This window comes from Lygodium microphyllum, chromosome 16, assembly GCF_053477565.2.
Source record: "Lygodium microphyllum isolate KBCC chromosome 16, Lygodium_microphyllum_v1.1.10, whole genome shotgun sequence".
In the NCBI taxonomy this organism is placed as follows: domain Eukaryota; kingdom Viridiplantae; phylum Streptophyta; class Polypodiopsida; order Schizaeales; family Lygodiaceae; genus Lygodium; species Lygodium microphyllum.
Window position 1 is genome coordinate 57,823,288 of NC_141150.1, and position 72,089 is coordinate 57,895,376.

The following is a 72,089-nucleotide window of genomic DNA, read 5'->3' on the forward strand; positions in this document are numbered from 1 at the left end:
AGACCTATTCTTCGAGAAAAGGTGGAAACACCCTCGGGAATAGGGGAAAACAGAAGAAAAAAAATATTTTAAAAAGAAAAAAGAAGAAGAAAAAAAATAAGAAAAACAAATCTGTTATGAGAGAAAAGAAAGCAATTCCCTGTCATAGCAGGCCTCGTTCCAAGAAAAGGTGGCACACACCCTTGGGCGGAAAGCTGGCTGTGGAAAAGGTGGCAAAACCCAGCAGTTCAGAAAGTGGATTCATTAATTGATATCCCTAGGATCCAATTCCGAAGCTACCTCCCTTGGTACGTTGTGTCCTGGGTCTTTCTGCAGAGTGTCTACCTGTCCTCTCGCAGACGACATGTCCTATCTAACACAACGTTCGATTTGATGGCTACCTCCCTGGGTACGCCTCTTCAACAACTGACGACGCGATCTTCATCAACAAACAATCAAGTGACGTGAGCTTTCATCCTAACCGGATGGGGAAGTGAGTATGGTTGCCCTCTATAATTATCAATAGAGCGTGAGACAGAGGGTGGGGTGAGAGACCAGTCTTTTCCCTTCAAATCAAATGAGAGGTGAGAAGTGTGAATGAAGTGTTGCACGCAGGGATGGGTCTCTCAATGCACAAAGCACAATTTGTTCTGTGCACTGCACTATAAGGCTCCCTGGCCTTCCTTCTCGCACCGTATGCCGGCACAGGGCGGGATGCACAGTTGCACCATCAAATGCGCACAAGGCATACAACCTTTGCACAAGTGACTGTGAGGATTACATCAATGGGTTTCAGGAAAAGGCTGTCCTTCTGTATTTATCACCAGAGCTTGAGACAGAGGGTGGGATGAGTGTGAATGGAGTTTCTTCAATCAATTACCAAGAGGTGAGATTGAGGGACGTTATGACATTTGGAGTCAGGTATGTTCCCGTTTCCTTATGCACCCACGGGATGGGTCTCTATTGTCATCACATGACACGTCACCCTGTTCTGTACACTGCGTTGTAAGGCTCCCTTGCCTTCCTCCTTGCACTTATGCCAGACGGGTTGGACGCACTAATGCACCATCAACTGTGCACCCTGGCATACTTCTTCTGCACCATTCCCCTGTTGATTTCTAAACCGGGTATGAGATATGGGTTTCAATCATTCTTCCTTGAGTGATATTAGTCCTGGGGTGAGTGACTGTTCTTTCATTTCATTTGAGTGATTGTGAGTGGAGTGTAATATCCCTCATCATCGATAAATTTCTTGCGCTTCGTTCCACCAGCTACCTCCCTGGGTGCTGCCGCGTGGTCCCTGCCATGAAAGACGTGTACAACAACGATGCCTTGGTACCTCCAGCAGCCGACAACAACACCGAATGTGCCATTGACAATCACCCTTGATTCTCAAACAACATGGGCCAAGTTTTTCTAACCCTACAACTTATGTTTCTCCGTGACGTTCATGTTTTAAGTGTGGGGACGTTAGTGGATGGTCTGTGGCGTGGTCCTAGGTCCCTGTTGTTCGGTTAACCCTCTCCATTAAGATCTTAAGTGTGGGGACGCGTCCCTGCGCGTCTACATTGCATACCCTTCTGTATATGCCTTCACCTGCTCATGCCTTTATGCCATGACTTGCTTTTACCCTAATGGGGTCCCTTCCCACCCACCCGTTTATGTTCCACCCACCCTTGGGGCTGTTCCCTTGCAGTTTTCCTTCATTCCCTGCTTTTGAGGTCCTGCCATGTGAATGCACCCTACGTTCACCAAAGTCCACATCCAACCTTATAGCCCTGTTCCTCTCTTTGAACTGACCATTTTTCCTTTTTACCTACCCCTGTTCCGGTGTATGGTTTTTGAGTTATTAATTTTTGAAGCATTTTGCACAAATTAGCCGATTTTCCATATGAACGTGCTTTTCTTGCTTTGGAACCGTGATCTGATGTCATAGCCCTGACAAGCACTTTTCCCCTGACATTTTCCCTTTTTACTCCGAGTCATTCCGATACACAGTTTGTCGATTTTTTACGATTTTTTCGTGCGTCTTTTTGACATTTTTTCATGTGAATTTGGAAGTTTATGATGTTTGTTAGTGGTTCTGTGATGTTCTGATAGGTTCTGATTGGTTCTGTATACCTTCTGTTTTATTCTGTTTTGGTCTGTTTTGTTCTGATTGTCTTCTGTAAGGAGGGATGGAGTATTGATTGATGAAGATTGAGATATTGTGAAAGCTTATTGAATGGTTTTTGAGAGTTTGGAATGGTTTGAGAATGAGTTATGTGGTTTTGATGACCTTCTGTAGAGCTTCTGTCTCTGTTCTGTTCTGTTCTGTTCTGTACTGTAGCTGTTCTGGTACTGTTCTGTGACTGTTCTGTATGCTTCTGTATGTGTTCTGATGGATGAGAGTGTAGCTTGGGAAAGTTTTTTAGCCTTGGAAAGATGTGAATACAAGTGCAAAAGAGCTGAAAGAAGTGAAAGAAGTTGTGCTGAAGACTCAAGTGAAGACTAGAGTGAAGTGACAGTAGTGAGCTATGAAATGACACTGTAGTGGCTCTGGTGACTCTTCATATCAGACATACCTCTTGGGAGGGGTATCCACGACCTAAGAAGGATTATTGAGAGTGATTTTTGAGAGATTGTAGTGAGGATATGATGTATTATTGATGGAGAGAGAGAGAGAGAGTTAGAGATAGCCAATTCTACTCAAACAAAGTGATTGTATATGAGAGATTAAGAGAGAAGACTATGGAGATATTGAAGATGAATACTATGTGATGTATTTCCATTTAAAGATGGTGTATTCCTTCACTTTCTTTGTTCTATTGATGGATTTTGTGAAGATATTGAAGAATATGGTTGATTCTATCAAATCCGTGGGAGATCTACATGATGCTGTATGATGATTTGTTGTGCCTGGTGTTCTTTTCTTCATTGTGATCATATGAAACATGATAAACAAGCTTGTTGGTGTTACAAGATAGATTTTCTTGCAAGAGAATTCCCTTTTCCTTGGTATTCCTCTTGGGGCTCCATGCTCCATCTTGAGAGTGAGGAAGAGAGAATGCAAGAGTAAGGGAGAGTGTGAGAGTGAGAGTGAGAAGAGATTGAGAGATTTTTCTTATTGTTATTATATATACTAGTGCTCCATCTTGAGAGTGAGGAAGAGAGAATGCAAGAGTAAGGGAGAGTGTGAGTGTGAGCGTGAGGAGAGATTGAGAGATTTGAGAGGTGAAGCTCCTTCTTTGTGTACACTCTTCTCTTCTTTCCCTTCTTGGGTGAGAGGTGGATTGGAGAGATTGGGATATCTTTCTTTTTCTTTGCATTTCCTCTCGTACATCAAGTGCTTGAAGATTGGATCACGAGCCTTGGAGTAGAGGTGGCGGATTGAGTACCGTTGCATGGATTATGAAGCCACCATTGAGCCTTTACTTCATAACATTGAGAAGAAGGTAAAGTGATGAGTACACTACATCCTCGTCGGTTCACTTATTCTTACTTTCATGTGGTTTGGAAGAATAATGGATAGATTGATAAGTTCAGAGGATGTATAGGCCATGTGAGAGAGACATTGCCAAATCAGATGAAGTGCTTAAAACAATAAGTGTTTCGTCAAGTTTGACAGTCGAGCTTGCAAAAGCCTTGACAATTTGTGTGTGGCTAGCAAAATCCTTAACAATGACATTTCCACAATACAACCATCTCACTCCATGAATCCTAATTATCACATAATTCCTAGGTAAGAAGGCAAGCATGAGTTTGCTCACTTCAGCTCTTCAAAGCGACGAATCCTCAATCCATTCTTGCACTTTGTTAATAGAGCTATTAACGTGAGTAATATCTGCAAAGTATTCACATGTTTCTTTGACCACAAAAGCTTCCTTGTGGGTAGTGCAATGCACCCTAAGCAAATGTAGTATATCCTTACAAAGCTTAGTGAATAAATCGGATCTTATTCCAATCATAAATGCGACACCATTGGAACCCATAGCAACTAGTCTAAAAAGTGGAAGACCTAACTGCTATGACACTTTTAACATACATTCACATATTGTTTGAGCCTTGCCATCTTTGACCCCAACTAGCTTCACAAAAGAGATTTCATGAGAACCCATTCCTCCATCTTTTAAGTATGTAAGATAGAGAATAAGATGTTTCTCATATATTTGATCGGTGCTTTCATCAATGAGAATAGAAAAGAATGGACTAGACCCAATCTCTTCCTTTAGTTTTTCTCAATATACCATATGTATGGTTGAGATTTTTTTTTTCATGAGATAGGATGTATGTACATAGAATAGTCACACATAAGAGATATGCTTGGAGTCTTTATGTACATAAGGAATTTACATTCATCTTCAAATGCTTCTAAAGACATATCTTTTATGGCAACTCTATACATGATTTGTATCAAACTAATAATTCTACAATTCTCATCATCTACCATAAATTCCACATGTTTTTTATGTGCTTTACATTTTCTCTAGCCATGAACTTATGCATTAAATCACTAGCTTGTGTGATTCATATTCATTATGAATGGCCAATACTTGCTTTTGAATAGTGGTGCTACCTTTTCCTCCAAAAGGATTCGACATGTCTAATGTAGTGCATATTGAGCACTTAACCCTTTATTTACCCTCCTCATCAATGATAGACTATGACCATGGATACAATAATTTCCACAAGAATATACCTACAAATTTTTTATTTTATTTTTTTTTCCATTGAGAACACAACTATCTTCACTTTCATTTTCAACATGATATTCACTTGGGATAGTACTTCTAGATTGTTCTAGTAATTGTTGATGCTTCCCATTATTAGGTCTCCCCATTATAAAATTATATATTGAACAAATCTTAAAACTAATGTGCAATGCAACCAAAAACTTCTAGAAGGAAAATCTCAATAAATGTAATGCTTCAACACAAATGTATACACTCCTTTTCCTTACAATGTAGATCAAATTGATAATATAAATATAAACATATCATTCGAAGCTAGTAGCAAAACAGTGCATTTCAATGTTATTATTTCAAAGTTGAGCATTGAACAAGCTTACCTATTAGTGGGCTGAAACACCCTTAAGCCTATATAGCAACTTCTTCTCAACACACTATGAGCTCCATGTATGTATCCAAACAATGTGCCTCATCTGCTTGTGTTTCCTTACAATGCAATCAAGTTCAATGGTATTAAAAGGTTGTCTAGTCAAGTGCTATGGACATAAATATGTTCTTCTTAGTGCTCTATATAAGTGTGAACCACGATAACTAATATGGAGAACATGTTGATGAGATCTTTGTACTTTGGAGAGGAAAACTTAGAAGCCAAAGAGAGAAAAGCATGACTCCAAAGCACAAAGACAAGCAACAAAGGGGGCAGTGCTTCTCTCAACCTCAACCAAGTTAAGGATGTGATTACTCGAACCGCACTGTCCCTTACCTCTTTGTTGTGCGCATTTTTGTGAGCTCGGCCTCGTACTCCTTCCCTGTTCACCCTGGCTGGCACTACATTCGTTCATTTTGTATATTCCAACCATAACCCTAATGGCAAGATTCTCTGAGGGTAAAGGATGCAGCCTCTGTCACAGAGGGTCCATGGGGGCAGCCACAACCACAGACGAAGGGGGGAGCGGCGGACTCCAGCCATGTAGGCTGAGCAGTGCTTCCTGGCATGCGCTCTAGACACACAGGCAGCAATGGACTTTGAGCCACGGACTATGCGTGTGGAGTTTGGACTATCACGCTGTGGCAAGCAGGGTGGGTGAGAGAGAGAGAGAGAGAGAAAGAGAGAGAGAGAGAAGATCTCAGATCCGCAACATCCTACCTGGCTTGAGTCGAGTTGAGAGACCTCAGCCTTCCTAGTGCCTACCTCTAAGCTCTCAACTTTCAGGCCTAACATTGTGAGAGAAGTAGGAGAGAGAGAGAATTTAAAGAGAATTAATTTAAAAATTAAAATGTAAGAGTCTAGCTTGCCTGATGGTAGATGGGGTCATGAATCATCATTGCACTTATGAGAGCTGTCCAAGCAGTTATTTTTCACATCATTTTAAGAGTAGGTAACGAACGACTCACAACTTTGAGGTCATTGAATATTTAAAATAAATGTTATTTCTTAATTTAGAAACAATTTAAAACTACATATTAAATTTTTTTAGCAAGGTTTCTTTTTTTTTTATAAATGAAGACGTTAAATGTATTAAAAAGGTAAGTATGTACAATTGGGGATCCTACCCCTTCAACCAAAAGCATGACTTACAAGGCTATAGAGCGCACACATTTGCCAAAAACTTATAGAAAGACTTTGTGGAGCTAGTCTATTTGGATGAAACGAGGTGAGTTCATTAGTTTTTTTGGGTGAGGCACAACCTGCGATCCATTATCAGTGTCCAGTATGGAAGGGGCCTGGGGCTAAGCTATTGGGGGGAGTTGCACAGGTTAGTTCAGAAGTGGCAAAGAGAGAGAGCTATCATGGGAGCTATTGGGTATGGTGGCATGAGGGTTACTAGTCATTTGACCCGTCGTGTTATCCATTGTAGAGGGGTTCCCAATGGCCCGAGAAATTGTTGACAGTGAATCCCAATCAGGTGAGGTAGAGAGGACTTCGGCTGGAATCCTAATGGTGTAGTCCCTAGTCATTGCAATATTTATAATGCTGTGGAATAGTTCATCAATCTCCTTCTTGATTTTAGCTTCTCTTTCCTCTTTCGAGCATCTAGTACACGTATGTTTGATGGAGGTCTACACGTCATGCGTCGCTAATTTTCGGGCATTTCTTTGAACTTGCCAGCAAAGATCCACTTAAAGTTTAGGGAGCCAATCAACATCTTTACCATTAAATACTTTTTCATTGCAAATTTATTAGCAAGGTTTCATTAGGATGTACCCTTCTTTTGAAAAGTGTATTCAAATTAACATTTTTATTCAAAAGGTTGACTTTTATTTTCAATTTTCTTTTGGATGTTTATTACTTCTATTATATGGAAGACTATTTCCATGCAAAGCATTGCTTTTGAATGTTGCATATATAATTTACCTTCTAGGTAAGTGCAAAGCCCCAAATTTGAGGGTTGGTTTGCAAGGAAGGTGTTGAGAGAGAGAAAGCATAGGGGTAAGGGGGGGATAGGGGGAGGAGGTGCGCAAGAGGCACACCATTGCTTTGCTTTACAGTTCCTAGTACAAAGCACTAGTCTATACAATGTATTATTTTGGTTGTAGATTCGGAAAGCCCTAAACCTCCAAAGGGCTTCTTAAACCTACCCCCTTCTCTCTCTCTCTCTCTCTCTCTCTCTCTCTCTCTCTCTCTCTCTCTCTCTCTCTCAACCCTTTCTCTCTCTCAATCAAATCAAACATTTTTCAATTAACCTCCCCCTTCTCTCTCACTTATAATCTCTCTCTCTATCTCTTCCCTCTCTCCTTTTTAATTAAACCTCCCTATCTCTCACTTGTAGTCTCTCCTCTCTCTTCTTTCTCCCTTTTTTAATTAAATTAAACATTTTACAAATGTCTCTTTCTTTGCTTTTTTATATCAAAAGTCTCTGTCTCTCTCTCTCTCATTAACTATTTTTAATTAAATTAAAATTTGTAATTTAAACTTCTCCCCCTTTTGTTTGCTTCTCCCCCCTCTTTTATAATTAGATTCTGCCTCTCATGTGTACTCTCTCTCTCCCATTTTCTAATTCAATTTAAAAAATGGTAAATGCCTCTTTCTTCTCCTTTTTAAATCAAAAGTTTCTTACTCTCTCTTCTTCTCCTCTTTTAATTAAACCTTTTAATTTTTTTTAAATTTAAACTTGTTTTAATATAGTTTTTGATATACTTTGAAAGAGAAAGGGAGGAGGGAGAGAGAAGAAGAGAGAGAATGTGAATACACACACATAGAGAGGGAATTATAGAGAGATGAAAGATAACATTTAAAAGAGAGGGAGAGAGAAAAGAAAAAAATTAGAGAGAGAAAAAAAGAAAAAAAGAGGAGAGCGAGAGAGAAGGAAAAGAGAGGAGAGAAAAATCAATGACGAGAGAGAGAGAGAGGAAAAGAGGAAGAGAGGGAAGAAAAGAGGAAAGAGAAAAGTATTTTTTTAATTTAAATATTTTTAATATAATTTTTAACACAAGAGAGAGAGAATTATAGAGAGAGAAAATAGGTGGAGAGAGAGGAAAGAAAAATAAAGAAAAAATAGGAAAATTTTGAGAGAAGAAAAAATATATAGAGATAAAAGGGAGCGAGAGAAAAAAACTTGAGAGAGAGAAAGAGAGAAGAAAAGAAAAATGAGAAGAGAGAGAGAACAAAAAACTGAGAGATACATAGAGAAAAGAAAAAGAAAAAAGATGAGGGGGAGAGAGAAAGAGACAAATAAGATAGAAAGAGAGAGAGAAGAAGAAATAAAATGGAAAGAGAGAAAAGAAGTAAAAGGAGAGAGAGAGAGAGAGAGAGAGAGAGAGAGAGAGAGAGAGAGAGAGAGAGAGAGAGAGAGAGAGAAGAAGAAGAAGAAGAAGAAGAAGAAAAAGAAAGAGGAAAAGTGGAAGAGAGGGAAAAACGAGTAAACAGATTTTTTAAAAAATATAAACATTTTTTGACATAGTTTTTGACTTAATAGAGATTGAGAGAGAGAGAGAGAGTGTGTGTGTGTGTGTGTGTATGTGTGTGTGAATTATAGAGAGAGAGAGGAGAGAATGAAAAGAGAGAAGGGAAAGATAAAAATAGAGGAAAGAGAAAAAAACTTGAAAGAGAAAGAAAGGAAAATAAAAATGAGAAGCAAGATAGAGAAAGAAGAGGAGAGAGGTAAAATCGAGAGAGAGAAAAGGAAAAAAGAAGAGGGGAGAGAGAGAGACAGAGAGAGAGAAAGAAGAGAAAGAGGGGGGAAAGAGGAAAGAGAAGAAATAAAAGAAAGAGAATGAATAAAATGGAGAGAGAAAAAGAAAAAGAAAAAATAAGAGAGGGAGAGAGAAGTAAAAAGAGAGGAGAGAGAAAAGCAATGACAAAAGAGGAGAGAAGAAAACAAAAAAGCAAGGAGAGAGGGGGAGAGAAGAAGACAGAAAAAAAGAGGAGAGAGATAAGTAAAGAGAGAAGGAATAAATATGAAATAGAGAAAAAAAAAAGAAAAAAGAGAAGAGGCAAAGAGAAAGAAATTAAGGGAGGAGAGGGAAAAGCAATGATAAGGGAGGAGAGAGAAAACTAAAAAATAGAGAGAGAGAGAGAGAGAGAAGAGAAGAAGAAGAAAAGAAAAAAGAGGAAAGAGAAGAGAGAAGAGAGAAAAAAAGAAAAAAGAGAAGAGAGAAAGAGAAGGAAAAGAGAGGAGAGAGAAAAAAAGAGGGAAGAGAGAGAGGAGGAAAGAGGAGAGAGAAAAAAGATTGAGGGAGAGGAAAGAGAGAGAAAGTGAGGTGAGAGAGGAAAGAGAGAGAGAAAGTGAAGTGAGAGGAAAGAGAAAAAGTATTGAGAGACAGGGAGTGACGAGAAAAAATGAAAAAAAATTAAGAGAGATCTAGGGGGATAGGTAAAAAATAGAGAGAGAGAGAGAGAGAGAAAAGAAAAAAATTAGGAGAGAGAAAAGAAAAAAGAAAAAAGAGAAGGGAGAGAGGAAAAAGAGGGGAAAGATGTAAGAAGCTGGAAAGAAGGGATGTTTAATGTAGGAATAATAATATTAACATATCACACTGACATAGGTATAAAAGGGAAAGACATGTATGTAATATTTCACATCTTTTTGGAACATTAATGCATTGTTGTTTCTCATCTTACCTCCTTGTTCACAACTTCTGTAGCTCCTCTTCTCTTTCAGTCTTTATCTCACCTTTTCTAGTATTTCTCTCTCCTTGTCACTCTCTTTCTCTCTTCTGCACTTCTTCTCTTATTATAGCAGGTTTCTCTCTCCTCTTTCTCTCTCTCTAGTCCTCTCCTTGACAAGTGGTGTCAAAGCATTGATCTTTGATCCATTTTTCTCCTCTTTTTCTTCATATTCAGTCCTAATTTTCATCATAAGAAATTTCAAACAAGTACTACAAGTACAAGACATAGACAATGACTAGCAGTGGCTTATAGGACATCTATAGTTGGAAAAAGACTAAATCTAGAGATCTTTGGGATAGATATACAATGGATGAACAAAATAGTAGGTTATCATCAAATTTTCATGCAATTTTAAAGGTAACATGGTCAAATAGGAGTTAATTGGACTTGGAAGAGAAACAAAATGTGATTACTTTTTAGAAAAGAGCTTATTATTCTTCATGTCTGAGATTTCCATGGAACCTTCAACCCTTCAATCTCATCTCTTTCCATGAATCTTGCTTCTCTTCAAGAATGGATGGTATAAGAAGCTTGCAGGGATCAAACTCTACAGGTTGCATATCATTTTGACCAGATGGGATGATGCCACGTAGAGTAGACAGCAACCCGAAATTTGTGCTAACTTTTTCAGCCTGATCTTCATGATTTCTTCACCTTCTAGACAACATTGATGCTTCTAATCCATCATTAGCATAGTATGCTTCAAGTCTTTGATGTCTAGACTCTCAAATGAAGCTCTATTTCTCATTCTTTTGCTCTCTTGAAACCCTAATTGTACAGTCCATGGACAACCATGAAAGCTTTAGCTCAAGCTTCAATTTCTCTTCAATTTCTTGAAGATTCTTCATTATTTCAGCCCTGGGATTCATTTTAGTAAAGATTATTGAAGAAATTGCAAGGATTGAGCATGAATAGCCAAGGATTGAAGTTCAAGAGCTTCTATGGAGTCAAATTTTGGGGGAAATGGGTTTAACACTTTAATCTCAAGCTTCTGAAGCTTACGATTGCTTCCAAGCATTAAATGCACAAGGATTGAAGATTATTTTAGCAACATTGGGCAACTACAGGCTCCATCAAGCATTTGGGGATCATTCAAGCCTTCATTAAACTAAGAAAATGTATTCCTCTTCAATTCTTAATCTCTCTCATTCATTCAATCGTTGAGTTTCATCCAATTGAGAGATTAAAGAATTGTAAAATTTCCATCAAATCTCAGCCAATCATTGCTTTAATCAGCTTACTCATGGAATGCATTGTTTACTTGATTCATATTGGATTTAATCAGTGAATTAGAAGCTCTTGACTGAAGTTTCAACATTACATTCAATCTAATTGATTGATAGGATTACTTACTCTAATCCATTGATTTGCTTATGATTGTTCATTCATGGAAAAAATATATCATAATCCATTGTAAAAGGGTAAGTCAGCAATGAGTCACTGCATGGTAAGATACTCTTCCCATTCCTTTTGCCAAATTTCAATTCTCTTGCATTTCATGGAAAGAGTTGAATGAAAGTTTTAGTAATGCATATCATGCTGATTGATTAGAGTAGCATGCAACTGTCATGTTGATATTCCCATCGAGGAATAGGGGAGATAATGGGACAATAGGGAGGTGACCCTTCCCCACTATTAAAGATCCCGAAGGCGTGCAACAAATCGACCTAGGGGAAACTTTGCCCATCTCCCAATAATTCAGAGCCCGTATAGGGAGCCAGTCCTGTTGTTTTATTCCTCACATAGGTATAGTGAGTGGAGAATTGAAGATTGAAGCACTTTCAAAGGCTCAAGTACCTTTAAGATCAAAATAGGGTGAAACAAGGGTTTTACAAGACACTGCAAGGAATATACAGGTTATTACAAGTACCATCTTCATCACTTAAGTGGAGGGGTAGGTACAGTAATTTTCCCACGGGTCATATCTAGCTTTCCATAGGGTTTGGTAGCCATTAGATACTACCATTTTGCTCTCACAAGTGGAAACAAGCTACATCTTTTTTAAAACAGGGTGCAAGCCTAGATAGTTTAGTCTCAGAGATTGAATTGTAAAATTTTCTATTTTAAATATGTTATGATGTGATATAGCTCATCTTGAAGAGGGCATTGTTAGCTTTGATTTGAATCAAAAATTTTGGGAATCAGATTTTCCTAGCTCAAGTTATAGCCAATTTTCTGATAGGGGATGTTGTAGGACTACACTACTATGGCATGTCATAAGGAAAAGAGTAAGGCTCAAGATGAGTATGCTCAGCAAATCAGAGATTCTATATTGGAAAATAAACTTCAAGAGAGCCTTGAAGAGCCTCAAAGAAAGAAGAAATCACTATACTTAATAATACCATGTGTGAATATGAGAATAGGCATGTTCAAAGGTATATGGAACTATTATCTAGCGTGGAACACATGGTATTGTCTATTAATCAAACAAAGTCTTCCATTGAGAAGTTGGTGGATTCCAATACTTAAATAAAGGCTTCAATTGACAAATGAGTAGAATCCAATGCTCGAATAATGGCTCAATTATCCTAATGGATGTAAATGCAAATGGGAACCAAGGAAGCTAAGGAGAAAGCTCATTCAAATAGTGAACCTTTAGTCCCACTTCAACCATCTAATCAAAATGGTCAAGGTCATGGTATCATTGGACGAAGGGGCATTTCCAATAGTCAATATGAAGTATGTGAGACTTCAGTAAGGCATAATAACTATTTGGGTAGTTTGAATGGTGCTAATTCCCAAGCTCATGGGTTGAATTCCCAAGCGCCTAGAGGTCCTCTACCATTGAGAAGGTTTCACACTAGTTCTCAGCCACCTATTGGAAGAGTACCATCTTATTTTGCAGGTTTAATGCATGTAATCAAAGAAATCTATTTTGGGATAGCAACCCTTTCATAAAAGATAATTGAAGGATAATATTATTTTAGCAAAGTACAATGGGCAATCATCTTCACCATCCAATCTAGAGAAATGGATTTCAAAATTAGAATCTTATTTTGATATATTTCCCAGAACTGATGATATGAAGATTCATTTTACATCTTTACATTTGTAAGGCTTTGCACATACTTGATGGAGATACATCAAGAAAGAGAATATACTTGTAGAAAATTGGGATGCATTCAAGACACTTATGACTAAAGTCTCTCTCCTCTTGAAAAAGAGAAATTTGCACGGAGATGGTATGGATTAGAGCAACGAGGCCTAAGTTTACAGGATTATACAAACCAATTCCTTAACCTTACCTTGTATGTAGAGAGCATTAGTGATGAAGCTAAACTCCACAAGTATATGTATGGTTTAGAACCTTCTTTATCAGCTGATGTTATGGTGCAAAACCCTACCAATCTTTTCAAAGCTAGCTAAGGATTGTTTTGAAGTAGGGACAAGTTGGCAATGTTTAAGGAAGCAATCATGCATCAAATGGGAGCTTAAGAGTGCCAACTTATCCATCATTCAATGCTTCAAGACCTCAAAGTAACTTCAGGACATCAAACAATCCAAGAGTGGATTTTAAGAAAAGGGACAACAAGTTTAGATCTACTTTAGCCAATATGAATCCAAAGTCTATTCATATCAACCTACACAAAGAAAGGAAAGGAAAGGGCTTGTGCTTCAAATGTGGAGAAAAGTATACAGTTGATCATGCAACAAACTGTGTATACAAAAATCCAAAAGCCAAGGTTTATAGTATGTTAAGTCTTTGAAGATTCAAAGGATAACATTGATGAGGTCAATGCATTTGTAACTACCATTGAAAATGAGGATATTGAGGAGGAAGTTGGGCAAGAATATTTTTATGATCCTACTGAAGGCTTCTCCTTTTGATATGGGTGGTAGTGCTCCTTTTGATCCAAGAGAAACTCGTGATAAGCCGCTTGCTACCACTAATTGTTTCACTTTCATGGATGCTTAGATAGGTTCTAAGAGCCCTAATACACTTCGTATGAAGGGTAATATTCACGGGAAGATGTGTTTATCTTGATAGATAGTGGCAATACATACAATTTTGTAAATAAGGCCATTGTAGATAAATTGAATTGTCTTCCCACTGATTTACAATAGCCCATAAGAGTTCAAATAGCCGATGGTAAAGAAGAAATTAGCACTATTATGAAGCAAATTTAAACCTGATAACTTTGGAAATGAGGCCCATAGATGTTATACTCGAGTATGATTGTTGATGACATTGGGCTATATTAGGGGATTTGGAAATTTTCATATAGTTTGGGAATTCCCAATATAGTTAATATTTGGCCACGTAGTCAAATATTGTCCCCTTGCTACTTGAAAGTGGAGTCTACCCTAATTACTATATAGGTTATCTTTCCAAGTCCCACTTTGAAGCATGGGTTAAGATTTAACCACATGGCCAAATCTTTATCCCTTATTTGAAATTAGAACTTGGAAGATTTTTAAATTCTCTAATATGATGTTATTATGGATTTTTCATAGTTGTATATGGAGTTTATCTTTGATGGACAACTCATCCATTTACAGGCTATCTCTAGTAAATTATATTTTCAGCTTGTTACCATTCAATAACTCAAGGAGTACAAGAGGCGCTCACAAATTTTTATTTTGCACTTGAATAAAGAGGTTGAAGATCAGCCCAAAATTTCAGCAAATCATTTAGCTTTGAACGCTCTTCTTGTTAAGGAGTACAAGGATTTGTTTGAAGTACCTACTTCATTGTCTCCTAAGAGAGCAGTTGGTGCACAGATCGGACGCCGTATGCACGCGTAGTGAGCGTCGCAAGGTCCCCAAGAACAAAAAAACTCTACTTTTGCACAAAAAACAAGGAAGAAAGCTTGCACGATATGAAGCAAGAGACTAATTGGGTACAATTTTTCCCCATGCCTTGTGTGAGCTCTCCACAAAGCATGTATTTTATATATTATTGATCTTCAAGCTCAAAAAATAGCCCAATTTACAATTAGCATGCTTTAGCTTTTGTGTTTGCTTTTGTGCCACTAAAGAATTAAAGCTATTGAGCGCCCAAGGAGTCAGGCGGTACCCAAATACAATGTCCAATACAAATATTTAAATCGTGCGCCCATGTGCATACAAAAGTAATAAATAAATATCAAGTGCTTTAATAAATAAGCGCATCAAAATATTGACGCCATGCCTAAAATGCACGCCTATAAAAAATTGATAATAATTTGAATACACGCTATCCTCCAATGCTTCCCAATGCCACCGCTGCTTGCTCTACACATCAACTGAAGCATTCACAATTGTTAGAAAAATAATACAATTAAACCGACAAAAGTGAATACCTAGCAGTCTTCAGCTACAAAATAAATAAATTGGTTAGAACTCAATCCTAATCCTTAATTTATTACGAGTGCGCACTCTAAAATCATAAACGTTTATTAATTTAAATATGTATTTTGTGGAATCACCCGCTATGGAATCACCCACTTACACATTAAATTAACAAGACGCCCGAAAAGGATAGGCGTCCCCATCAACTTTTCACACAAAGAATCCACCTTGTGTATGAGCCTCGCTAATAAAATTTTACAGAATCCACTGCAAAACCTCACGGAATCCACCGTGGAATATGCCTCCTAGCATCATACCCCCGGGGTGGGATAGCAATTTTTCTCAATTGCTATTAGCTCAATGTGGAGCTAACAGTATAGGAAAAGCACTTAGATCTCTAGCGTGCATCCATTGGGCCTCTTCAACATGATGATTTTTAAACTTAACCAAATATCTAGAATATCTACGGCCAGTTCTAGTGGTCATAAAGTTAGTATCTATAATAGTTTTAGGCTCAAGAATTTCAATTGCTTCGTCTAGCAAATGAGGGTTTTCATAGATAGGGTGTACATGTAGTTGTCCTCTAAAAGGTCATAATAAACTGATATGAAAGGTGTTGTGGATTTTCCAATGTTGTGGTAATTCTAGTTTAAATGCATTGTCATTGATTTTGTGTATGATCTTGAATGGTCCATAAAATCTAGGTGCTAATTTTACAACGGGGTGTTTATCTACACTTTGTAATCTTCGCTTTTCAATTCCTAACCAAACATAATCATCAACTTTAAAACTCATAGCTTTTCTTTTCTTATTTGCTTGTTTTGTGTATGATTGCTGGCCTTTGTCAATCATATCTTTAACTTCATAAAAAATAGTAGCATGCATGTTAGCAATATCATCAATAGTTTGAATTTTGTTTGACAATGATGTAACAGGTGTAGGCAATCGATATCCATAAATAATTTCAAATGGTGCTTTCTGTGTAGCTGTATGTGGTGTGTTATTATATGCAAACTGAAGTAAATGTAGATATGTATCTCATGTGTGCGGTTTTGAAATTGTGTAGGCACGCAAAAGATCTAAAATGGTACTATTAGTAGCTTCTGTTTGACCATTTGTTTTAGGATGAAATGCAAATGAAAAATAAATTTTTGTTCCTAAGTTAGCAAACAAAGTAATCCAAAAATTATTGCAGAATCTAGACTCACGATCAGAAATAATAACTTTTGGTAAACCATGGCTAGTGAAAACAGTTTTCAAGAACAGTTGAGCAGCTTGAGATGCAGTTAAGGTTTTCTTGCATGAAATAAAATATGCTTGTTTGCTAAACCTATCTACAATAGTCCAAATCATATCACGATTAGCTTTAGTATTAGGTAAACCAGTGATAAAATCCATTGAAATCTGTTCCCATGGTCGTGATGGAATGGATAATGGCATTAGTAAACCATATTGTTTACCATGGTGTCTTTTAACTCTTTGACAAATTAGGCATTCAGATACAAAATTAGATATATCAGTGTCCATGTGTGGCCAATAAAAATCTTCAATCAATGTACGCAAAGTAGATATAATTCCTCTATGACCTTGGTATGGGGGACAATCAATTTCATGCAAAACAAATGATCAAAATGGAACAGTCACACATAATCTTTTTTCATAAAACATAAATCCATTAGTGTAAGACAATGAATCAATAGGAATCCAATTATTTGCAACTAGTTTATTCCAATCAGCTTGAAAAGTAGGATCTTGGTGATAAGTATCTTTCATAGGGATAAGGGAATCAAATGATATCACAGAAATATTGTGAATTGCCGGTCTTCTACTCAAAGCATCAGCAACAACATTCTCTTTTCCAAGTTGATATTGTATAAGGGGATGAAAACTTTGAATAAAAACAGTCCATTTAATGTGTCGGTCAGATATTTGTGCTTGACTAAGGAGATGTCTAATGCTTTGTTGGTCAGTTTTGATCATGAATTCAGATCCCATTAAATAATGTTTCCATTGACGTAAGGCTTGTACTACAGCTAGCAATTCCTTATCATAGGTAGAATACTTAAGTTTAGTTGGTTTGAGTTTGCAGCTAGAGTAGGATATGAGATGAGAATCTTGCATAAGGACTGCTCCTATTCCAGATCCACTAGCGTTAGTAACTACTAAGAAAAATGGTATATTGAAGTCAGGTAATTGTAATACAGGAGCATGAGTTAAAGCATGTTTCAGCAAATCAAAGGACTTTTGTTGATTGTCAGACCAATTATACACGATACCTTTCTTTAAGAGTTTTGTCAAAGGTAATGCAAGCAATGAGAAATTCCTCACAAATTTTCTGTAAAAGCTAGCAAGACCTAGGAAAGAACATAATTCATGCACATTTTTGGGTATTGGCTAATTTAAGATTGCTTCTATTTTTTTAGGGTCGACTTTAATAGCTTCTGATGAAATAATATGTCCTAAATATTCAATTTCTGTTTGGAAAAATTCACTCTTTTCTGGATTAGCATATAATTGATTGTCTTTTAATAATTTAAAAACTAAAGACAAATGTTCATAATGCTCATTCTCATTTTTATTGAAAACTAATGTGTCATCAAAGAAAACAATGATACAATGCTGATGTTTCAAAAATATGTGATTCATCATACGACTGAATGTGGCTGGTGCATTAGTTAAACCGAAAGGCATAACCAGGAATTCATAGTGTTCAAATTGTGTTCTAAATGCAGTTTTGAATATATCAGATTTGTCCAATCTTACTTGATGATATCCAGATTTGAGATCTATCTTGCTGAATATGGCAGATCCTGTAGCTTATCCATAAGATCATCTACCCTAGGAATCAAGTATCTATTCTTAACAATAATTTTATTTAGGGCACGATAATCAATGCACATGCGATAGGTATTATTTTTCTTCTTCACCAATAAGACTGGTGCACCAAATGGAGAGCTACTAGGTCTAATTAGTCCTCGGGTTAGCAATTCGTCTATTTGGTTTTGAATTTCTTTCTGTTCAATTTGGTTATGTCTATATGGTGCTTTACATGGTGGTTGTGATCCAGGAATTAAATCTATCTTATGATCTTCAGGTTGTGTAGGTGGTAATCCAGGTGGTAAATCAGGAGCAAAACAATCTTGGAATTGAGAAAGAAATTGTGCATGCCTAGGATGCATCTGGTTTTCTTTAGCTTTAATTTCATTCACTCATATTAAATAGGATTTGCTACTTTTACGTAATGCACGTTTAGCCTAAGTATGAGTAAGCAATGGAAAATTATTGAAAGTGTGCATACCATGCAGTGTGATTTGTTTTCCTTGAAAATAGATTTTTATTGAATGCATAGAATAATCTATATCAGGATTGTATTGGTGTCGCCAAGGCATTCCTAAGATAATGTCACTAGACTGCAAAGGTACAACTAAGAAATTTCTTCGTTCAGTATAATCACCAATTTTAATTTCTAAATTATGCACCTCTTGTGTTCCATTATATCTCGTACCTAGGAATGCAGCCTTGATGCAATAATATGTAGAAACAGTATGTAAATTCAATTATTTGACCAATTTTGCAGAAATAAAGTTATGTGTGCTCCCATCATCATGTAAAATAGTATTTTCTTTACCATGCACAAAACATTTCATTGTTAATAAGGAATGGGGAGTTGGCATACCTGGCAAAGTATCAGAAGTAGTACCAATGTTGGCATCATCTTTCGTAAAATCTGGCATCTCTTCACGTTCTTCATCTTCTATTGCTCCCAAATAATTGATATGAACAGATGGCTTTTTGGATTGACAATTGGCTGCTAAATGTCTAGGTTGATGACATTTGTAACAAACTATGGGTTTTGCTTTGGATACATTATTGGTAATGGCAGGAAGTTTAGGAATGTTGGGATTTGACTGAAGAGATGGCTTAGGGTTTGGATTTGTGTTTGATGGCAAGGCAGGTGGTCGTGTCCAAGATTTACGGAATGAAGATGGAAGAAAACGACTTTGATTGAATCTTCAAAAATTTGAATTGAATTGTTTGGAACCAAAGTTACCATTAGTTGGAAATTGTTGTGGTCGCTTATCTCGTCCGCGAATTTTGTCTTCAGTGTCATGGGCCAAGGAAATTGCATCTTCAAGGGTTGTTGGCTTGAACATATTGACCTCCGCATAAAAATGTCCAAGTAAGCCAGACATAAACTTGCGTTTATGAGTTGCTTCAGGTACATCTTTGAGCATTCGTAGTTGCAATAAAGCATTCCAGAAACGCTCAGTATATTGTGAAATAGGTTCGCGATCCCTTTGTTGTAGAAGATCCCATTGTTTGATTGCTTTTTCATGGAATTGGGGTGGAAGGAAATTCTGCAAAAATTTCTTTTGGAAAGTCTCCCAGGTAGTGGGACAATCAACGCTTTTGCGGACAACAGTTCACCATAAGGATGCTCGGTCAACTAGATGGTTAGTGATACATTTAATTTTGTCTTTCTCAATATATGATTCTTCATGGAAATAATCATCAAATTGACTGATAAAAGCAAGTACAATCTTTCCATCGCATGTTCCATTGAAAGTACGAAATTTGAAGTTTCTTTTACTTATCTTTATTTCTTTCTGAATAGATTGGGCTTCAAGTGTTGCATCGATCGTAGGTCGTATAAGATCTTCAGGTTGCGATGCATCTTGGTCGGCAGTAGATCGTTTGCAGATTGGCCAATTGAGCTTGCAAAGTTTGTCATGATCTTCGTTCCTCTTGAAGCTGCATCATAATCAAATCCAACTTCTGCTCCATTGTTGGTTCGGGTAGATCACCTTCAGCCATAAAATCTTCCATGGTTTGATCAGACATCCTGTAAAATTCCAAAAGACCTCACACACTTGAAACCTTGTTAGCAGGATGACCGTAACTCAAAGGCCGGTTTACAAGGCTTTTATATATATATATATATATATATATATATATATATATATATATATATATATATATATATTAGTTTGGCTTTTGTGGTATTTCTCCTTTACGATTGCGAAATTCGATGTCACAGTCATCTTCCAAGAAAATAATTTTGCGTATAGACTGTGTGTTGCCGATTGTTCGCTGGAATCTGATTCTGTCAATTCACAGGTGTGAATAGGGATTTCCAGAGAGTAGTAAGTAGGTTCATGTATTGCCGAATAGGAACTGCCTCTATGGTAGTTGATTAAGATTGGAGATTAGGACCTTTAGGACCTTTGAAACTTATAGCTTTTAGTTTTTTTTTAATACTAATCGTGACTTTGAGGACAAGAGTATGTCGTCGTCCGTTTCGGCGACGTGCAGTACATACTGCTGCCGCCGACAGATTAAAAACGAAATTTGAAGCTTTTATAAAGCTTCTCTTTAAGCCTTTCAAGCTTAACTTTGAAGCTTTAAGAGCTATGGTGGAAATTTGATTATCTGTTGAGAAGAAACCAATGACTTGATGTAGGATATTTCCGCGTGGTCCTCCGCCTGCAGAGGCCGGTCCCTCGCGATCTGAGTATATAGCAGGGGGTTCTTGACTGCCAGGAACACGCTGGTATCGACCGTTTGCCATGAGATTGACTGTAGAGCTCTATCGTTCTAGGAGCTCTGCCTTCGCGCGAGATGGTAAACGATTGGAAGCTCTTGATCTCAGCTTCACTCTGATACCACTGGTGCATAAATCGGACACCGTATGCGCGCGTAGTGAGCATCGGAAGGTCCCCAAGAACAAACGAACTCTACTTTTGCACAAAAAACAAGGAAGAAAGCTTGCACGATATGAAGCAAGAGACTAATTGGATACAATTTCCCCCCATGCCTTGTGTGAGCGCTCCACAAAGCATGTATTTTATATATTATTGATCTTCAAGTTCAAAAAATAGCCCAATTTACAATTAGCACGCTTTAGCTTTTGAGTTTGCTTTTGTGCCACTAAAAAATTAAAGCTATTGGGCACCCAAGGAGTCAGGCGGTACCCAAATACAATGTCTAATACAAATATTTAAATCGTGCGCCCATGCGCATACAAAAGTAATAAATAAATATCAAGCGGTTTAATAAATAAGTGCGTCAAAATATTGGCGCCATGCCTAAAATGCGCGCCCATAAAAAATTGATAATAAGTTGAATACATGCTATCCTCCAATGCTTCCCAATGCCACCACTGCTTGCTCTACACATCAACTGAAGCATTCACAATTGTTAGAAAAATAATACAATTAAACTGACAAAAGTGAATACCTAGTAGTCTTCAGCTACAAAATAAATAAATTGGTTAGAACTCAATCCTAACCTTAATTTATTACGAGTGCGCACTCTAAACTCATAAACGTTTATTAATTTAAATATATATTTTGCAGAATCACCCGCTATGGAATCACCCACTTACACATTAAATTAACAAGGCGCCCGAAAAGGATAGGCATCCCCATCGACTTTTCGCACAAAGAATCCACCTTGTGTATGAGCCCCGGTAATAAAATTTTACAGAATCCACCGTAGAATATGCCTCCTAGCATCAGCAGTAGATCACCCTATTGATTTAGAGCCCAACTCAAAGCCAATTAATAAGCCTCCCTACAGATTGTCTAAGTGTGAGCATGAAGAAGTAGCTAAGCAAACCAGAGAGCTTCTTAAAATGGGATTCATTGAACCTAGTTCTTCACCTTATGCATATCTAGTCGTTTGTTAAGTGAAGAAGAAAGACAAATCTTTTAGGATGTGTATTGATTACAAGGATATAAACAAGATCACTGTGAAGAACATATACCCACCAATACCCAAAATGGATCATTTGCTTGACAAGCTCAAGGGGGCTAGATTCTTTACAAAGATTGGCCAGGGTTTCATCAAATTCGTATACAAGAGGGTAATGAAATCAAGACTGCCTTTAGGACTGATCGAGGGCTATACCATTTTCTAGTGATACCATTGGGATTACTAATGCTTCGACTACCTTTCAGAGTCTGATGACCTTGTCCTGGTCTTCTTTGATGACATTTTGATTTACAACAAGACTCTTCAGGACCATTTATCACATATGAGGAAGGTTTTTGATGTATTGAGGAATCATAGACTCTTTGCTAAGGAGAATAAATGCTCTTTTATGCAAACTGAGGTGGAGTAGGTGGGACATATTGTCAGTGAAAAAGGGATCCAAGCTGATCCCAAGAAGGTGCATTGTGCTAAAGATTGGCCAACACCTACTACCACTACTTTACTTAGAGTGTTTCTTGGTTTATCCTCATTTTATCACCGATTCATTAAGCATTATGCAGCTATTATAGCTCCTTTGAGTGATAGGTTGAAGAATAAAGATTTCTTTTGGAATGCACTTGTAGATAGTAGCTTTAACTAATTAAAGGAACTCCTTACTTCTGCTCCTATTTTAATGTGCTTGGATTTTTTGAAGGAGTTTATCATACAGTGTGATGCAATGGTCAAGGTATAGGGGCTGTTTTGTTATAGGAGCATGGAGTGATTGCCTTTGAAAGTCACAAGTTTAGAAATAAGAAAATGGTTATGAATGTCTATGACCAAGAGATATTGGCTATCTTACATGTGATAAAGAAATGGCACCATTATATGTATGACAACTGGTAGTTTAGAGTTCAAAGTGATCATAGGGTCCTAAAGTATTTCCTCACTTAGTCCAATCTTATTCCTAAGTAGCATAGGTAGATAATTATACTGCAAAATTATGATTTTGACATCACTCATACGAGTGGCAAAGAAAATATAGTGGTTGATTTTGTTTCTCGTATGTGGGCATGTAAAGTATTATCTACGACTTAGCTACATAGTGATTGGATTGAAAATTTACAGGAAGCCTATCTTTTAGATGAAGAGCTTAGCCATGTTTTCCAGAAATTACAACAAGGCCTCATGGAGAAAAACTCACATTATCAGCTTAAAAATGTTCTAATTTGGTTAAGTGACAAGATTTTTATTCCCTCTACTTTTTCTTTTACATGAAAAATTATGGAGGAGTTGCATTTTTTGCCTTTAGCTAGACACCTTAGAGTTTTTAAAACCTATGATAAAATTAGCAAAAGCTTTTCTTGGAAAGGATTGTGGAAAGATGTCAAAGATTTTGTCATGAAGTGTATGCCTTGTCAGTAGAATAAGGACAACACCCATAAGCCAGGTGGTTTGTTGCAGCCATTACCTAATCCTATGACCAAATGGATTCATATTACTATGGACTTCATTACTGGATTGCCTACTACTAAAAAGGGATGGAATATTATATATGTGGTGGTGGATAGACTCACCAAGGCAGCCCATTTTATTCCAACCAAGACCTAGTTTATTGCTTGACAAGTGGCTAGTCAATTTATAGAATAGATTTTTAGATTGCATGGATTACTGCAGGTGATTATTCATGATAGAGATTCAAAATTCATGAGTAACTTTTGGCAAGCCCTATTTGCATCTATGGACACTAAATTAGCTTCTTCTACAGTATATCATCCACAAACTGATGGACATGCAAAAAGGGTAAACAAATGGTTGGAGACTTATCTTTGCCATTTCTGTCATCATGTGTAGAATTCATGGGATTCTTGGTTGTATATGGTTGAGTTTACCTACAATAACTCCACTCATTCTAGCATTGGAATTTTACCCTTTGAGACTATGTATGGTTATAAGGTGCATTTACCCACAATCATTTTCAATAAGAAAATCAACCCTCATGGGAAATATGAATTAGAAAGAATGCAAACCCTTCTTCAGCAATGTAAGATAAATCTTAGGAAATCCCAAGATCAAATGAAGTTATATGTAGACGACAAAAGGTGACCCTTAGATTTCTAACAAGGAGAATTAGTTTTAGTGAAAGTACCCAAGTCTCGTTATTTTACCTTGAAGGATGGATCCACCCAGTAACAAGCTTGCTCACATGATTTATGGACCCTAAAGGATCCTGAAGCACATTGGAGACTTGGCATATAGATTGGAGCTATCCTCTTCCACTAACATTCATAATGTATTCCATGTTAGTCAGCTCAAGCCTTTCTATGGTGCTCTTATTGATATAGTTGATGAGCTGCTATCTCTATTGATGATCTTATTCAGTACATCCCTGAGGCTGTCATAGGTTAGTGTGAGAAAAAGCTTTGCTCTCACTCTATCATTAAATGTTTGATTAAATGGAGAGGTTTTTCACCTGAAGATGCTTCTTGGATGTCTGAAGAGAACCTGAGAGGGAAGAAAAAGAGGAGAGAGAAGACTGTAAAAAAGAGAGAAGAAGAGTATAGAGGAGAAAGAAAGTCTAGTCGAGCATAGAGAAAGACTAGAAATAGAGTAAGAAAGACAGGAAAATATGAAAGAGATGGCTGGCAGCCATGAAAGGACAGAATGAGAAAGATGAAACAAGAAAGACACTTGTACTAATGTCAAAACTGGATAGAAAATTGGTTACAAAATTATTGGTATCTTTACCTTTTATACATGCCCCTATGTACCCTACTTTTCATCTCTTACATTCTATCCCCACTCAAAAGGAATTTTTGTCCTAAAAAACATTGGTGGATTGTTTATAATGACTGAATGTAAAGGAAATTAGAGTACTACTCTGTTACAAGTGGCTCCAAAAATAGGAAAAGCACTAATTTGTACTAAGTAATGAATGGAATTAAAAGTGGTAAAGCAAATAGATCATATGGACATCCATTTGAAATGATAAAACTGAAAACTAAATCACCATAACTTAAGATGAAGGTAGCATATTTCTCTATTTTGATAAAACATTTCCCAAGAAGTTTGACCAATGAAAGCATACCAACATTCAAGATTTCCCATGCTAGCTGTCCTTCTAATGAAGCCTATGATCACCTACTAACCAATGGATGTGTATGAGCCACCATAGCCCATTGATTAGCATCAATCTCAACAAAGAGAGTGGAAAGCAATATCGATATATATTCTAAATGTGGGTAAGACAACTGCTTAAGCAATGATATTAACCAATGTAATACATTTCTGCCTTGAAAAGGCTGTAAAAGAGTAGTACTACTGCTGCAAAAATACTTCATTGATGCCCACAAATAAGCTTGAAGCTCTAGTTTTTCTATGGTTAGTAATCCCAACAACATGCATTTAGCTTCAACATTACATATACATTCTTGTAAGATATTGTTATCATAGATATTGATAAGAGCCTACATTACACCGTGTTGAACCAACTGAGAGATATGTGGTTGTAGTTGATGAATAAGCACTTAGTCAACCAAACTCACATATTAATTCCAATGCCATTTTGAGAGTCATCATAAGCCACAAAACCATGTGCCAAAGTACCCATAATGTCTACCAAAGGACTACCCAACCTAAAAAAACCAACATCTCTAATTAGACCCATAATACTCTGTTTCCTTGCCTATAGAAAGTGCAGTTCTGTAGTACTTACAGGTACTAAATCAGCCATAACTTTTGATTGAAAGCTCTGATCGACAAATTTTTTGATTCAAATTGAAGCTAACACTTTCCTCTTCAAATAGAGCACTTAATAGCAAATTTCAAAGCATATTAAAAAAAGATATGACAGTCCAAAGTTGACTGACTGAAACTGTCTACAACCTGCCCTGTTTGAATGAGTCTATAAGAGGTCTATAAATCCAACTTTGACATTGTTGAACCTTGTATACTTACAAATAGAACTGAGGGCACTCTATAAGATACTAAGACATCAATTCATGATCAATGAAAAGTAATCAAGGTCCCAAACCACCTATTTTAATGACTACAATGAAGGAGTAATGTCCCACAATCCCAAAATGAATGGAATCACTGTCAAGATGAATCAACCAATGACAACTTAAGCATTTTCAATGCCAACATGAGCATCATCTTATCACCATTTCTAACAATAGCAAGACATTCCTCTAGACAAATCAACACAAGCATTTAAGTGGCTAAGTGAAGATTCTATGCCATCACACACATGTCATCAGCATAACCCTTGTAACAAGTAATGCTTTATAATCCGAGAGCTCGAAAAAGAGTAATGAGTTTCTAGCTTGTTGCCATCAAAAAACCCAAAATTTTGCTTCTAAATTGAATCTCATAACTCCATAATCTTGAATCTTACCAAGGTTGAAGAGTCTTACTCAAAGAAGACAATGAAGTTGCTAAACTTAAGAAGTCCAAGTGTGAAGCAATAGGAAGCTCTGTAGCTTGTCAAGGATGTTGATCTCTATATCGATGAAGAATAGAAGTGATCTACTCAACCTCTAAAGGAGAGTTTGTTGCCATGTTTATTGTTGTCCAGGATAGCAAAACAACACAAATTTTGGGCATTTCTTCTACTAATGTGACACCACCAAGACATGACAAAATGGTATGCAGCTTGTTGTACTTGATGCCTAGAAGCCTTTTGCATAGTCCATTGTTAGAGAGAGGCAAGATTCATGGAGAAAGATGAAGTTGAAGGCTAATGGTTCCATGGAAGTCAAAGACATGAAGAAGGAGAAGATCTTTCCAAAAAGTAACCACATGTTATTCTTCTGTTAAGTCCGATTAACCCCTATTTTACCAAGTTATCTTCAAAATAGCCATTAATGGATGCACCACCTACCATTTTAGTCAAGGTTTAGCCAAATGTCTCCAAGATCTTTGTTAGATTCTAGGCTTTTAGTCCATTTGATTTTCTCATTTTTGTCATATTTTCTCCAATTTTTCTACCTTTTAATCTTGGATAGTATGTATTGGTACGAAGCGAAATACGTGGCAAATCTAGCAAATCAAATCTCAATCATAAACAAGGAACTTAGTGGAAAAATCTAACAAATCAAACATCTCAACTATTAAATACTAACAACATTATAATACATAAGAGGATTTAAATAACTCAATAGATTGAGAAAGACAAGAGAAAAACGTAAGATTGGGCTCAATCTCTCCCATGGAAAAAGCCATGGTTTGTCATCCTTAATTATATATTATAGTTTTACATGGATATTTACATTCATATCTTATATATAATTATAAAGAAAGTACAAATATCAATTGAAATACAAAGTTTTAAAAGTTAAGATGTATCCTATAATATGTTGTAGTTGTTGTAGAAAATTCTATGCTCTGAATCTTGACGTTTGGACATAACCATTGTGTTCGAAGCGTGCCAAAATCCCCAAAATGACTCTTGAAACTTTGAATTCCGATTCCGGATGAGGGAGAAACGAAAAAACTTAGTTTTCACCCTCCTCCCGTTTTGCGCGCGATTATGTTGCTTTTATAAAGAAGCTAGAAAAGCCTTTTAAACTTAACCACATTAAGAAAATGGCAAGGTATTCATGAAAAAACTCAATTTTCACCCTATTTTTCTGTTTTGCGCGCGATCCTGTTGCTTTTATAAAAAAAGCTAGAAAAGCCTTCTAAATAAATTAATAGTAGTAAAGACAATGATATAATTATTACTAAAGAAGTTTAAACTTATAACTTACAAATGGAGTAATAATTTTAATAATACAATATCATATAAATACATAATATTATATATTATACTTAAGATAACTAATCATAATTATAAAATTTACGCTTGGAATTACGCTAATGTCTAGTGCTACCTAAAGCCACCGCTACTTGCTCTACACATCAACTAAAGCATTCATAATCATTTATAAATAAATAAACAAACAATAGTGAATACCTAGCAGTTTTCAGCTACAAATCAACTTTTCGCACAAGGAATCCACCTTATGTACGAGTCTCGGCAAATACATATAGTTTTATGGAATCCACAAAAAAGCCTCACGAAATCCACCATGGAATATGCCTCATGCCATCGTATAGGAGTCACATGGTAAGTACTTGCAAGTGTTCTACTTGGAGTAGAGACTAAACTGGGGTTTCTGATACCACTTGTCATTAAGAGAACCTGCGAGGGAAGAGAAAGAGAAGAGAGAAGATTGCAGGAAAAGAGAGAAGAGTATAGAGGGGAGAGAAATACTAGAAATGGAGTGAGAAATACAAGAAAGTAGGAAAGAGATGGTTGGCAGCCATGAAAGAACAGAAAGAGAAAGATGAAATAAGAAAAGATACTTATACTAATGTCAAAACTAGATACAAAACTGATTATAAAATGATTGGTACCTTCACCTTTTATACATGCCCCTATGTACCATACTTTCCATCTCTTACATTGGAGGCCCGATTTCTATACTAGATGAGTTTCCATACCTATGGGATACATTGGTGGCTCAAGCATAATTACTGTGGAGCCAATTATGGTGCTGACAGGGTTTTGACAGTAGACTAATTTAAAACAGTTTTTATTCTACCCAATTTTTAGAATTATGCTACCTAAATAATGTCAAAGTACTCTTCAAGAGCTATGTTTTGACATGTGGCACGCTTCATTTGGACACTTCTACCAGAAGTTATGGCAAATTTGGTTCAACAAGGTCTATTCTTACAACAAGTTATCTTCTTTATTTTGAGTCTATTTCTTGAAAACTTTAAGGTCCCAAACACTTTTGAAGCACTACTAATCATGTATATGAGTGAGATTTACTTTCATTTCTTCATTTTAGTCCATATATCTTCAATCTTTCATTCATTTCTTTACTTGTCTAACTGAAAATAGAGTAGTACTTTGTTTTATCCATTCTTTTCAACTTTTGCAAGTTTGTTTTTTAGGGCAAAAACCTTTGAGATAGGATGGATTGTAAGAAACTCGGAAGAAGAGATGTTTAGTGTAGAAATAATAAAACTACCATGCCACACTGATATAGATATACAAGGGAGAGACATGTAATATTTCATATCTTTTTAAAACATTAATGTATTACAATCTCTCACCTCACCTCTTTGTTCAAAGCTTTTATGGCTCATCTTCTCTTTCAATCTTTCTCTCTCATTTTCTAGTCTTTCTCTATTCTCGTTTCTCTCTTTCTCTCTTCTGCACTTCTTCTTTTCTCATTACAGTAGGTTTCTCTCTCCTCTTTTTCTCTCTCCAGTCCTCTTCTTGATAAGAGAAAGGCAAAGAAAAAAATAGGAGAGAGAGAGGGGGAAGAAAAAAGATGAGAGAGAGAGAGAGAGAGGAAAGTGAGAAAAAATTGATAGAGGAGTGAGAAGAGAGAAAAAATAGAGAGAGAGAGAGAGAGAGAGAGAGAGAGAGAGAGAGAGGAAAGTTTGACTTAAACCTCAAACTGTGTGAGGTTTAATTTGGTACCAACTTTGTGTATATATAAAAGAGATTATATGTATATATCATGTTCTATATTATAAATTTTGAAAGTTACTTTTAGTTTGAAGTTTGATGTGTGTATGTGAGAAAGAGAGAGAAATAAAATAAATTTAAAACAAAGAGAGAAAAGAAAAGAAATAGATTGTCGAGTGAAATTGCCATGTAGTGCTCGCTTGCCACAAAGCAACCTAGCGTTTCGGCGTGCGCAAACACTTATTTATAGAGTAGAGTTATGGCTTATTTATAGAGTAGAGTTATGACTTATCAATAGAAAAATGAATTTTGAGAATTCCAATTTCTATTTTATGTTTGTTTTGTTTCATGGGAGCTCTTGCAGAACCAAAACCAGCAGTAGGCTGAATAGGGCTGCGCGCGTTGGTGCAGCTCCCTTATGCAGCTAGCCAGGTTCTTATCATTAGATCATGTAAATGCCTTGCCATTGCCTGCACCCCAACATCTTACTGATCTGCAGTAGCTGCTCTGTACGCATTCCATCGATGTACCCTTAAGGAAATTGTCTATAGAGATGCACCAGTGCGTCTCCAAGTCAAGCCTCCATGCTTTAGTCTCCAATCTAAAGTCCTGCACTGGCCTAAAACAGGGGAGGCTGGCTCATGACCAGATTGTTCAAGGTGGTCATGAATCACATGTCGTCATTGGTACTTCTCTGATTGACATGTACGCCAAAGGGGGAAGCTTGGATGAGGCACAGCGCGTGTTCGACCTAATTGCTTGCCGGGATGTCGCGGCATGGAATGTGATGATTACAGGATATGCCCAAGATGGGCATTGCCTTCTTGCTCTGGAATTGTTTGGGAAATTGCAGCTGCAGGGCTTCCAGCCTAGCAAAGCTTCATTTTTGATTGCCCTGAAGGCCTGCAGTTTGGAAAGCGCCTTAGTACAGACTCGGTTGCTGCATGCGCAGATCGTGAGCTCTGGGCTTCAGTCGGATGTAGTCATTGGAAGCTCCCTTATCGACGTCTACAGCAAGTGTGGTAGCCTTGAAGATGCAATCAGAGTGTTCAAACAGTTAACAACCAAGAACATAGTATCATGGGGTGCAATGATGGCCGGCTATGTCCAGCATGGGTTGGGACTTCCTGCTCTGGACCTTTTCACCAAAATGCAACAGGAGGGCATTCGTCCTTCAAAAGTAATCTTTACTTGCATATTGAAGGCTTGTGGGTGTATAAGGGGCTTAGAACAGGGCAGGCTAATTCATGACCAACTCAGGAACCAGGCACTCTGTCAGGATCCAGAGATTGGTAATGCACTTGTTGACATGTATGCAAAATGTGGAAATCTTGATGAGGCACATAGAGTTTTCAAAGGTATTCCATCTCGCCATGAGATATCATGGGGTGCTATGATGGCAGGATATGTTCAGCATGGACATCCTTTCCTTGCACTCCAACTTTTTGAAAGCATGCAGATGCAGCATGTAGGCATGAAAGCTAATAAGATCATATTTTCCTGCATTTTGAAAGCTTGCAGTCTTCTGGGCCTCCCTAGATTGGGAAGGGTAGTACATGAGCTAATTATTAGAGATAATCTTGAGGTGGATCTTGGCAATTGTCTCATTGGCATGTATGCCTGTCTTGGGTGTGTAATAGAGGCACAGAAAGTCTTTGATTGTTTGCCTAGTAAAGATATAGGTTCATGGGATGAACTGATCGCGGGATATGCAAAGCAAGGCTACAACATTCGAGCTCTTGAGTTGTTTGAGAAATTGGAGCAGAAAGGGATGCTGCCTAGTGAAGCGACATTCTCATGCATATTAAAGGCTTGTGGTGGCCAAGGAGCTATTGAGCAGGGCTGGATTTTACATGAACAAGCTATCAAAAGTGGCTTCATGTTGAATGTTGTAGTTGCGAATGGTCTTATTGATATGTATCTCAAGTGCGGAAGTCTGAGAGAGGCTCAAAGTGTCTTTGACCACACATCACATCGAGATGTCATCTCATGGAACATGCTCATTGCTGGATATATTCAGGCTGATCATTGCCTTGATGCTGTTGATATTTTCAACAGAATGGTGCAAGGACATGGCAGCAAGCCAAATAGAGTCACATATCTTTCTGTCCTAAAAGCCTGTGGCAGCATTGGAGCTGTGCAACAGGGAAGGTCAGTCCATGAGCAGATAACAAGAGATAACCTCGAGTTGGACATGGTTGTTGGGAGCTCCCTTATTGACATGTATGCCAGTTGTGGCAGCCTCGAGGAAGCACAGAAAGTGTTTGATTGGTTGCCTAATCACGACGTAGTGTCATGGGGTGCATTGATTGCAGGGTACGCCCAGCATGGCCATTGGAGGCTGGCAAGAGAGTGCCTCCACAAGATGGGACAATGTGGACTGACACCAGATCCCACAACCTTTACTATGATCCTTGTAAGCTGTTGTCAAACAGGTCAAGTAGAGGAAGGCTATACACTGATCAAATCTATGGAGGAAGAACATGGCATTGCTCCTAATGTGGAACAGTTCAATTGCATGGTTGATCTTCTTGGTCGTGCAGGACGCCTATCTGAAGCAGTGCAGCTAGTACATTCCATGCCAGATTTGCCTAATGTTATGGGTTGGATGTCTTTGCTTTCTGCCTGCAGAAGACATGGTGAAGTCAATTTGGCACGTGAATGCTTTGACAAAATTGTCCGAGTGGATCCTGAGAATTCTGCAGGATACACACTCATGTCACAAATTTATGCAGACACAAAAATGTGGGATGACCTTGAAAAGATGGAAGGTATTAGAAAATATGCTAATGCTTGGAAAAAGCCTGCCAATGCTTGGATTCAACTGAGTGACAGACTTCATGAGTTCTCGGTAGAGGATGCAAACTCTGCACAAAATGAGCTTGTTGATACTAGGTTGAAAGCAGTTAGGCAGCAGATCAGGCAGGCAGGCTATATACCAGAGGTAGATCTTATATTCAAACATGGGCCTGTTGAGGGTATACAAGATGTCTTTGTTACACGACATTCAATATCTTCTGTTTCCTTTGGTTTTTCTGATGTTGTTCAAGGGATGAGCATGCGAATCATAACATTTTTGAATGATCACAGTTATGGTAACATGATCTTATTCAATTCTAGAATAAAGGAAATCATGTTAAAACAGTCAATTTCGTTTTATTGTTTGGCTAAACTTCTTGTGAGCATGCCCCCCCCCGCCCCCCCCCCCCCCCCCAACTCCATCCCTTTCTCGCAAAATGATTGCAACATTTTCTTTACATAGAGTGATACTCTTCACCTTTCTCTAGCTGAGTGATACTCTTCACCTTTATCTCTAGCTGATAGGTCTCATCATGTTACTTGGATAAACTCAGGTATGACCTATGCCCCTGGTGGTATGTGACTGTAGGTAGTATCAAGTCTTCCTTTGAAGTTGTCCTTCTCTTGACTTCAGCCGTCTTGGCTCTGACATCTGGCCTACAAGTTCTCAGTGTTATCTATGTGGTGCCATGTGCCATGGTACAATGGCTTCACGGTTTCTATCTTTTAGCATTGTCATTATGTTTTCTAATACTTGTTTACTCTTAGCTTCCCAAGGTTTGTAGTGCAGTTTAGTCACCTGGAGGAGTGTTTTTTTTGCAAGCTTCTTTAGGCGAGCTTTTCCAACTATGTGCCTACTTAGGTGAGTTTTTAGGACGCACTAATCCATGATGTATAAAGGTGTGTTCAGAAAATATAACTTGCTAAGTGTGATGGTGGGTTATGTGTGTGTGTACGTGCATGCGTGTGTGTGTGTGTGTGTGTGTGTAACATATGTAATACTTATATGCATGCACGGAAACACCCCTCCATCATAAAATAGGATTCCTACTATGCTTTTCTTCCTATGCACAAAAGAGCGGCATCACAAATTTAGGGCACCCATGAACTTTTGGGCCCTCATTCCTCAAGCTTATGGAAATAGGAATAGTCCCTTTCAAAAATGACTTTGAAGGGGATTCCATAAATTATTTCTATGCCCTCGAATTTTGATCTTTGAGTCCTCCCATCCCACAAGCCCTTGCAAGCTTGAAAAGTGTGGTTTGTTCTTCACACTTTTCAAGCTCTAGTGTGGTCTACTCTAGCTTACGGTATGCCTATTTGGTTATTAAATGCCAAAATGAATATGCTTGGAAGTGCTTTTAGGGGAAGAATAAATGCATATTTAGGCAAGCAAATAATTTTTTTGGATATATATACACACACATCGTGGAAGTTATTGCGAGATTGCCCACGAGACTAAGACTTGCTTCTGTTGGGTTGTGAGTCTCTACCATGGTTATTATTGCCATTATCATCATTTGTGTCTCCAACAATCAATGCATAAGAAGTATGGGCTGCATTAATGTTCTTCCTATATACCTCTTCTATTAGTAGAGCACTCTCTACATCATGACATTCAAAACCACCCTCAGAGTAGTATGAAAAGTATTCCATGCAAGCAAGAACAAATACGTATTGTTATCTTCAAATTGAATGCCCTGCAAGTCAAGCTAGCCGAAAATGGAATGAAACTCATTGAAATTAGTAGATATAGCCATACTCTCATTCATGTGAAGGTCCACAAGCTTATTTAGCCAGTACACTTGAGATGCATGACTTCGCTTGACATAAAAAGCACAAATATTTTTTCATAATGCATAGGCATCACCCTCAGTGTCAATGACATTAAAATACACCTGCTTTGATAAGGAGAGAATTCTAGTGGACTTACATAGCTCATCAAGTTCTTCCCAATCCGCTACATCATAAAGCTTAGGCTTTATATTCTCTAATTTCAATGGTTTAAACTATCTCTTCTACACCAAGACTTGCCATATTTGCATCTTTCAATATTGAAAATTATTGCCATCAAGCTTTCAATATTGAAAGACAAATAATCCAAAAGGGCAAGAATATAGCTGTCCACAAAGTGCAATCAATAGAGTGCCAAAACAAACTATCTACTCTCCAAAAGAATGTTAAAATTTGTAATTACAATAATGTTAAAGTAAAGACAGTAGTATATGTCAATCCAATTGTGGGCGAATATCCAATAAAGCAAGCTTCCATTGCTAAGGATATCTAGGTAGAAACCGGGATACAAAGAATGCAACTAGCAGTAACCGAGCATAGACCACCGGTACCAAAGAATGTCACTATGAACTCAAAGTGTCAGTAAACCATATATCCCATAAGCATATATATCATGCATGAAAAATATCTTCAGAGTAGCTATAGAGATTAGTCAAATGCACAATTGACTAAGAAAGGAGCAATGGCACTTAGTACATAACCAAGATGCATGTATACATCACCGACAAACTACTGACAGAGGTAAGTGTCGGTGTCCAAAGCATATGAGATCAAATCAACCCATAATCAAAGGTAATTGCATCCAATAGCATACAAGAGAGTATATACATGAACCGAGAGTCTCATTGTCTCGAAGAACCAAGCTCTGCCAAGTAAGTACAAATGTCACCCACTAGAAGCAAATCTAGAATGCAAAGTGAGGAAGGGAAGCTCAAGATATATACATCAAAGCATTCAAAAAGCCCAAGAACATCATAAATACATTCGAGAGCATAAGAGTCTAATGAAGCTTCAATACTTGTAAGTGGTATGGAAGCTCAAAGAAACTTATAAAAGTCCAAGTATATCAAATATATCTCAAATCCAAGTGCCAAAGCGTGTCATAACCATATCTAGGCTTATACATCAATGTTAGATATCACCATATATATGGTAGTATACTTGAAATACTATATAGGCACAATAGGCATTCAAAGCATGAAGTTCAATATTGTATGCTTGCTATCTAAACTATTATTATAGCAATAAACACTTCAATGAGTGAGTTAATCAAGCTCTAATCAGTCCAAACTCCTTTTGGCAACATCAATGCATCATCCAAGCATTGCAAACATTTTCCATAAGCATCAGTAGAGCATAAACCAATAAAATGATTGTTGTCCAAACTAAAACTATTCTATTATATGTAAATAGAGAACTAAAAATTGCATAGAATCAACTTTTTTGAGTGCTTAGATCAGCAGTTCTCATCACACTCTTCATTTCTATCTATACAACACCGAGATCCGATATTGTATGCAAAAGTTATGGCCAAAATATGAAAGTGTTGTCAAACTACCATAGCTGTCCATGACTTCTGCAGTATGCTCTATATCCACTCAAAATGATACAATGACTACTTTTTAGCTCAATAAGCACTCAACAAGGTGGCTTAGCCAAGCTCTAAGAGGCTCCTCGACAAGCCGGGGTAAGTTGGAACAAGCTAGGAGAAGGGAAGACTCAATACATACTTTGAGAGGAAAAAGCAATGGTTATCATGAAACCTTGAGCTGAAGCTTCTTCAAGAATGAAAGAAAACGATCAGTGAAGCTCCTCGAGCCTAAGTTCTAATACTAGTTGAAAGGTAGAGCACGAGTGGAAGCACACAAATGGAAGCAAGAGCTATGGCGGATGGAGCAAGAAAGTAAAAGAGAGAGAGATATACAATATGTGGCAGCTCCAATAGTCACAATGTATGACTAACATTTCCTTATTCAATAGTCATTGAAAGAATAAAGAATAAAGTGACAGTAATGGGCAGCTATGCACAGTCACTTTTACCTCCAATAGGCTTAAACTTGGGAGTTTTGTAATGGAATCATCGATATGTATGCATCAAGATTAGAGCTTGCACTACTTTTTGGATTGTAAGTGTTAGTTTTCTAGGCATTGATTTATGGATTATGGGAGGTGAGTTAAATACAATATTACTACGAATTTTTATTATGAATATCTATTGTCAACATCTCATGATTGTGATTATGATATCCTTACATTAATAACATAGGATCTCGATCACTTTACTTTATGGCATAGTTAGGAGTGTATGACAATGACAATTGAACCTACATTCAAGTTACCAAAAAGCTTATATTCATAGTTTTTCCCTCCTTTGTTTTATTCTTATCTTCTCTTTCCTTCCTTCGTAGTAGCTTGTTTTGCTCTCTCTCCCCTCTCTTTATCACATGGATACACAAATTTGACCTTCAATAAGGCATCCATGCTATGAAATTACATCTATATCTATATTTAATTAATTTCAAATAGATGGAAATTGGTAGCAAAAGTAGCTAGCTAGATTACCATATAAAAAGTGAAACATAAGAAAAAAAAAAAGGTGTGGGAGCTCTTCATTTGTGCTTGGAAGGCTAGGATCAAAGATTTCAAACTTGGAGCAAACAAGAATAGCATAAAAGAGATTTTAGTACAACATGTGTCTATGCACACGGAGTTGCATTTGGAACATGGAGCTTCAAATCCATTGCATAAACCAAGTTGTAAGTATTTGATCTCGATGCTTTTCTTTTTAAAACTTGGTATTCTATTTTATTATGATAATTTTTTTTTTAATTTGTAGATGTCTATCATTATAATCTTGAGGCATGGTAACTAGTCGAGTCTATTATTGATGTTATATATGGTTTGATTAGAGAATAAATGTACAAAGGTAAGAGAAAAACATAGCTCGTAGAGAATTAAATATTTTTTAATGGATATTCTTGTATTATCCCTATGCAATATGACTATTGGAAAGCAATATCCCTACTTTCTTTGCCTAATTTTACAAGCCTTGCGTGGTCTTTGCTAAGTCTAACACCAATGAGATCTATAGATGTAAAATATTTTCTGAGATAATGAGAGTATTAAACCTCAAGTAGGTTAAGTAAGATTACTTTGTTTATGTCTATTAATGTAAATGATGATTTCTTTTTCAATGTTGAGATAAGAACATCAAAGGTTAAGCTGTCAGGTAAGAGACTGGAATATGATCATGTCTTACAATTTGTCAATCAAGGTAAGATAATTCGTAAGATAGATTAGGACTCTGTTGCTTGTATATACATAGTTGCTATCAAAATTACATCCTCTTCTTTTATTACAACAGATGGAGTTATAAGATCCGAGATACACCCTCGACCTTTTTATATACTTAAAAGATATATGGTGAATATTATGCTGACGCAGAGAGAGAATAGATGAAAGAAAAAGAAAGATGTAGAGAGAGAGAGAGAGAGAGTAAGAGAGAGAGAGAGAGAGAGAGAGAGAGAGAGAGAGAGAGAGAGAGAGAGAGAGAGAGAGAGAGAGAGAGAGAGAGAGAGATTCACAAGACACTAGGGACTGGATGATGGGCCAGTCCCCTCCCTTGTGGAGTTATATTATTAACAAGGAGCAAGCTCCTCTGTTCCACATAAACCAATTCTTAACTTGTAGATCTTGGGGAACTACCTCTTTCGTCTTTCTTAGTGAAAGAATTACTTATCTCCTTAATTCATTAAGAGAGAAAAGACCTTAAACCTTCACTTGTAAGGGAGACGATGACCCCAAATGAATGCAATGCTCATTACACACAAGTAAACATTCCCATGCATCCTCGAATGCACACATAAATACATATGCACAATGCTAATGCACTTCCTCTTCTTAGAACTCAATCCATCTTCATTTATCTGTAACTCCTTGGTTCTTGTGTATACTCTTACACTTGGCAGACACTTCCTTCCACCTTCATAACTTGTACTACCTATACCAGATATCCTCGTTACAATGCTCTGATCACCCCATTAAGTGATGCACTAGGATTATTGGTCTCTAAATAGTCTCATGGCTATGCTAGATCATCATCATCACTTAAAGAAAAGTGGGTCATTAATTTATTGACATAAATTTACTAAATAGAGAATGTGTAATAAGCAATCAATTTAGTCCCTCTGGCTTCTAAACAGTTGACATAAACTGAGCGTCCAATGGGGGATAATTCTGACATCTGACATCTGGCCTACAAGTTCTCAGTGTTATCTATGTGGTGCCATGTGCCATGGTACAATGGCTTCACGGTTTCTATCTTTTAGCATTGTCATTATGTTTTCTAATACTTGTTTACTCTTAGCTTCCCAAGGTTTGTAGTGCAGTTTAGTCACCTGGAGGAGTGTTTTTTTTGCAAGCTTCTTTAGGCGAGCTTTTCCAACTATGTGCCTACTTAGGTGAGTTTTTAGGACACACTAATCCATGATGTATAAAGGTGTGTTCAGAAAATATAACTTGCTAAGTGTGATGGTGGGTTATGTGTGTGTGTACGTGCATGCGTGTGTGTGTGTGTGTGTGTAACATATGTAATACTTATATGCATGCACGGAAACACCCCTCCATCATAAAATAGGATTCCTACTATGCTTTTCTTCCTATGCACAAAAGAGCGGCATCACAAATTTAGGGCACCCATGAACTTTTGGGCCCTCATTCCTCAAGCTTATGGAAATAGGAATAGTCCCTTTCAAAAATGACTTTGAAGGGGATTCCATAAATTATTTCTATGCCCTCGAATTTTGATCTTTGAGTCCTCCCATCCCACAAGCCCTTGCAAGCTTGAAAAGTGTGGTTTGTTCTTCACACTTTTCAAGCTCTAGTGTGGTCTACTCTAGCTTACGGTATGCCTATTTGGTTATTAAATGCCAAAATGAATATGCTTGGAAGTGCTTTTAGGGGAAGAATAAATGCATATTTAGGCAAGCAAATAATTTTTTTGGATATATATACACACACATCGTGGAAGTTATTGCGAGATTGCCCACGAGACTAAGACTTGCTTCTGTTGGGTTGTGAGTCTCTACCATGGTTATTATTGCCATTATCATCATTTGTGTCTCCAACAATCAATGCATAAGAAGTATGGGCTGCATTAATGTTCTTCCTATATACCTCTTCTATTAGTAGAGCACTCTCTACATCATGACATTCAAAACCACCCTCAGAGTAGTATGAAAAGTACTCCATGCAAGCAAGAAAAAATACGTATTATTATCTTCAAATTGAATGCCCTGCAAGTCAAGCTAGCCGAAAATGGAATGAAACTCATTGAAATTAGTAGATATAGCCATACTCTCATTCATGTGAAGGTCCACAAGCTTATTTAGCCAGTACACTTGAGATGCATGACTTCGCTTGACATAAAAAGCACAAATATTTTTTCATAATGCATAGGCACCACCCTCAGTGTCAATGACATTAAAATACACCTGCTTTGATAAGGAGAGAATTCTAGTGGACTTACATAGCTCATCAAGTTCTTCCCAATCCGCTACATCATAAAGCTTAGGCTTTATATTCTCTAATTTCAATGGTTTAAACTATCTCTTCTACACCAAGACTTGCCATATTTGCATCTTTCAACATTGAAAATTATTGCCATCAAGCTTTCAATATTGAAAGACAAATAATCCAAAAGGGCAAGAATATAGCTGTCCACAAAGTGCAATCAATAGAGTGCCAAAACAAACTATCTACTCTCCAAAAGAATGTTAAAATTTGTAATTACAATAATGTTAAAGTAAAGACAGTAGTATATGTCAATCCAATTGTGGGCGAATATCCAATAAAGCAAGCTTCCATTGCTAAGGATATCTAGGTAGAAACCGGGATACAAAGAATGCAACTAGCAGTAACCGAGCATAGACCACCGGTACCAAAGAATGTCACTATGAACTCAAAGTGTCAGTAAACCATATATCCCATAAGCATATATATCATGCATGAAAAATATCTTCAGAGTAGCTATAGAGATTAGTCAAATGCACAATTGACTAAGAAAGGAGCAATGGCACTTAGTACATAACCAAGATGCATGTATACATCACCGACAAACTACTGACAGAGGTAAGTGTCGGTGTCCAAAGCATATGAGATCAAATCAACCCATAATCAAAGGTAATTGCATCCAATAGCATACAAGAGAGTATATACATGAACCGAGAGTCTCATTGTCTCGAAGAACCAAGCTCTGCCAAGTAAGTACAAATGTCACCCACTAGAAGCAAATCTAGAATGCAAAGTGAGGAAGGGAAGCTCAAGATATATACATCAAAGCATTCAAAAAGCCCAAGAACATCATAAATACATTCGAGAGCATAAGAGTCTAATGAAGCTTCAATACTTGTAAGTGGTATGGAAGCTCAAAGAAACTTATAAAAGTCCAAGTATATCAAATATATCTCAAATCCAAGTGCCAAAGCGTGTCATAACCATATCTAGGCTTATACATCAATGTTAGATATCACCATATATATGGTAGTATACTTGAAATACTATATAGGCACAATAGGCATTCAAAGCATGAAGTTCAATATTGTATGCTTGCTATCTAAACTATTATTATAGCAATAAACACTTCAATGAGTGAGTTAATCAAGCTCTAATCAGTCCAAACTCCTTTTGGCAACATCAATGCATCATCCAAGCATTGCAAACATTTTCCATAAGCATCAGTAGAGCATAAACCAATAAAATGATTGTTGTCCAAACTAAAACTATTCTATTATATGTAAATAGAGAACTAAAAATTGCATAGAATCAACTTTTTTGAGTGCTTAGATCAGCAGTTCTCATCACACTCTTCATTTCTATCTATACAACACCGAGATCCGATATTGTATGCAAAAGTTATGGCCAAAATATGAAAGTGTTGTCAAACTACCATAGCTGTCCATGACTTCTGCAGTATGCTCTATATCCACTCAAAATGATACAATGACTACTTTTTAGCTCAATAAGCACTCAACAAGGTGGCTTAGCCAAGCTCTAAGAGGCTCCTCGACAAGCCGGGGTAAGTTGGAACAAGCTAGGAGAAGGGAAGACTCAATACATACTTTGAGAGGAAAAAGCAATGGTTATCATGAAACCTTGAGCTGAAGCTTCTTCAAGAATGAAAGAAAACGATCAGTGAAGCTCCTCGAGCCTAAGTTCTAATACTAGTTGAAAGGTAGAGCACGAGTGGAAGCACACAAATGGAAGCAAGAGCTATGGCGGATGGAGCAAGAAAGTAAAAGAGAGAGAGATATACAATATGTGGCAGCTCCAATAGTCACAATGTATGACTAACATTTCCTTATTCAATAGTCATTGAAAGAATAAAGAATAAAGTGACAGTAATGGGCAGCTATGCACAGTCACTTTTACCTCCAATAGGCTTAAACTTGGGAGTTTTGTAATGGAATCATCGATATGTATGCATCAAGATTAGAGCTTGCACTACTTTTTGGATTGTAAGTGTTAGTTTTCTAGGCATTGATTTATGGATTATGGGAGGTGAGTTAAATACAATATTACTACGAATTTTTATTATGAATATCTATTGTCAACATCTCATGATTGTGATTATGATATCCTTACATTAATAACATAGGATCTCGATCACTTTACTTTATGGCATAGTTAGGAGTGTATGACAATGACAATTGAACCTACATTCAAGTTACCAAAAAGCTTATATTCATAGTTTTTCCCTCCTTTGTTTTATTCTTATCTTCTCTTTCCTTCCTTCGTAGTAGCTTGTTTTGCTCTCTCTCCCCTCTCTTTATCACATGGATACACAAATTTGACCTTCAATAAGGCATCCATGCTATGAAATTACATCTATATCTATATTTAATTAATTTCAAATAGATGGAAATTGGTAGCAAAAGTAGCTAGCTAGATTACCATATAAAAAGTGAAACATAAGAAAAAAAAAAGGTGTGGGAGCTCTTCATTTGTGCTTGGAAGGCTAGGATCAAAGATTTCAAACTTGGAGCAAACAAGAATAGCATAAAAGAGATTTTAGTACAACATGTGTCTATGCACACGGAGTTGCATTTGGAACATGGAGCTTCAAATCCATTGCATAAACCAAGTTGTAAGTATTTGATCTCGATGCTTTTCTTTTTAAAACTTGGTATTCTATTTTATTATGATAATTTTTTTTTTAATTTGTAGATGTCTATCATTATAATCTTGAGGCATGGTAACTAGTCGAGTCTATTATTGATGTTATATATGGTTTGATTAGAGAATAAATGTACAAAGGTAAGAGAAAAACATAGCTCGTAGAGAATTAAATATTTTTTAATGGATATTCTTGTATTATCCCTATGCAATATGACTATTGGAAAGCAATATCCCTACTTTCTTTGCCTAATTTTACAAGCCTTGCGTGGTCTTTGCTAAGTCTAACACCAATGAGATCTATAGATGTAAAATATTTTCTGAGATAATGAGAGTATTAAACCTCAAGTAGGTTAAGTAAGATTACTTTGTTTATGTCTATTAATGTAAATGATGATTTCTTTTTCAATGTTGAGATAAGAACATCAAAGGTTAAGCTGTCAGGTAAGAGACTGGAATATGATCATGTCTTACAATTTGTCAATCAAGGTAAGATAATTCGTAAGATAGATTAGGACTCTGTTGCTTGTATATACATAGTTGCTATCAAAATTACATCCTCTTCTTTTATTACAACAGATGGAGTTATAAGATCCGAGATACACCCTCGACCTTTTTATATACTTAAAAGATATATGGTGAATATTATGCTGACGCAGAGAGAGAATAGATGAAAGAAAAAGAAAGATGTAGAGAGAGAGAGAGAGAGAGTAAGAGAGAGAGAGAGAGAGAGAGAGAGAGAGAGAGAGAGAGAGAGAGAGAGAGAGAGAGAGAGAGAGAGAGAGAGAGAGAGATTCACAAGACACTAGGGACTGGATGATGGGCCAGTCCCCTCCCTTGTGGAGTTATATTATTAACAAGGAGCAAGCTCCTCTGTTCCACATAAACCAATTCTTAACTTGTAGATCTTGGGGAACTACCTCTTTCGTCTTTCTTAGTGAAAGAATTACTTATCTCCTTAATTCATTAAGAGAGAAAAGACCTTAAACCTTCACTTGTAAGGGAGACGATGACCCCAAATGAATGCAATGCTCATTACACACAAGTAAACATTCCCATGCATCCTCGAATGCACACATAAATACATATGCACAATGCTAATGCACTTCCTCTTCTTAGAACTCAATCCATCTTCATTTATCTGTAACTCCTTGGTTCTTGTGTATACTCTTACACTTGGCAGACACTTCCTTCCACCTTCATAACTTGTACTACCTATACCAGATATCCTCGTTACAATGCTCTGATCACCCCATTAAGTGATGCACTAGGATTATTGGTCTCTAAATAGTCTCATGGCTATGCTAGATCATCATCATCACTTAAAGAAAAGTGGGTCATTAATTTATTGACATAAATTTACTAAATAGAGAATGTGTAATAAGCAATCAATTTAGTCCCTCTGGCTTCTAAACAGTTGACATAAACTGAGCGTCCAATGGGGGATAATTCTGACATCTGACATCTGGCCTACAAGTTCTCAGTGTTATCTATGTGGTGCCATGTGCCATGGTACAATGGCTTCACGGTTTCTATCTTTTAGCATTGTCATTATGTTTTCTAATACTTGTTTACTCTTAGCTTCCCAAGGTTTGTAGTGCAGTTTAGTCACCTGGAGGAGTGTTTTTTTTGCAAGCTTCTTTAGGCGAGCTTTTCCAACTATGTGCCTACTTAGGTGAGTTTTTAGGACACACTAATCCATGATGTATAAAGGTGTGTTCAGAAAATATAACTTGCTAAGTGTGATGGTGGGTTATGTGTGTGTGTACGTGCATGCGTGTGTGTGTGTGTGTGTGTAACATATGTAATACTTATATGCATGCACGGAAACACCCCTCCATCATAAAATAGGATTCCTACTATGCTTTTCTTCCTATGCACAAAAGAGCGGCATCACAAATTTAGGGCACCCATGAACTTTTGGGCCCTCATTCCTCAAGCTTATGGAAATAGGAATAGTCCCTTTCAAAAATGACTTTGAAGGGGATTCCATAAATTATTTCTATGCCCTCGAATTTTGATCTTTGAGTCCTCCCATCCCACAAGCCCTTGCAAGCTTGAAAAGTGTGGTTTGTTCTTCACACTTTTCAAGCTCTAGTGTGGTCTACTCTAGCTTACGGTATGCCTATTTGGTTATTAAATGCCAAAATGAATATGCTTGGAAGTGCTTTTAGGGGAAGAATAAATGCATATTTAGGCAAGCAAATAATTTTTTTGGATATATATACACACACATCGTGGAAGTTATTGCGAGATTGCCCACGAGACTAAGACTTGCTTCTGTTGGGTTGTGAGTCTCTACCATGGTTATTATTGCCATTATCATCATTTGTGTCTCCAACAATCAATGCATAAGAAGTATGGGCTGCATTAATGTTCTTCCTATATACCTCTTCTATTAGTAGAGCACTCTCTACATCATGACATTCAAAACCACCCTCAGAGTAGTATGAAAAGTACTCCATGCAAGCAAGAAAAAATACGTATTATTATCTTCAAATTGAATGCCCTGCAAGTCAAGCTAGCCGAAAATGGAATGAAACTCATTGAAATTAGTAGATATAGCCATACTCTCATTCATGTGAAGGTCCACAAGCTTATTTAGCCAGTACACTTGAGATGCATGACTTCGCTTGACATAAAAAGCACAAATATTTTTTCATAATGCATAGGCACCACCCTCAGTGTCAATGACATTAAAATACACCTGCTTTGATAAGGAGAGAATTCTAGTGGACTTACATAGCTCATCAAGTTCTTCCCAATCCGCTACATCATAAAGCTTAGGCTTTATATTCTCTAATTTCAATGGTTTAAACTATCTCTTCTACACCAAGACTTGCCATATTTGCATCTTTCAACATTGAAAATTATTGCCATCAAGCTTTCAATATTGAAAGACAAATAATCCAAAAGGGCAAGAATATAGCTGTCCACAAAGTGCAATCAATAGAGTGCCAAAACAAACTATCTACTCTCCAAAAGAATGTTAAAATTTGTAATTACAATAATGTTAAAGTAAAGACAGTAGTATATGTCAATCCAATTGTGGGCGAATATCCAATAAAGCAAGCTTCCATTGCTAAGGATATCTAGGTAGAAACCGGGATACAAAGAATGCAACTAGCAGTAACCGAGCATAGACCACCGGTACCAAAGAATGTCACTATGAACTCAAAGTGTCAGTAAACCATATATCCCATAAGCATATATATCATGCATGAAAAATATCTTCAGAGTAGCTATAGAGATTAGTCAAATGCACAATTGACTAAGAAAGGAGCAATGGCACTTAGTACATAACCAAGATGCATGTATACATCACCGACAAACTACTGACAGAGGTAAGTGTCGGTGTCCAAAGCATATGAGATCAAATCAACCCATAATCAAAGGTAATTGCATCCAATAGCATACAAGAGAGTATATACATGAACCGAGAGTCTCATTGTCTCGAAGAACCAAGCTCTGCCAAGTAAGTACAAATGTCACCCACTAGAAGCAAATCTAGAATGCAAAGTGAGGAAGGGAAGCTCAAGATATATACATCAAAGCATTCAAAAAGCCCAAGAACATCATAAATACATTCGAGAGCATAAGAGTCTAATGAAGCTTCAATACTTGTAAGTGGTATGGAAGCTCAAAGAAACTTATAAAAGTCCAAGTATATCAAATATATCTCAAATCCAAGTGCCAAAGCGTGTCATAACCATATCTAGGCTTATACATCAATGTTAGATATCACCATATATATGGTAGTATACTTGAAATACTATATAGGCACAATAGGCATTCAAAGCATGAAGTTCAATATTGTATGCTTGCTATCTAAACTATTATTATAGCAATAAACACTTCAATGAGTGAGTTAATCAAGCTCTAATCAGTCCAAACTCCTTTTGGCAACATCAATGCATCATCCAAGCATTGCAAACATTTTCCATAAGCATCAGTAGAGCATAAACCAATAAAATGATTGTTGTCCAAACTAAAACTATTCTATTATATGTAAATAGAGAACTAAAAATTGCATAGAATCAACTTTTTTGAGTGCTTAGATCAGCAGTTCTCATCACACTCTTCATTTCTATCTATACAACACCGAGATCCGATATTGTATGCAAAAGTTATGGCCAAAATATGAAAGTGTTGTCAAACTACCATAGCTGTCCATGACTTCTGCAGTATGCTCTATATCCACTCAAAATGATACAATGACTACTTTTTAGCTCAATAAGCACTCAACAAGGTGGCTTAGCCAAGCTCTAAGAGGCTCCTCGACAAGCCGGGGTAAGTTGGAACAAGCTAGGAGAAGGGAAGACTCAATACATACTTTGAGAGGAAAAAGCAATGGTTATCATGAAACCTTGAGCTGAAGCTTCTTCAAGAATGAAAGAAAACGATCAGTGAAGCTCCTCGAGCCTAAGTTCTAATACTAGTTGAAAGGTAGAGCACGAGTGGAAGCACACAAATGGAAGCAAGAGCTATGGCGGATGGAGCAAGAAAGTAAAAGAGAGAGAGATATACAATATGTGGCAGCTCCAATAGTCACAATGTATGACTAACATTTCCTTATTCAATAGTCATTGAAAGAATAAAGAATAAAGTGACAGTAATGGGCAGCTATGCACAGTCACTTTTACCTCCAATAGGCTTAAACTTGGGAGTTTTGTAATGGAATCATCGATATGTATGCATCAAGATTAGAGCTTGCACTACTTTTTGGATTGTAAGTGTTAGTTTTCTAGGCATTGATTTATGGATTATGGGAGGTGAGTTAAATACAATATTACTACGAATTTTTATTATGAATATCTATTGTCAACATCTCATGATTGTGATTATGATATCCTTACATTAATAACATAGGATCTCGATCACTTTACTTTATGGCATAGTTAGGAGTGTATGACAATGACAATTGAACCTACATTCAAGTTACCAAAAAGCTTATATTCATAGTTTTTCCCTCCTTTGTTTTATTCTTATCTTCTCTTTCCTTCCTTCGTAGTAGCTTGTTTTGCTCTCTCTCCCCTCTCTTTATCACATGGATACACAAATTTGACCTTCAATAAGGCATCCATGCTATGAAATTACATCTATATCTATATTTAATTAATTTCAAATAGATGGAAATTGGTAGCAAAAGTAGCTAGCTAGATTACCATATAAAAAGTGAAACATAAGAAAAAAAAAAAGGTGTGGGAGCTCTTCATTTGTGCTTGGAAGGCTAGGATCAAAGATTTCAAACTTGGAGCAAACAAGAATAGCATAAAAGAGATTTTAGTACAACATGTGTCTATGCACACGGAGTTGCATTTGGAACATGGAGCTTCAAATCCATTGCATAAACCAAGTTGTAAGTATTTGATCTCAATGCTTTTCTTTTTAAAACTTGGTATTCTATTTTATTATGATAATTTTTTTTTTAATTTGTAGATGTCTATCATTATAATCTTGAGGCATGGTAACTAGTCGAGTCTATTATTGATGTTATATATGGTTTGATTAGAGAATAAATGTACAAAGGTAAGAGAAAAACATAGCTCGTAGAGAATTAAATATTTTTTAATGGATATTCTTGTATTATCCCTATGCAATATGACTATTGGAAAGCAATATCCCTACTTTCTTTGCCTAATTTTACAAGCCTTGCGTGGTCTTTGCTAAGTCTAACACCAATGAGATCTATAGATGTAAAATATTTTCTGAGATAATGAGAGTATTAAACCTCAAGTAGGTTAAGTAAGATTACTTTGTTTATGTCTATTAATGTAAATGATGATTTCTTTTTCAATGTTGAGATAAGAACATCAAAGGTTAAGCTGTCAGGTAAGAGACTGGAATATGATCATGTCTTACAATTTGTCAATCAAGGTAAGATAATTCGTAAGATAGATTAGGACTCTGTTGCTTGTATATACATAGTTGCTATCAAAATTACATCCTCTTCTTTTATTACAACAGATGGAGTTATAAGATCCGAGATACACCCTCGACCTTTTTATATACTTAAAAGATATATGGTGAATATTATGCTGACGCAGAGAGAGAATAGATGAAAGAAAAAGAAAGATGTAGAGAGAGAGAGAGAGAGAGAGAGAGAGAGAGAGAGAGAGAGAGAGAGAGAGAGAGAGAGATTGACAAGACACTAGGGACTGGATGATGGGCCAGTCCCCTCCCTTGTGGAGTTATATTATTAACAAGGAGCAAGCTCCTCTGTTACACATAAACCAATTCTTAACTTGTAGATCTTGGGGAACAAGATCACGGTTCCTTGCACGGTATACAACCGGCTAACACTTGCACAACTTGGAAGTTAGCACCTTTTGATCCTTCTTGAGTCTCTCCTTCTCTTCTACATAATATATGTAGGGCTCTCCTCTTGGAGCTTGATTTCAGCAGAGCTTCTGCAGCACTTGCACCTTTTCTCCTACACAATATGTGGAGGGATCTCCTCTTGAAAATTGATTTCAACAAAGCTTCCGCAGCACTTGCACCTTCTCTTCTTCTCTTGGAACTTGATTTCAGTAGAGCTTCCATAGCACTTGCTCCTTCTCTTCTCCTCTTGGTTGCATGCAAAGTGATGCTTCCTTCACCTCCTCCATACCCAAGGAGAGCCTTCCTTTTTATAGGTTCCAAGAGCTTCTCTTCTTGGAGAGAGACTTGAGTGCCAAGATTGGAAAGGTTGATCTTCATGCAAGATGTGGTTGTTCCAAGACCTACTCTGCAGCACCAATTTTGGAATATCTCTCTGTGCGTTGCTCAGATGGAAAAACGTCCAACACAAAAGTTGTAGATCTTGTTGTGTTTGATAACCCGCCTGGGCCATTTTTAGAGATCAGCTTTCTATCACAAGATATTTTAAAAATGGATTCACCATGTCTATTTTAAGAAAAGTAGTTTTTAAAACTCTACTCTCAACTTATGGTCCATGCAACCACCTTGAGCCATAGATAAGGAGAGTTCATTAGATTGCCTTGGGCCTCAACCTTAAGATTGACTTCCACACAAAAGCTTGTGTCATCTTAGACCTTAGAAAGGGAAAATCACTTCTCTCCTCACTTCCAGATGATCACATCTCTCGTCTTTCTTAGTGAGAGAATTACCTCTTTCGTCTTTCTTAGTGAAAGAATTACTTATCTCCTTAATTCATTAAGAGAGAAAAGACCTTAAACCTTCACTTGTAAGGGAGACGATGACCCCAAATGAATGCAATGCTCATTACACACAAGTAAACATTCCCATGCATCCTCGAATGCACACATAAATACATATGCACAATGCTAATGCACTTCCTCTTCTTAGAACTCAATCCATCTTCATTTATCTGTAACTCCTTGGTTCTTGTGTATACTCTTACACTTGGCAGACACTTCCTTCCCCCTTCATAACTTGTACTACCTATACCAGATATCCTCGTTACAATGCTCTGATCACCCCATTAAGTGATGCACTAGGATTATTGGTCTCTAAATAGTCTCATGGCTATGCTAGATCATCATCATCACTTAAAGAAAAGTGGGTCATTAATTTATTGACATAAATTTACTAAATAGAGAATGTGTAATAAGCAATCAATTTAGTCCCTCTGGCTTCTAAACAGTTGACATAAACTGAGCGTCCAATGGGGGATAATTCTTAAACTTAACCAGATACTTCCGTAATACCTTACATGACCTTAGAGTATTGTCCTAATGGTATAAAATTCTTTCGGGCACAAGGAACTCTTCTATTTCTTCTATGTCAGGTAAATCTTCCTTGTTTGGTTCCATTGGAGGTTCTCCAATATAGGGACGTAGCAAACTTATATGGAAAGCATTATGAATGTTCCAATGACTTGATAGATCCAAACAAAAAGTCACATTTTTTATCTTATCTGTGACCTTGAAAGGGTCATAATAGCGATTAGAAAGCTTAACCACTTTACCCTTTTGACATTTCTGCTTCTTCAAGCAAGCCTTCTCAAACTTAAGAAGAACATACTGTCCCAACTTGAGATCTAACTTACAACGATGCTTATCAGCTTCGCGTTTATGCTTCTCTTGTGTCCTTTGGATAGCAGCTTTTACTTGAGTGAAAGCTGTATCGATGTCTCTAAAAACTCATCTGCCTGCAAAGATCTTATCCTTCGTAAGAAGAATGGGTGGTAAATGAGGCTTACCATAGATGATCTCAAAGGATGCCTTACCAATACTAGAGTGCACCATGTTATTATATGCAAACTCTACTAAATGTAAATACTTTTCCCATTCTCTTTGATTATCAGAGACATAGGATTTCAAAAGGTCCAGAACAATAGAATTAGCACTTTCACTCTGCCCATGCATTTGAGGATGATAAGAGGATGAAAACATTTACTGAGTTCTGAGGTTCTCGAAGAGAGCTTGCCAAAAGAGGCTAGTTATGTAGGGATCTCGATCACTTATAATGGACTTAGGCATGCCATGATGCTTGAAAATATGAGCAATGAATAGCTTAGCCATATGATCGGCTTTGATTGTCTTTCGCACAGGTATAAAGTGTGCTTGCTTACTGAATCTATCAATGATAGTCCAGATTGCATCGTTGCATGCTTATGTGCGAGGAAGCTCCATGATAAAGTCCATGGCTATTATTTCCCACAGCTTATTGGGAATAGGTAATGGCTTCAATAGACCAGGTGGTTTATGCGTGTCATACTTTACTTTTTGGCATATCTTGCACTCATGGACATATCTTTCAATGTCATCTCTAAGAGTGGGCCAAAAGAAATATATTTTCAATGCTTGAGTAGTGGGCAAAATACCCCTATGTCCAGTATATGGAGATGCATGTGATTCATCCATTACATTGTGTTGCAATGGTAATGCTACACAAATTGCTTGATAATGATACAAATAACCATCTCGAATAGAGTAAGGTGTAATCGACTGAGATCCCATATGGTTGAGAAGTTCGAATCAGTTGCATACATTTTGGGTGAATCCATGAACTCGTTATGGTAAACAGTTGTGATTGCATTCACTCAAGGTCTCCATGATAGAGCATTTGCTACCACATTCTTAGTTCCAGGACATAGATAAGAAATTTGCCCAACGCATTTGTTTCTCTAAGAGCTTCTTCTGAGTGAGGAAGTATCTTAGACTTTGGTGATCTGTTTTAATAACAAAATTTGCACCGAGTAAATAGTGTCTCCATACTTGAAAAGCATGTACCACCGCCAAAAGCTCTTTCTCATATACTAGAGCATGTAGCTCACAATCCTTGAGGCGTCGACTCTCAAATGCTACTGCATGATGCTCTTGGTTAAGCACAGCTCCAATGCAATCCCCAGAAGCATTGCAGTGAACTTCAAAAGGTAAAAACAATATAGATTGAAACCTTCTAGATTGACCCTTTCAAGCATGTTAGAGAGCTCATCTTCTAATGCTTCTAGTTGATCTGCTTCTTTTCCTTTTGATTTATTTCTCTTTCTCCATTTCTCTACCTGTTCTTTTGTAACTTTTTTCTTCTTCTCATGCAGTCTCCTATCTCTCTCATGTGTGATATCCTTAATTCTAGGACTTGTGTCTGCCTTTTTCCTCCTATATGATGGCCCATGTAGAATGTTGTATGTCTTTACATCAATAAAAGGAACAGGCTCTCGAGAATCTTCAAGAATCTATATCTTAACCTTCTTAGGATGATCATGCTCTTGTCCATGAATATCAACCTATGTGCATGTGATGGGAAGCACAGATGTAAGCATCATGGAGAAACTAAATTAAAGTTTACTTTGTAGCCTTTTGGATGTAGTTGAGAACACTACTTGTCCACTTGAATCTGTTGAGACTATGATTATTACAAATCTTCGTAACAAGTCTTTGGAATGGTAGTTTTGGAAACGTATTGCTGAGAGCACTCAATGGCTTCTAATCTCTCTCAAACATCTCACACCTTGTGAAAATCTTCTCTTAAACACCATATTAGAGAATTTAGAAAAAATTTAAAGTCCCAATTTTAAATAAGTGATAAATATTTGACCACATGGCTAAATTTTGATCCATATTTGAAAGTGGGATTTGGAAAGGTAGCTTATATAGCATTTAGGATAGACTCCACCTTTAAGTAAGACAACAAGATTTGACCATGTGGTTAAATAATAAAGGTATTGGGAATTCCCAAAGTGCATGAAAATTCTCAAATTCTCTAGTGTTCTTAGGCTTTGTCAGTGGCTTAGATGGCATGGAGGCTTGATAAATCTTTTGACTAATTTACAAGGGATCTACTTTCTACTTTCTTGCAATAGCTTTTGTTCTAGCCATAGCCATTTTCACAAACTATAATAACCAAAAAATCCAATAATATATTATGTAATGAAAAATGTCTAGAATTAACATAGGAAATGTGAAAAGAATCATGTACAGAAGATAAAGACACACTCATTGGCATTCCATATGACATAGTCTATCATTTATCAACTTGAATGGTAGGAAATTTCAAAACTCACCCACAAAATCCAAGGTTCTTCAAAACAACTTTTAAAATACAAAAAGCATGCTAGGAGGGGGACCCAAAAGGTTTATCATGTTTCATATGAATGTTTTAGCAAACTTATTCATGTGACATATAAAATGCAAGATGGTGCCCATAAGGGAAGAGACAAAACCTCATTTTGCATTTCATATGACATCAACATATATATCCAAATTTTTGAAAATGTTGACAGGAAAAATATGTAAGTATTTTAAAATACAATTGACTTGACTTAGGTAGATGAAAGAACAATATAGAATCAAAAAGTTTAGGGTTATTTGGCCCATACCTTCTATTTGCCAAAAACATGTAAGTGTTTTAAACTTTAATTTATTTGAGGGTAGATGAAAGGACTACAAAGAATCAAAAAGTTGAGGGTTATTTGACTCGTACCTTGTGTTGCCAAATTTGATGCTTTGGAGGGTCGAAGAGCAGAAGACTTTTCGTGGATGGAGTTAAATGGAGAAGTTTTTTTACTTTTAAATGAACCTTAGAAGTAATAAGATGGGGTTTGACTCAAAAACTTGAATGAAATGGTGAAATCTATCTTGAGTTTAAAGAAAAGCATGTCGAGAAGATTTATTAAAGTGGCATTTAATTACATGTGTGGTCGTGTAACCCCCTTCTTACACTTCGAAAATAGCCCCACGTGTGAGGGGATGCCTTCAAAAAATAAGAAAAAAGAATATCCCTTTATTGCTCAATAAATGACATTTTTGACACAAGTTCCAAAAAATAATAGCTCTATTATTGAATATGTTTTTTAAAAAGCAAGATCTCACATAAGCTTACTATTTTCTTGCATGATATTCTTCTATCTCCACCATGCTTTAACAAAGTCTTTTCATTTCATGGTAGGTCTCTCCTATATCTCCATAAACCATTGCAACAAAAAGCACAATATCATGGCATCTAGTCCTCCACAACATCAACACATCAAAACATGTAACAAACAATTTTGAACTCTATTTTTTTACTTGGTGTCTTGTGAAATGCAAGTTTCTTACTAAGGAATCATCCTTTATCCCTTTATTTCATGTTTCATTTGACAAGGGGCATAATACACAACTTTAATGTTTTGGTCTAATGAAATGCAAGTCTAGGTTTGTTTATTTCTCCTCCTTATGCTCTATCTCACACTTCACTCGACAAACCATTTTCAACTCTATTTTTTCACTCAATGTCTTGTGAAACACTATTCATTGTCAAGTTTAAAGGTTTCCACCATGTTATTTTCACATTTCATAAGACTAGGTAGGGCTCTTTTTTCTTCTTTCAATGTTTTCATTTATAGTTGCAAGTTGTTGCAGGGTTAGAATGTAAAAAAGGAAGCGTTCTTTTGAAGGAATGGAATATGACGAATTGGAGGACACAAATGGTGATAGACTCTTGGATTTTCTATGCAAGATAGGAAACTCATCCAAGTCTATCTACGTTAAGAATATGCTAAATGTTCATTTTGATTTGCAAGAGCTCTAGGGAGATATTGAAAATAAACTTCAAATATATGATGAATATTATGCTGAACATGTAGAGAGTCTTATAACTGACAATTCTGTTTGTTTTAATGATGTGATTCAAACAACCAATGCTCCTAGGACAACTTTTCTTATCATGTGAAATCTTATTGATGAGGAAATTAGAAAGCATAAATAAACTGCCCTTATCATAGAGATCAACAACAGAGTCTTTTGATCCAAAAAGACATAGGATTTTTTGTGTCTCTTCAATATATGGAAGATTCTTCTTCAACTGTAGGAGAAAAAGGGAGAAGATGATGCATGTATAGATGAAGAGCTTGAAGCGAAAGCAGAGATGTTGAGAATCGATCGGTGCAAGGTTTTAATCTTGCTATGTTTAAGAGTGAGAACATCATAAAGCTAGAAGAAAAGGAGATAGTATTGAGTATAGAAACTAAAAAATGCCATCTTACTTGTGTCCCTACATTTCCCACTTAATCTATCAACAAAAAAATGTACATATTTCTCAATGATATGCAACACCTTTTTTGAATCTTAGAGAAGGTTACTGCTTAGCTATCCTTGCATGGTGGGACTTGATTGAGAAGGATTTCATAAGTTATGAACCATGCCCACTAGCATCTCTTGATACTGAGGGATAGAATTTCCAAGATAGCTCCATAGCCTTGCATTTATATATTGATTAGATTATGGAGTAAAAAAAGGTGCTACCCCCATAAAAGAAGAGTTCTTAAATGTCCAAAAAGACTTGGCATTGAAGACCTAGGGTATGAAAACAAATTGAAGCCTAGGAGAAGCCAAAGAACTAAATAAAGATTTAGAATGAGAGCCTTCTTGAAGATGATGAAACACCAAGGTATGAAATATATTTCTAAGATTTTCATTAGTCTTATGAAAAGGCTTAATGTTAGAGTCTTGTTTTGCTTAATGGATAAGCGACTTTAAGATTTTTATCTATTGACAAAGGGAACATTTTTTGTTGTTATGTATATTGAAATTAAAGACCTTTATAATTTTCTTGGAAGAGCCAAGGAATTTCTACTCCTACCTTGATTCTATAACTTCTACCCTGCAAAAGCATCCCATAACAAGTTTCTTCATCAACTAAGCTTACCAACAAGCGCCATTTATGGTGGTTTTGCTTTAGCTGTGTTGCTTGTTGTGGAGATTTTAAAGTCTACAAGCACCATTTATGAGGTTTTGCTTCAACTGTGTTGCTTGTTGTAGAGCTTTCAAAGGCATCAATGCACAAGAACTCGTGTTCATAGGGAGGTAGCTTCAAATGTTGATGAAGGATAGGTAGAAGGTATCTCACACACTAAGCATTCATCCCAGAACTACATGCATGAGAGACAGACATTAATGAGTTCAGGGGCAAACAAACCATTCACTGTGTTCAATCTCATCAGATCAAGAGGCACTTGATCATTGGGATGCCATTTCCTACTGTCAGCTTTCGTTCCAAACTGCACACAGAAGAGACAGACATTGATGAGATCATGAGTTCATGATTAGTCATTCTAGAACTGCACGCAAGGGCAAATACGATGAGGAGGTTGTTCAACGTCACATTTGGGTGGCCATTCTCCAAATGACTCAATTTTGTCTTCAGCTACTTGTTCCTTTTCTTAGTAATCCTTCTTCTTTTCCTTTGCAAGTGTATAGAGAAATCAGGACTGACGATGCATCCTTTGACCATCTTGCATATTTGCTCACCCTGACGTGGAGAAATCTGGACTGACAATGCATCTTATATCTCTACTCACCTTGACATACTCCATTTTGGTGGCAAATCACTCTTGGAGCTTGCTTACACCCATGGCTTCAATCTATTGCCAACATTGAAGCAACATTGAAGAGATTTTGGCATACATTGGTCTATGGAATTTTTTGACAACATGCATCTTCAATGTCACTGAAATCTTTGGTTCTCTTCTCAAATTTTGGAATCTACAATCTACAGTGGAGTTGTTCATTATCATCCTTCAATCTCTACATCACGTGGAAGATGATTTTACCTTCATCATCCATACTTAAAGCATTGGAGCAACAATAGAGTTCATAGGAGAAGAGTATGAAGCTGAGAACTTATTCCATCTTGAAGCATGCTTAAATTGGGACTTTCTTGGATCATTTGAAATTGAAGACAAGTCATCTTTGTGAGAGGTATCTAGATCAACCACACTCTTCACATACAAGCATAAGAGGCAGTTTCAATCATCTTTAATCTCTCCCTTTTAAATCCTATTGCTGAGCTAATTCAATTGATGGAAGAGGGATTAAAATAATTAAGAATTCCAATCATTTTCTCAAATGCATTTCATGAAAAATCCATAGAGCTACCTTAGTGATTAATCACTGCTTGATCACTTTCATTCACTAAACTAATCACTCTCAATGCCTCTAATTCTCACCCATTTTTCCCTAACCCTGACATTGAATTGCTTGCCTCTTGTTTCATTGCCATGAATGAAAATTTTGCACAATGGTAAGTGAAATAAAAATTGTAAAGCAGTGAGTCGTTATTGCAAGTATTCCTTACCTATCCCCATTTCTCATTTTCAGCCCAATTCCATTCAAGTTCTTGCATATCATGAAATGGCAATCAAATTCATTTCAATACATGCATTTCATGCTGTTTTCTTAGCCTAACATTGAACTGCCATGTCTATTCCCACGAGGAAAAGTGAATGCCAAGTGAGTTGGTAGGACAAAAGAGAGGTAGACCCCCCTACTTGACGAGGACCTTGGAGGGGAGCACAACTTGGCTTCATAGGGAAATCTACACACCCCTCAAGTCTCCAATCCCATACATTTAGAGTTTAGGTGTAGGTACCATTTCAAAGGCACAAGAATTCAGCCTATAGCATGATGTATTTGGCACTGGTTACATGATGTAATGACAAATACATGGTAGCCATTAAATATGGCAAATGTATGTGACAAATGTATGGAAAAGGTAGGATAGCATGCAAAAGGGGAAAATGTATGACAACATAATGCAATGCAATTGGAAAATTGGGACAGAGTTATGCTGAACAAGACGTATGTTACTTGTGGCATTTGTACTTTGGGTTAGCATTAAAGAGTTGGAATAGGGTATGCAAACAAGGTTTCATTGATTGGATCCCTATCTTGTAGTCTACAGTGGGATTATTCAACCATTTTGGTTCTTGCAGAGGTCATTCTTAGTTTTGCAGTTATATGGAGTTCCTTTGCAAGTCTACATAGTTAGTACATGCATGAAATTGATGGTACAAGTCATTAAATAACCAAAATAGAGCATTCACAAGTTGCAAAAAATTTGAGACAACTATAGTAAATTGCTTACAGAATTTTCTATACCGAACTATTTTCAATACTTGATAGCTCATTTGAAAGGGGACATCCTAAGCTTCAAACAGAGCTTAATATATTTGAGTTTTTTTCTATTGTACATCCAGGAGAGGACATTACCTATGACTAAAAATAAAAGAAAGGATCCCATTATGGACGCCATCAGTGAAGGTTTAAGGGACTATCAGCTGGATAGAGAGCATGAAGCTTCACAAGAGGCTATTTACCATGAGAACCATGATAATGAGGAGCTAGAGATTAGTTCAACACATGCTGCAGTAAACAATCAAGCAAATAAGATTGGCACTACTCATGTCTCTACTGATTCTAATAGTTTTTAACAACTCTCCAATGACATAAAGGACATGAAGTCGGGCATTGACAAGCTTGTGACTCTCTTGAGTGAGAGGATATTACCTACAACAATTCCAAATTCTCCAAGTCCTCCCATTGTTGAAGAGCAACCAAAGACCACAACTCCCGAGGTTGTTGGTCATTATGAAGTTGGAGAGCCATCAAGAGCTTAGCCCTCTCATTTTCATCCTCAATTTCAGTCCCTTTATCAACCCAAGATCTACACTAGCCCTCATGGACAGGATTTGGAAGATAGGATTCATGCTAAACTCAAGGCTAATGATGACACACATGGATGCCATCCTTTTTACAAGTCTTTTTATGGACAGCCATCTACTATCCCTAAAACTACACATGAAGAGAAAGTTGAAGAACAAAGTTCTTATGCAAGTAAAGGTAATAATTCTCATGGGAAGCACCCTTACAATGGACATAGTCATGTAAATTCAGCCCCAAATTCTTATGGACAGCAACATCATGTCAATACTAATCATGTATATAATCAGCCCTCTAAACAAGGTTCTCATTCAAATCAATTTTAGCCTCATCAAATGAGTGGACAACAACCATCAATGAATGCCACAACAAATATACACTCTCCAATGTATGGATTTGCAAATATTCATGGATAGCAACAACCATATATTCATGGAACATGGAGTAATGATGCTCAAAGGAAAAATTGTTTTGGTCCAAACTTTTATGGACAACAACACAATAATGGCCAATCTCATCAATATGAGCGGGAATCCAATGAGAAAATAACCATTTCTAATTTCAAGGGTGAAAATCCATCCCCTACCGAATTAAAAGAATCTTTTGACAAGCTTGAGATGTATTTCTCTTTGTATCCTAGACTGGAAAATGCCAAGGTAATTTTTGTAGCCCTACATTTGGAGGGATATGCACACACTTGGTGGCGGTACATGTCAAGGATTGGTAATGAATTCTTGACATGGGATGCATTAAAGAGGGCAATGATCGAAGTTTTTGTGTCTCCTATTGAAAAAGAGAAGTTAGAGAAGAAGTGATATGGTCTTGAGCAATTGGCTGAAAAGTATTGGCAAGTTTACCATGGATTTGAATAGGTTGTAAATGGAATTTCAATGGCATGGACAACAAGTTACCCTTCAAGGGATTGAGAAGAAGAAGCTAGAGGTGATCATCCCCAATAAGATTAAGAGAGAGATCAATGCAAAGGCATGCATGTTTTCCCTTCTCTTGTCAAAGATTGATGAGGATCAACCCTCTTCAAATCAGCCCTCTACACCTTCAAAAGATATGGATCCTTGTCTTTGCAAATTGTTGGAAGAGTCTTATACAACCAAGTCAATCTCCCTTTGCTTCTCCCGTTCTCTTAGTCAAAAAGAAGGATGATCATTCTGCATGTGCATAGATTATCGGGACTTGAATAAGGCCTCTATCAAGAATAAGTATCCAATACCAAGGATTGATGATCTTTTGGATGAATTGAAGGATGCCAAGGTCTTTTCAAAGATTGATTTGCAATCAAAATACCATCAAATGCGCATGAAGGAGGGGGATGAATACAAGATTGCATTTAGGATCAAGAAGGGATTGTATCATTTCATGGTTATGCCCTTTGGTCTTTCAAACGCTTCAGCCACATTCCAAGATTTAATGAACAAAATACTTCAGCCACTTTTATTCAAGACAGTTTTGGTATTCTTTGATGACATATTGATATACAGCAAGGACAAAGAAGAGCATTTACAGCATGTTAAAGAAGTTTTTGACATATTGAGGAGTCACAAGTTGTTTGGTAAAGCAACCAAATGTACATTCATGGCCAAAGAAGTAGAATACTTGGGACATATTATTGGAGAAAATGGCATCAAGGTTGATCCGAAAAAGGTCAAATGTGTGAAAGATTGGCCTACTCCAACAAATACTACTTCATTGAGGGGTTTTTTTAGTTTGTCTTCTTTCTACTGAAGATTTATCAAGAATTATGCTCATGTGGTTGAACCATTGACCGATAGGTTAAAGAAAGAAGCTTTCTTTGGGGATGAAATGGCCAACAAAAGCTTCAATGAGCTGAAGCAACTCCTCATTTCAGCACCTATATTGGTTTGTCCCAACTTTTCTAAGGTCTTTGTGATCTATGCAGATACTATTGGGAGAGGATTGGGGGCTATTTTAGCCCAAGAACATGGTGACATTGCATATGAGAGCAGAAAATTTGATGAAAAAGAGAGGCAAATTCATGTATATGAGCAAGAGATGCTAGCTATACTACATGCAGTAAAAAATTGGCATCATTACCTCTATGGAAGTTAGTGTAAAGTGAAAAGTGATCATAGGGTGTTGAAGTACTTCCTCTCTCAGCCCAACTTGTCTCCTAAGCAAAGAAGGTGGTTGGCAACTCTTCAATCATATGATTTTGAGATAGCATGCACGACTGGAAGAGACAATGTAGTGGCAGATGCGCTCTCTAGGATGTGGGCATGTAATATATCTATTGTTTCCACTATATATAAAGATTGGATAAATGACATACAAGAGGAATATATGATGGAGGAGCATGTTGCCACAATAATGCAGAAATTACAGCAAGGGGTAAATGAAGAATATCCAAACTTCAAATGGCATAATGGACTTTTATGGTATAAGGGAAAGGTCTACTTGATCCCTCAAAGCAACTTTAGGCTGAAAGTCCTTCAAGAAATGCATTCTTCACCCTTGACTGGTCATCTTGGTCTCTTTAAAACTTTTTATAAAGTGCACAAGAGTTTTTATTGGAAAGACCTATGGCAGGATGTGAAGGAGTATGTCTCTCATTTCTTGGAATGTCAACAAAATAAAGATTCTTCTTTATTACCAGCTGGTCTCCTTCAGCCCTTGGCTATCCCACAATGAAAATGGACCGAAATTTCAATGGACTTCATTACGGGCCTCCCTACCACAAGGCACAGTTGGAATAGCATTTTTGTTGTGGTGGATATACTTACCAAATAGGACATTTTATTCCAACCAAGTCACAATTTTTAGCAAAGCAAGTAGCCGATCAATTCATGGAAGGAGTGTTCAAGCTACATGGTATGCCCTTGAGGATCGTGTCAAATAGAGATACTAGATTCATGGGAAATTTTTGGAAGGGTTTGTTTACTTCCACGGGCACTACTCTTGCTCCAAGTACCGCTTACCACCCTCAAACCGATGGTCACTACTTCCACAGGCACTACTCTTGATCCAAGTACCGCTTACCACCCTCAAACCGATGGTCAAATAGAAAGGGTTAACCGATGGGTGGAAGTATACTTAAGACATTTTTGTCATGACATGCAATCATCTTGGGATAATTGGCTACACCTTGTTGAATTTTGTTACAACAACACATATCATATGAGCATCGGGATGGCTCCTTTTGAAGCACTCTATGGATACAAGGTTCAAATTCCTTCAGTCATGTTTCATGAATACGTGAATCCACAAGCGAAGTATGAGTTAGAAAGAATGGAGATGCTTATGAAGCAATGTAAAGAAAACATTTGAAAGGCAAAAGATGTCATGGAGTCCTATGCTGATGATAGAAGGAGGCACATGGAGTTTCATATTGGAGATTGGGTCTTCTTGAAGGTACCCAAGACTCATTATGCATCCCTTATGGGTGGAAATAACAAGTTGGCTCACAGATTGTATGGCCCATATTTGGTGTTGGAAAAGATTGGAGAGCTTGCATATAAGCTCTAATTGCCTTCAACTACTCACATACATATGTTTTTCATGTATCACAATTGAAGAAGTATATTGGGTAGGATGTACAAGTTATTAAAGAGCTTCCACCACTTGATGAAGAAGGGATGATTGTCTATGAACCTAAGAATATTGTTGGGAAGTGTGAAAAGGTTCTTAGGAACCAAACTTTCACTGAATTTTTTATCAAATGGAAGGGGCTACCTATGGAAGAGTCCATATAGCAACCCTCTTCTTATTTGGATGCTTTTCCATGGCTTTTGCAAGATGAATGATGACAGTCTGAGCAGGGATAGCTTGCTATTTTAAAATAATATTATTAATTAAATTCCCTTAATAAAATCAAAAATTGGTATTGATGGTATGGGATGATGCTTGAGGTTGTGTACCTCAAACGCTGAATTTCGACACTCCAGTCAAAAGTTATGGCAATTTTACTAATGCAATCTTGTTTGGACAACAAGTAGTCAATTCACTGTTTCAGGTTCATGGTGATATTTCTTCACAAAAAGTGCTCCCACATGCTTATGGATCTTCATCGACATAATTTGCTTCATTAACAACTTTCCTATTACCTCATTATCTTCAGTTTTGAGGACAAAACATCTCTAGGAGGGGATGATTTGTAATGAAGCAAATTAGTCACATTAGTTCACTTATCTTTACCAAAATAAACCATGTAAATACCTTAGTCATGATAGTACTAGGGTGACTATAAAAAGGCAAGAAGTGCTAATGTAGGGAACCTTTTGACACTTACACTGTTTTTTTCTTAGAGATTTCTTGTTCATCACCAACTTGGGGTGAGTACCAAGCTTTGTTTCTTGTATCTTGATTTTCAGTTTCCATGGCTATGTTGTGCTATGGTATAATGGAAGATGTCTATGGCATGGCCATGATTGAAGCATTTCATGTTATTTCATATTATTTCATATTACTTTCTTGGTTCAGTTCATTAGTTTTTGTTAATATTCATGGTAGAATAGGCCTTCTTTACATAGATTATCAAGCTCTCCAAGTTTACAAATGATGGCTTTAAAAGCTATTTCCAAAGTCATTGGATCTTAATTTTTCAATAGAGAAGGACTTCTTGAGATTCCCAATATCCTTGAGAGTTCTTCGTCAACTTCGAAGACCTAAAATAGTTTGTTTTCACTAGTATGCTTTGATATGTTTCTCCAATGAACATATCTTTTGTTGAAAATCTTGTAGTATTTGCAGTAACTCATATCTATCTTTTGCTAATAAGTGATTCCCTAATCTAATAACATCCTTCTTTGTAATAAGATCAAGTGTATAGCCTAAAAATCCATTATAACAATCACTAATAAACTTCATCAATGAAGAGATGTTATAAAAAGGAGGAGAACTAATTTTGATAGGATCTTTGGGGGATAACCATCCATCCAACCCAAGATCAAGATTTTTATTTCCTTCAATATTAACACATGTTTAATAAACTTTGAAATAGTGTTTGTTTTTGTTCTTTTCTTGATTGGTTCATACTCGTATTTTAGCTCAATGTGAAGATGATAAAGAGCTCTTTTACAATGCTACAAAGATCATTGGATGATTGATCCATAGCTAAGGATATGATCTACAACTTTGAGTGGAAAAATTGTGTGAGTTTTTTTTTAAAGGCATGAGGAAGTAACTTGCAAGGAGGAGAAAAAATAAAGAAGAGAATGAGGATAGAGGGAGGTAATCAAATTTTGAAAAAATCCAAATTGAATATTCACTTTCACTTTTATTGAGAGAAGATATGATCTTCATTAAGTCAAACATTGTTACCTTTACGGCAACCTAGATTTTCAGGTTTTATGCAAGCCATGAAAATACTTTGATAATGACTTCTTATTGATTTTAGATATGTTTATCTATCAAACTATACATTTTTGAACAATCAAAAAATATTTTTTGTCTAAAATATTTTCTCTCTCTATTATCTCTTACAAGATATTTTTAAGACCTCAAATCTCTCCTAATGCTAACATCATGATAGAGACAAGTGCCTTAGAGACTATCCTAGAAGCTTATGACAAAACAAACTACTATGATGAACAAGACTACTATTAGGGGTGGATTTTAGAAGAAGAAAGGCAGCTTGGAATAGCAACCAAAGACTTCAAATTTGACATAAAGACAATCATGAGAGATAACATATTTGAGAATGAAGTATGTAAGACATGAAACTAGAGAAGAGAGAGAAAGATACAAATGGAAAGTCTGAAGGATGATCCCTTAATCCAATAGGATACAAGCCAACTTCAGGATTTAAAAAAAGAGTCGACATGAATAAAGAGAAAGTGGAGGCCCAATCCTAATTAGGGACTGCCTATTATGGGCCGATGGAAGTAAACATGGCATGTAACTAGGAGAAGGCATGAAGGAAGAGTTAAAAGGATGAGGCCATGATGGCACTCTCCTTTAAGGTACATGATCCCATTGATGAAGATAGAATAGATGAAAAGATAGAGATGGGGAGATGAGAATAGAAGGGTGATAGTGGAGCAAGGATTTATGGTGGAGTGTGAGCCCAAATGTTGAAGTGATAAGGGAAGACCTAGAAGTTGAAACCAAGAAGGAAGATAATGTAGAAGACAAAGATGAATTAGAGGTGCAACTTGTGTAAAAAACCAAATAAGATTAAGTGAAAATTGAAGAGGAAGAATTAGGGATGCCTCAACAACCAAGCTAGCCAAGGAGTTTGATTAAAACAACCTACAAAAAGAATTCCCAAGTAGGATACTTAGAATATGGAATGAGAAAGAGAGAGACGTAGGAAATAAGATGAGCAAAAGTTTTTAGATGGGGTTGTAACTAAAATAGAGGAAGATAAAATATAGTAAAGACAAGTGAAAAAAGAGATAAATGAGGGGATGATGAAAAGGCGATAAAGGATGAAAAAAGGAATATTGGCACAAAGAGGAGAAGAGAAGAGTTAGAAAGAAAGAAAGTAATGATGGGCAAAGGCATAGGACTTCAACTAGATGAGAAGATGTGGAGACTAGAGGACTAAAGGACGAACCTAAGAAAGGAGATGCTATGTTAGACAAGTAAAAGTTGAAGGTAGAGCTAGAAAAAATAGACAAGAAGAAAAGGAAGAGAAGAGAAAATAAGAGAAAATAGACTTAAGGGACAAAGATGAAGAAAAAGGAGAACTAGGTGACAAAAGGCGAGCAGTGTTGAAGAAGGAAGAAAAGTAGCCAAAGGAGAAGACTAAAGGAAAGAAGAGTGACAAGGTTAAAGGAGAGAATGCTCCCATAATTTAGGTCATTGATGTGGCTCAAGATGAAGAAAAGGTGTGATAATATGTGGCTACACTTGACCAAATTGGGTATGGGGAGAAGTCAAGTGCACTTCAATGATGAAGTTGCACCAAACAAGGTTGAACTCATGGTGTTTAATTTGATGGAATTTGAGGAAGAATGAAGTTGGTCTAAAAAACATGAGTTTGTCTTGTGGAATGAACTCACTTACAAGGTGAAGCCTTTGATGTGTGGAAATTATTAGGAGCATTCTCATGCCTCAAGTGATTGAGATCTTGACAATAAGGCTACAAGAGATGCTAGGCAATGCCATCTCAATCCAAATGGATCTAACATATTAAATATACCAGATTTATTGAATGTCACCCCAAGTACTCCAATAATACCTTTATTTTTTAAATTCCAATTATATAGGATGTGATGACTTAGTGTACAACTCTCAATTTACTTCAACTTCTAATGAAGCTAAAAAGAGCCAAAGGAAATATGCTAATCAATGGTACCACAAATTTCATGCAAAAAGGCGAGCTACTTTAGCTAGTTTGTCTAAGAAAGAGGAAAAATGAAACAACAAAAATACTTGACTTGTCTAGGAGGGAAGAATACCATGGGGGGAGTACTAAGAGTCAAGATGGGCAAAAACTATGGGCAAAAACTAAGCAACATGATAGAATAAGCTATATGTTAAGATCCTAAGTCCTAATCATAATGGTTCAACACTCACCAACTTGATAATATAAGCCATGTTAAGTGATCTAAATTTTTTTGAATCCATGGTGAGTATCCTTAGATTGATGATAGCATAAAACCAATGTGCAAGGGTGAGTGTGAGGATTCTCTCCCTACTTAGAGTTTTGTAGGTATGCCACTTTGTTGTGCACAAGGAGTAACATCAACATTAATGAGCTTAAGAATGCCACTTTACATTTTATCTCCAACCTTTATGGTGAATTATATTGCGTGAAACATCAACATGGTTAAGAAGTGCTATCATTGGGAAATAGTTAAGGGAGATGTACTCAAATATGTCACGGAATGTTTGTCTTACCAATGCATCAAGGCAGAGCATGTCAAGATGTGTGGAAAGCTACAACCCCTTGACATCCCTCAGATGAAGTGGGAATTTATCAGCATGGACTTTGTTGTTGGGTTACCTCTAGTTCTAGGTGGGTACCACTCAATTATGGTTGTAGTAGATATGCTCACCAAGGTTGCACATCTCATCCCAGTAAAGACAAATTATAAGGCTTCACATATTGTTGGACTGTTCATTAAGGAGATATTCAGAATCCATCGTCTACCCAAAAGGATCATCAGTGATCGAGACTCCCTTTTCACATCTCATTTCTGGATAGGGATATTTGAAGCTATTGGAACTCAGCTCCTGTACCTTTCTTTGATCATACAGGGCAATAGCCATTTATCTTCATTTTGTCCCTTTCCATTTTTTGTTGTGATTTAGTTGCAAGTTTCTGATGTACTCTCCCTTTCAAGATTCACATCCCCTCCTTGAGCCCTTGTATTATAGGGAGCTAGTGCTCATATGTAGTAGGCTAGTGGCCCATTTTACCTTACTATTCATCCTAGTACATGTGGCATGTTTTCTCTTTGACCAAGTTGATGATGCTAAACAAACAGTAGTAGGGTTTGGATTTCCTTGACCTTCCATGAAAATGGATTTGTTTTATTTAGTAACAAGAGAATTCTTGGAAGCTAGACACACATATTTCTTGATATTCATGACTGGAGGCTTTGGATATAGGAAGGTTGCACCTAAGAGAGTGGAATTGGGTGACCTAATTAGTATCTCAATATTCAATTTCTTGTACACAATTTGCATTAGCAACAAAGGAGGTTCTCATTCTTCCTTTGAGTAGCTTCCCATGGGGTTCTGACAATGGGTATTGTACAAATGTAGCAAGGTGATCGCCCACAAAACCATGCAACTCCATGCATTAGCTCTAGTCATTTGAAAAGGCTTTATTCGTATGGAGAGAGACTTGCACGATTCTACATCAAATAGATCCTAGCTTTGCGTGTATCACATGGTGGGCATCATATTGGGAGTCCATTAGCTAGCCTCAATATCTACTCTACATGGTTGAGATGTAGCATACCTTCTCCCTTCCAGACCATCTTAAGAGGCTATGTATTTGTGTAATCTTGTCTTTTCTATTCTAATCATGCTAATGAGTTCATGTACATCCTTGTGGTCCTTGATTTTTTTTCTTTTTGAAAAGAAAATAAATCATTTGCAAGGTGGGCACTATAATATATTTGCACTTACAAGTTGAATTGAAAGTTAATACTTGTTTGGAAAGAGCTAAATGTGGATAGTTAGATGTTGATGAGAAACATAAAAGCCTTGTAGATGACACTTAAAGAGATTTGAAATGCTTGCTAGAAAGGCATCATGTGATGGCATTACATATAGACCCAAAAAGACCTTAGTGGTACATTGTGACTTAGACTGGTTGTGACTTTTGGACATGTCCTCACATGTGGATCTAGAGCTTACTTTTTGATTAGCATGAAGCACAACAATATCTTCAATAGCATTTGTGTAATGCAATATATTACTTTTCCTTTCCTAGCAATTTGGCTAAGAAGGATCTACACATATGTTGGAGTTCCAATTTGAGAGAATGTGTTCTATTAGTGCAACCATTAGAGTTATGCAGCCATTTCCAATTAAATCCATCATCATTTTGATTGGAAACCATTGGTGACAGAATTATAGAGTTGGGGTACTATGTGATATACTACAAAGAATAATTTGTGGCTACATTTTAACCCAAGACTCGTGAAAATAATTAGTCGATGAAAGTATTCATTATTAACTTTTTGTTCAACTAAACAATTGGCCTAGGACACATCTCGATGCTAAAGATATGGCCATGCTAGCATGGGGGACACCATGTTTCAACTCTCTTAATCACTTTTCATATTTTCTTGTGCAAGCACAATGACTTGATTAGAATAAAATAATAGTTCCTTTTTTTGAAATCTTATTTTCATTGACCTCTCACATGCATCAAACAAGGACAATCACTTGTTTTACTAGAAAACCTAAACAATTTTCTTAATAATTATACGACTCTAATTGTTAGAAAAGGCATGGAAAGTGCTAGGGTAGGGCTCTCATTGGTTATGCACGTTGATCCTAGCTACATGGCACCACAATTAAGTTGATCGATGGTATTGAAGTGGCATTGGCCAAACCACAAGCTTATTTGCCAAATGGAGCATCATCTTTATCAATTAGACTTGCCTCTTGTGATAATCAAGCCAAAACTAAACCAAGAGAAGCTATTGTGTAATAATAGTTGCAATGCTTTTTAAAATCAAGGCCATGTGTACTTTGGAACATTAAGAAAAAATGGTCCAAAATTTGATTCATTAGGCTTTTCTCAATAATTACAGAATTTCCTTTTTTGTCAAACATTTTCTAAAGTGTGGAGGTACATCTCCACATTAGTTTTTCCTACCTAAGTAAGCCTTCATGTGGTCCAAAGAGATGTGTCCAATGTGGAGTACATAATGATTTTCCTACCTCTTGTGATAATCAAGCCAAAACTAAACCAAGAGAAGCTATTGTGCAACAATAGTTGAGATGCTTAAAATCAAGGCCATGTCTACTTTGGAACATTAAGAAAAAATGATCCAAACCTAACAAAGGATATGAGCAAGTGGTAGAAACCTTAAGAAATATACCAAATAGAAAACTCAAGTCAATGAAAGGTGCTCTTTATGAGTACGAAAGTGACACTTTCTATAAGCACTAGCCGAGCCTCTCTAATACTCACAAAACAACCCCACACGACCTCACGGCCAAGAGCATCCAAGGGACACACTGCCCTATAACTGCTAATGTAGATATTGCGTTTGTAGTAGAACGTAGTCCAACAATTGCCCTTTCTTACTCCTCAGAGGGAGATCCTACATCTTGGTGTAGTACCAACGTAATACAAACATAAAGGAGACACCCCTCTGGCTGAATGCCATGGCCCCACTGTAGCTCTCCTACACCTTAGGGATTGGCCCCAAGATGCACTGCTCTAACATAAAGAACATATGAACAATCTCCACTCTTATATTCTTTGAACGATCCACGAGATTTGATCTTTCCTTACCAAGCTTGCCCCAAGAAACCGTTCATCTACTCTACATCTCGGGTTTCCTTACACACTCCACGTAGGTCATTGTTTGGAAAGCAATTGCAATGCATCCACGTTTGATACCATGTTATATGCATAATGCAATTGTGGATGATACACCTCGTGCTCAAACATTTTATGATAAAAAAACCAGCAACGTGAGATGCAAAACCAATCCTTTAATGATTTCCAAGCTACTCGTAATTGCGGCGTTGCTAGAGACTAACACTGAGTTTCCTTGTGCTACTAGTCTCTCTTAAATCTAAACGGTGATCGGCCTATATGCTATGCATAATCAAATAAATCAGAATTTAAAACATTTTCAGCAACCACTCACTCTTACAATCCCTCTTCCCTCCTACCGTTTAGGTTTTACATTCGTTGGGTAGGTGTAACATTCATTTTTGTGTAATTTTTCATGTAAAAATCGATAAAAACATACTCTAACATGGAAACAAGGCTTGATTGAGACTTAATCCTTATACTCCAGATTTGTTATACATTCACAAACATAAAATATATTTTTTTCTAATTTTTTAGGTGCAAAAGCTATTTTTCTCCTTATTTTCTCTATTTTTTCATATTTATTTCTTCATAAAAATGAGATATTTCAAAATTATGAGTTCTTACCGATCAAGGAAACTTAATATCATTTTCATTTCTATTTCTATCCCATATGACCCCAAAACACTAAACAAAAACCCCGAATTCCATTATTTTTATCGAAACCGCAACTTATAGGTTTTGCATGTTTTGTGGGATATTATTATATAATCGTATTTTTTATTTTCTTTCATATTTCAGAGAGAATCAACATGGAAAACCAAGAACAATCAAAACCAAACACTTTCTTCAATCATTTCACATAAAACAAAAGAATTGTTCACTTACGCATATTAACCACGATTCCGAGGCTTGTATCTCATAGACAGGAGGCCGCTGACGCTTCTTCTTTGCCGTTGACGCACTCTCTCAGCCCGATCTATCTCCTCCATCGCTCCAGCATCATCATTTGCTCCAGATACTTCATCACACCCCTCCCCCTTCTCTCTTAAATTGATGCATACAAACAACAACAAAGAGGAGACAGAAGAGAAGAGAGAGAAAGAATGAATTTTTAGATTTCTTATTCCTCCATGAAAAGCAGCAAGATTACAGCCATCTCCTTCCTCTCTCTACCTAGATCAGGAATCTCTCCCTCTCTTTATAATGATGTCAATCAGAGAGGCATCAGGCAGATCTAAAGAGGGCACAAAAAATTTTGCGCCCCCCCCTCTCTGTCGTCTTTTTTTTTTTTTTTGGTTTTAGGCTTCTTTAATAAGCCTAAGGTTAATAATCTTTAAAATAACCAATTCGGCTTTTTGTGTTCACACAACATCGCAAGTGGGTATTTCGATTTCGGATGGGCAAATGGACTCAGATTCGAGATCCGTCTGGACAAGTGGCTCTACAGCATCGAAATCCATCAACTTGGTCTTGGTTGCGCACTTTCTGCCTCCCAAATCTAGAAGCTGCTTTATAACGCCAAACCTTACAGGGGTTAAATGGGGGGTCAAACGACCTCCAATCGATGAACCGAGACTTGCCTTGGATTCTTGATGTTGAAATGCATCTAGGAAAACTCCAGCTTCACCATCCGTCACCGTTTGATACATCTCGGTTACATGTTTAAATTTGGTCTTTGGCGCTTCCCAGCCACTTTTTACTCCAAAAATGGCCTCCACCGCTCAAACTCGGCTCCTAAAATCCAGCTCTCAGAAGTAAACTCAAAGAGAAGACCCAAGACACTTTTTGCTCTTCATGAGCAAGAACATAAACTCAAAGAGATAACTAATAAATAAATTTAAAATCTTGAAGGTGAAATTGTCTTCTATTAATAAAGATATAAAAAAAGATGAAGCCATTGTTGTGCTAATTAGTAATAATGTGGACAAACCTAACAAGGATATGAACAAGTGGTAGCAACCTTGAGAAATTTACTAGATAGAAAACTCAACTAAGTGGAAGGTGCTCTTCATAAGCAAGAAAGTAAACTCAAAGAGAAGATCCAAGAAACTTCATAGATCCCCATAGTATTTACATTCTATAGCAAAGGATCTTCAAAGGATTTTTTTAGGACATGTGAAAAAACTATACACAAGTGCGAGAACCGTAACAAATTCAAACATGCCAAGAAGGATTACTAGAATTAAAAAGCCAACTATGTACAAGAATCATCATCTTTTGAACAATGTAATGAAATCTTTTTTGGAAAAGTTGTATTGCCTACACTCTTTTGACACTACATGAGCTCTAAGGCCTTGCTGGCATTTAGGGGGAGTCTATATCATTAAGTGCAACTATCTAGAGGGTAAGCTATCACCAAGGGGGTTTTAGAATGTGTGGTGCTAGAGGCAAAGCTAAAGGCACATGCAATGCATGACAAACTATTGTATCTGATAAGCAAATAGAGAAAAGTGTGTTGTTGGGGTAAAGGCACATGTGCCTAGCCATCCATGTATTAGTTACACTGACAGTATTTGTATAACCACACACCTGTACACTGCAGGTGGTCGATGCCCATAACTATCACTTCATTCTTTGTTCTTTCAGTGACATTTGAATAAAGGAAAGGCCAGTCACAATGTGACTGTTAGAGTTCCTACGTCTTGTATATCTCTCTCTTTTGCTCTTGCTCCTTCTATCATAGGTCTTACTTTCGCTCAGAGCTTCCACTTCAAGGCTTGCTCCCTTTAATTGGTATCAAAGCCATCTTCCCTAAGAGCCCAAGCCCGCGACCTGGCATTGCTTTCAACTTGTGAAGAAAATCTTCAGCTTACAATTTCAATGGCACCCATGGATTCTCACCCTGAGGTATGCATTGAGCTCTATCTCCTACCCAGCTTCTTCCCTTCCCCCCCCCCCCCCCCTCTTTCCACTTGTTCCCAATCATTACTCGATTCCTTGTATCATCTTAGGGTGCTTCCAAAGCATCAGCATCAACAGTAGGAGCAACAATAGGGGTAACCACATCAACATGAATTGCACATGTTTGCTACCCCCTCCTTCCTAATTAGCATGCCTCATCCTCCAGCTCCTGGCACTTCACTTGGCTCTTGGCAATAATTGGAAACTTCCTCGACATCTCAAGCATGAGTTTGGGCAGGTGGTGGAGCTCTTGGGATCAGCCCATTAATCCACAATTTGTGACAATTTGTTATCGTACAGTTCAAGATAGCGCTTTATTCATTGCTTTGAGGTCACTTATGCTTCTCAGGATGTCTATTTGATGCCTGATCATATGAGGATGCTATGCCAATATATTGGAATTCTTTGGGACTAATATGAG

General features: G+C 36.9%; 1 protein-coding gene across 1 annotated transcript; it reads left to right on the forward strand.

The window, feature by feature from the left end:
• The first annotated feature begins 29,541 nt into the window (after positions 1 to 29,541).
• On the forward strand, positions 29,542 to 57,791 carry LOC148022869 (pentatricopeptide repeat-containing protein At3g53360, mitochondrial-like). Its single transcript, XM_087695268.1, has 4 exons — positions 29,542 to 32,338; positions 32,539 to 32,683; positions 57,372 to 57,542; positions 57,627 to 57,791. Exons 1-4 carry the CDS (start codon positions 29,739 to 29,741, stop codon positions 57,789 to 57,791), a joined length of 3,081 nt encoding a protein of 1,026 aa, XP_087551394.1. The 5' UTR covers positions 29,542 to 29,738.
• The last annotated feature ends 14,298 nt before the right edge of the window (positions 57,792 to 72,089 follow it).

Coding starts and splice junctions, on each gene's coding strand:
- LOC148022869 (XM_087695268.1), top strand. CDS start 29,739: ATGCACCAGTGCGTCTCCAAGTCAAGCCTCCATGCTTTAGTCTCCAAT. Junction 32,339..32,538: donor ATGTTAAAACAGTCAATTTC/GTTTTATTGTTT, acceptor GGATAAACTCAG/GTATGACCTATGCCCCTGGT. Junction 57,543..57,626: donor TTAGTTCAACACATGCTGCA/GTAAACAATCAA, acceptor AATGACATAAAG/GACATGAAGTCGGGCATTGA.